A 72,089-nucleotide genomic window follows, 5' to 3' on the forward strand; every position below is an offset into this window, starting at 1 on the left:
GTCCAGATCCAGATTCTAAATCCATCCTCTACAGTTGAGTTGCATTGGACTAATCAATATGCAAACCTCCAAGCTGCTTTTCTATTGGATAAGAATGGAACTGAGTGATTGGTTGTTGTGAACACTAGTAATACAGTTCTTGAAAGCAGAGAATTCTTGCTGGTGCTCTAGAAGAATCTAATGCATGAAAGCTATGGCTGTTTCATACAACATGGCAAATAATTTGAAAGGAAATCCATCTTCAACTGGCTTTTGGGAAAGCTTGGCTCAAATAAGTCTAGATAAGCACTGGTTCCTGGAGTACAAAGATTTTGTCCATTCTTCTCCAATGTATTATCGCATTCTCATTCTTGCTGGAAAAGTTCTTAGAAATTTCCAGATCTCCATTTGAAGTGGCCAAATAACTGTATATTTAGTCAGAGTGAGAAAGAGTAAATATTCTGCTTGGTAGCTCCAGGCAAAGTCAGAAAATTCTCTATGATTGGGCTTATGTCACACACCCCCACCATTGCAAACATAATATGATGGGCCAATTTGCGTAAGTCTTCTCACATCCTCCATCAAAATTTTGGCAGATGGTGTACTGAGTGAACAACCAAATTCAAATAGGGATGTTTCTGAAAGAATATGGAGCTGATGATCTAAGGTTCAAGCAATAGCAATAAAGATGATGCCTTCAGTGGGAAAGTTTTTTTCCCTTGTTTTTCCTATGTGAATGAATGAGAGCAGCAGTTACTGTTTAGAGAACATCAAACATGGCTAATATATTTTATTTTGTCTCCAATTAATACTGTTTGGACACCTCTCTGCATCAGCAATAGCCAGGAGACCACTAGTGAGAACTGGTCTCAATGTGGGGGTTCTTGTATCACAAATTACTAGCTGAGGAATCACAGGTGTGCTCAATTGTTTGTGCATAGAGCATGCTCTCTCTGTGGTGAATTGTAGCAGGGCTTCTTGTGGTTGTTCAGGCCAATCTGTTCTCTCTCTCTCTCTCTCTCTCTCTCTCTCTCTCTCTCTCTCTCTCTCTCTCTCTCCTCTCTGCCTCCCTTCTCTCTCTGCCATTGGAAACATGAAGCTCATGTTTTCTGAAAAATTATCACTTTGAACTGTTATGATTCCCCCCAAAATTATCATGTTTGACAAAAAGTTCTGTAAGATAGACAGGTTCAGCACAGATATTTTCTTGAGTTTGTATTTGAAAAGATACTTTATGTGACATAAGTAGCATGAGAAACTAGACTAAGGAATATGTGGGCCTTGTCACTTGGATTCAGGTAGCAATGTAATTGTTGAAGCAAAAAGACTTTTACTACTTTCAAAGTTCATGTTTTCCCATCAGATGACTCATGTAATAATTTGGGAAATGTTTCTTCTGTTTTTATTTTGTGGACTGATTTACAAAGCATTAACTTTAACTTTTTTTGAAGTATGGTAGAATTCTGGGCTAAAACTGCCAAGCCTGGGGCCTTTTCTTGTTAGGAGACTTTTAATAGAGGCTTCTATATGAGGAGTTATATGTCTATTTAAAATATTTATCTGATCTTGATTTAATTTTATTCAACAGTATGTATTGAGAAAAATATCTACTTCATTTAGATTTTCCAATTTAATGGAGTACAGGTTTTTAAAGTATGTCCTTATGATTCTCTTGGTTTTCTCAATATCTGTTGATATGTCGCCCTTTTAATTTCTAATTTTGCTAATTGGATATTTTCCCTCTACCTTTTAGATAATTTGCATAAGTATTTGTCAATCTGATTGTGTTTTTTTTTAATCAACTCTTTTTTTTCATTGATTCTTTGTATTGTTTGTTGTTGTTTCTATTTTATTTATATCAGCCCTGAGTTTTATTATTTCTTACTATCTACTCCTTTTGGGAATAATTTCTTCTCTTTGTTCTAGAGCTTTCAGATGTGCTGTTAAGTTGATAGTCTGGGATCTCTCCATTTTTTTTTATATGTAGGGCCATAGTGCCATGAACTTTCCATGAACTAGCCTTTGTTGTATCCCATAAGTTTGAGTATGTTGTGTATTTATTTTCATTCTATTCCATAAAGACTTTTATTTCTTTCTTGACATAGTTTTCATTCAGTAGTTAGTTGTTCAGTTTCCATGAGTTTGTAAGCTCTCCTTTTGTTCTGTTGTTGTTGATATTTAGCTTTAATCTATGGTCCTCAGGTAGGATACAGGGTGTTATTTCAATTTTCTTGTATCTTGAGACTTGCTTTGTGTCTGAGTATGTGGTCAGTTTTGGAGCAAGTTTCATGAGCTACTGAGAAGAAAGTATTCTTTTGTTTTTGGGCGAAATGTTCTGTAAATATATGTTAGGTCCATTTGGTTTATAATGTCAGCATTTCTCTATTTAGTTTTCATCTAGATGACTTGCCTATTGGTGAGAGTGGCATACTGAATTCTCCCACTATCAATGTGTGAGGGGCAATATGTGATTAAAACTGTAGTAGCATTTTTTGTTTTATTTTTGTTTTTTTAAACTTTGTTGCCCTAGTGTTTGGCACATAGATGTTATAATTCTTATGCTCTCTCAATGGATTTTTCTTTTGATAAGTATGTAGTGCCTTTTCCTATCTCTTCTGATTATTTATTGTTGGAAGTCTATTTTGTCAGATATTGGAAAGGCTACACCAAGTTGCTTCTTAGATCCATTTTCTTGGAATATCTGTTTTCATCCTTTCACCCTGAGGTGATGTCTTATCCTTGATGATAAGGTGTGTTTTACATCCATTCTGTTAATTTGCATCTTTTTATTAGGGGACTGAGACCACTGATGTTGACAGATATCAGTGAGCAGTGTTTGTTGATTCCTGATATTTCTGTTGTTATTATTGGTGGTGGTGATGTGTTAGTGTGCTTCCCCTCTTTTGATTTGCTGGTCTGGAATCATTTATTCCCTGTGATTTTTGGTTGTAATTTACCTCTAGGCTGAATTTTTCCTTCTAGCACTTTCTGTAGGGGCTGGATTTGTAGATAAATATTATTTAAATTTGGTTTTATCATGGCATATCTTACTTTCTTCATCTATGTTGAATGTAAGTTTTGCTGGATATAGTAGTCTCGGTTGGCATACTTGCTTTCTTACAGTCTGTGGCACATCCGTTCAGGCCCTTTGGGCTTTTAGAGTCCCTATTGAGAAGTCAAGTATAATCTTAATAGGTTTACCTTTGTATGTTACTTGATCTTCTTCCCTTGTAGATTTTAATATTCTTCCTTCTGTACATTTAGTGTTTTGATTATTATATGCTGAGGGGAATTTCTTTTCTAGTGCAGTCTATTTGGTGTTTTGTTTGCTTCTCGTACCCTGATAGGTATCTTCTTCTTTAGATTGGGGAATTTTTTTCCTAAGATTCTGTTGAAAATATGTTCTGTGTTTTTGTCCTGTGTTTCTTCTCCTTCCTCTATTGCTACTATTCTTAGATTTTATTCTACTATTGGTATTTTCATAGTGTCTCCAATTTCCTGGATCTCTTGTATTCTTGTTGGTAATGCTTGCCTCTGAAGTTCCTGTTTAAGTTCCTGTATTTTCTGTTTCTAGATTTCCTTCAGTTTGAGGGTTTTTTTTTTTAATTGCTTCTGTTTCCACTTTCATGTCTTTAACCATTTTATTAATTTCCTTCCACTGTTTGTTTGTGTTTTCATAGATGTATTTAAGGGATTTATCATTTGCTTTTTAAGTATCTCTATCATATTAATAAAGGGCATTTAAGGATTTGTGTGTGTGTGTGTGTGTGTGTGTGTGTGTGTGTGTGTGTGTGTGTGTGTTTCAGCAGTGTTGGGTTACTCAGGGCCTCATGTGGCAGGGTTGCTGGGCTTCAGTGGAGACATATTGTTCCAATAGTTATTGATTGTGCTTTTATGCTGTTGTCTGTCTATCTAGGATTGGGAAAATTGTAATTCTAGGTGAAGATAGGTGGTCTCGTCTTTGTTGGGTGGCTGTATTGTTTCTTTGTTTCTATTGCCTTCTGTGATTCTTAGAAAAGTGTGGTGACTGTGTGTTGTCTGGTAGGAAATTTTTTATGAAGTCCTGAGAGTTGTGGCCTCTGGAGATTTCTGATAAAATGTGTTTCTGGGCCGGGCAGTGGTGGTGCACACCTTTAATCCCAGCACTCGGGGAGGTAGAGCCAGGCGGATCACAGAGTTCGATGCCAGCCTGGTCTACAAAGCGAGATCCAGGAAAGGCACCAAAACTACACAGAGAAACCCTGTTTCAAAAAAATGTGTTTCTGGGTATTGGGTGCTAATATTTAGGAATGAGCATGGACTAGGAGTAGGGTGCTGAAGGGCTCCACAGAAGGGAGAAATGCAGTGTGTTCCACCAGGATCTGCTTAGTTCCCTAGGAATGAGGACATAGAATGAGAGGGCATAGCAGGTCTGCTATAGAGCTGAGGATGAGCCTGGTGATTGAACTTGGGGGAATTGAGGGAGAGTGAAAATCTGCAGTCACCTTACTTGCTTGCTTTGTCAGAGTGTCATGTTGTTCTCAGGGAGTGCTTACTGGAATTGTGGACTTAGATAAAGTAATGAGTGGGAAATGGAGTTTATGAGGTGGTGGAGATCTGTTTGATCCACTAGAGATGGGTACAGGGGAAGGGGAGGCTGCAGTAGGTATTCTGCAACAGAACTGGGGATAAGACTCAAGGATTGGATATGGAGGAGAAGAGGAAGAGGTGAAGGTCTGAAATTAGCCTACCTTTTCCCCCGGGCAATTTGTTAAAATTAAAACAAAAATGAGACATATAACATGACATTCATGCTTGTTAATACAGAAGATAAGAGATTATATAAATATAATTATCTTCCAGAAATTTTATCAAATATAATTATGCAGTGGGTTAGCAAGCATGAAATGCTTGTGATCACTTGAGCTATAATAACAATTGAAAAAAGATAACATGGTATAAAATAGATCAGGAGGATATTTCAAATATAATTAGAAGGTGAGCAAATACTTAATGTTTGGAGGTAATTCTTTGTGAAAATAAAAGAACATTGGTAGATGGCAGACATTATATTAGCATAATTTAAAATAATTCAGAAAAGATAACAAGAGGTGTGCGTAACCACCTATTCAGAAAAGAACTCTTTATGCAATGAGAATGAATGCAAGAGGCTATTGGTAGACATTCTGCCTTGTGCACCAGAACCTCTCTAAAGGAATTCCTTTTTCACAGTCTTTATCAACTAGTTTATATATCACTAAATCTTTTGGTGACAGTTTTTTTGGGGGGTTAGGACAAGAGTTGGCATCTTAGCCTTCTGTGGTTGACCTCATGAGCAGTTGAAGTCTCTAGGTTGAAGAATGATATAATTGACAGATAGGAACATTATGTTACAGCAGGTTCTTCAGATATAGTCAAGTCCTCACCCTTCCATGTGGCATGTGAATCCTTACAATAAACTTTCTAATGAAATTTTGTAAATATCTCATGTCGCTGAGTCAAACAGTTGAGAACATAACTTATTTTATATATTTCAGAAAACACTGAGTAATGTTTACAGTTGTATACTCTTTATACTCATTTACACTACTTAGAGAATAAGAAATCTGTCATATCCATGTTCTTCAATGTTCATCTTAGTGAAACTCACAATGCTGAAAGCAAAACAAAAGGTCCCAGGTTGGTGACTAGCTAACTACATGAAAGTATGTCTTTATCTGATAACAATCAAATATACAATGATTGAGAAAAACTTATTAGGGTAGGAAGCTACTGTGCTATCACCCTGAGTGAAAAATAAAAAGTTCTATGCTTATTATGATTCAATGTAATAATTTATGTCTGTATCTGAGCACAGAATATCAGTAGCAAATGGACTGAAATGTTAATAAGATCATTTTTTTGTTTGCATTGGGGCACTTTTATTATTTTATCAGTTTTATGTATCTTATAATTTTTTCTACAGTGGTCACATAAATAATTAGACAAATCCCAATATTAAAAATTATGGATAAAAATGTATTACTTTATGTTATAAAGAATGGATGGTTTTTTCTGTTGTACAGAATAACTCTGAAAATTTCATAAGGATGTGTTTATTCCATGTTATTTATTATAATGAAGTGTTTCCTTCTATATCTTTTCAAAAGTGAGATTTAAAAATGTATAGTGTCCATTGAAATGGCTCAGTGGTTAAAGGTTCTTGCCTCCAAGTTTGATGACTTAAGTTGGATCCTGAGAACCAACATGGCAGGCAGAGAGAACTGACTCCCACAAGTTATCCTCTGACTTCCACATGTGTGCTGTGGTGTGTGTATGCCCCACAATAAATAAGTGTAATAAAAAAATGGAAAGTTTATAACTACCCATATTAAGTTATAACTAAAACAAACAAAATATCTTCATGTTTACTCTTAGTTTAATTAAAAAATAAATCAATGTATGTTTTAAGTAGTGAAGATTAAATACATTATGATAAATTTTTACTTCAAGATAAATATGTTTGCTAGATTTTAATCAAACAGCTTAGAGATACAGCTATACATATACACATAGAATATATATATATATATATATATATATTTAGAACTGTAAGACATATTTTATGACAAATCTGCTTAACAAAGACTATACAATTCTCAGATAAGAAATAAAACTGGTCGTCCTAGGAAGACACAATTACTTGAGACAGAATCATAGCTTTACAAGTGGTTCAACTTTGGTGTGTGACTGCTGTAACACCATTATATAGGCAAGCTATTTTGTGGGCACTGTTTTGGCAGTGTGGATTCTTAAGTTACTGGTAGAACTTCACAAACATCTTGAAACTTGATGACTACTGCCTAGCAAACTGCAGGGACAATGATACCATAGTCATTAGTAGCTAAACAGTTGGAAAAGCTTCTCTGCCCCTTGGAAACTGATGACCTCCCATCTCCATATTGCTTGTCTACAGATTTAATATTAACTCTAAATAATTTCATGTGGAAATCAAAAGTAACAGAATGAGAAGAGACAGGAGACATTGTTTTTCTGCCAGTACATTTTTTCATAATCAATAGTCACTCAGTTTTTGACATTGTCCTTAGAGCAGCTTTCCAGTCATTGAAAAAGGTGATGAACAGTGTTTTTGCTCCTATTTGTTCTAAAGGAAAAGAAAAGCTTTTGTTTATTGCTTTAGAAAGCATGTATAGTTCACCAAATCCATTCTCTGCTTCAATGCTGAAAGGGGTGGGGGTTGAACATTTCTTTGGTAGTGAGCTGTCTAGCCAAATGCTCCTCTGGCTTCTTCTGTCAGATGATCACTTCACCAGCAGGCTTTGAACATCTTACTCCACCTCAAAACAAGACACAGGCTTCTTGGCCGATGAGCTCATGTTGTCTGAAGGGCGGTAGGAAAGAGTGCTCATCTTTGTTGACAGGCCTGAGTGGGACTTGGACTTTGGGGGAATGTACTTCAGAAACTGAAGGAAATATTTTTTAAATTTTTTCCCCAGAAACCCGTAAAACAGAGGGTTCAGGCAATTATTAAAATAAGCTATGCAGATGGTGATAGGCATAGCAGTGTCCACGATGTCAGCGATTTTACAGTTTCGGATAATGCCCAGCTGAATGAGCACATCCAGAAAAGTGAATATTTGGTGGGGAACCCAGGAAAAGAAAAAGAAAAGCACAATAGTCATAATTATCCTAAAGATATCATCATTTCTTGACTTGTTCTTCTGAATGTCATAAGCCTTCTTTAGGGCTCTCCAAATTAGAGTATAGCTGGTGAGAATGATCAGAAAAGGGAACAGGAAGCCCAGAATGTTTTTGGTCAGGCCCAACCCAACAGGGAGTGTTGAGTTCTGAGACTCATAATGGAAAGCACATACTGTGATATTGGTGTTCTCAATGAAAAATACATTTCGGTGGATGACGACTGGCAAACTGGCTAAGCCAGCCAGCAGCCAGATGATGATGCAAGTGACTTTGGCCACCAGCATTGTGCGGCGGAGGCGAGACTTCATTGGGTGGACAATGGCCAGGTAGCGATCGATGCTGAGACAGGTGAGCAGGAACACACTGGCATAAAGGTTGAAACTGACACTGGCTGATGCGATCTTACAAAGGTGATTGCCAAAGGGCCATCGGTATTCCATAGCGGTGTAGACAGCCCACAGTGGCAAAGTTAACAAAAAGCATAAATCAGCCAGGGCAAGATTCAGAAGAAAAACACTGGCCACGGTCTTCAGCTTCATGTAAAAGTAAATGACAATTACCACCAAGCTGTTTCCAAATATTCCCACCACAAAGATGATGCTGTAGAGTGTAGGGATCATGACAAAAATGTAATTGTGCCTGCCAGCCTTGGGGCAATCATCTTGAATTCGTTTAATTCCATCTTCAGTAGAGGAGTTAAGGATCATATTGCTCTTTTGGGGTGAGTTGTTATCAGACACTATTCAAAACGTACCTGGAGAAAACAAAGATTTATTTTAAAAAGTGTAAGTTTCTATTGTAAATGAGCAATTTTAATTCTCAATTACAACTCCAGTAATTCATCTTTAGTCTTTGGAAAAATATTAGATCATGCATTAGATCTCTGTAGTTGGTAAATCCTAGCTTCCAAGTTGATTGACAACAACATTTAAAAATACTGCCAAACTAAATTAGCTATTGTGAATGACTTGAGAACTATTCCTGGGCTGAGCAGGGCTGATTAACAGATCTTTAAAGAGTGTTGTGTATACATACCTTATTCTTTAATTTATTTCCTCTCTCGATCTTTGCTTGGGTATTTAGCATTATTATTTAGCATTAATGTTTTCTCTTAAGCAGTCAGCTGCTGTTGGTCACTGTGGGAATAGACTTAAGAGGGGTAGTATAAGGAGAGTTCAATGCTTTGGGGAATAAAATTCCTTCCATGGTTTTTCAGGCTGCTTCAGGATGAAATTTTCTATTTTTTAAATTCCAAACTCAGTCTACCAAAATGCCTTTTTGGACTTTCATTCCTGTTGGCTCTTTCTGGACTTAATGCTAAAGTTAACTATTTAATTTGCTATTTGACTAGTAAGGGTGTCAAATGAACAGATTAGGCTAGAATTATTTCCAAGACATATCTCTAGTAAGGACCGAAGAACAGGGACAGTTGTTTATGGTATTCAGATGTTTAGATGCTTAGAAAGGAGTTCCATAGAGACTTATGTGGATATTTTCCCAAAATTTCACATGATCAACACTTCAGCTGTTCACCTATGTTGTTTTAAAATTCCATACATTCTGTCTTATGTAAATCCATCAGGAAGTCCTGGGAGGAAGTCCTGAGACTCTGTAAGAGTAGTATGGCAGGGTGTCGAGCTGGAGTGCTCTGAGGTGAGGGTAGCCTGGCAGGCCGTGCTGTTCATTACACAGATTCTGTTATGATGTCATAATCAGATTCCTACAAGCATGTGACAGTGCATTTTGCTTTGACAATGTGCCCTGGGGAAGAAAAGGAACAGGAATATAGTTCTATTGTTCTTCCCTGTATGGCTGTGTTTGGCCTCTGTACTCTTGTCTATCAAAGTACAATGCAGGAGACTTCAGTTACTGGATTTGAGAGGATAACACTCTAGAATAGAAGGGATCTTTTTATATTTCCTGAGTAGTTAAAGCTATTTTCTCTCTTTAAGGGTCTAAGTTCTACCTTCATTGTCTTTTCCTTTGCATACAGCTTTATATAATTTAAACCCCTTACTCCTTTCACTGATAGGAATATTAGCAACTACACATAGGCATTACCTACTCCATGTGCCATATTTTCTGTGAAATTTTCTCAACTTTTCCAAATAGTCTTGGAACTTTGGACATGTGTTTTGACCCTCTAAGGATCTTGACATATCCTCACCACTTGACTGATGAAGGTCCCATGATTGAGAGTGAATGGCAAGTGGTATGAATGTTGTGAGTGTATAGGACTGAGATGACTTTCTATAGGATTCATTAGCCCCAATTTATGCTCTTGCTTGCTCATAGAGTCTCATGGAATATATACAGTGTCAATTTGGCAATATTAACAAGAGAATGAAAACAATGGGCAGAAGAACCATAGACATATGTGGTTTATAAAACAGTACAAATTGCAAGGAAAAAAATAACTTTACAGAACCCATGGCTTTGAGAGAGATAAACTAAAGTCTTTCTCAATCAGGAGGACTTCCCTTTGCTTCGGTTACCTTTTCATTGCTTTTGTTATAGTTATGGAACTTACACCAGTCTAACAGTATAATTTCCTTAGATAAATATTCTTTATGAAAGTTGATTACTTCATAAAACTTTCATGAACTAGTAGTCATTCATACCGTAGTAAAGATTAATTTACCTCTTTGCTGTTACTCTCATATGTAGTTGGAAGTAGCTAGATTTTGCTCAGGAAAATATTTAGAAATGTCAAGGTTAACAAATGTTTAAAAAACGAAAGAGGCCAGATTGAACTCTGTACCAAGAGTAGGAATATTTGGCTTGGCTTAAAAATAAGGACAACAGAAAATAGAAAGAAATTCACTTAAAGTATGACCATCTCTTGGGAGCCCTGAATTGCTAGAGCAAGGAAGAAAGTCTCCCCTCCTCCCTCTTCCCCTCTTGACCCTACTTTGACATCACACAAATCAGTTGGTTCCTTTAATTTTGTTTGGAGTCAGTAAAATTGTACTGACTAGTCTGAGACTACTCAGCTTAGAATAAACAGGGAAAACATCTGCATTTGAAAGGACAAATTTGTAAGTATAGATTTGTAATCCAGTTTACAAGCTGAGGTCTGCTTCTCCTGCATTTCAAATGATTTACATCAGCTAGTAGTTAAGGTGCGAAGGATTGCTCTGAACAGCTAGGGGAGTGTCCTGGATGATTTATTGTTGTTAATTCAACAAAAGCTTGGGTTATCTGAGAAGAGGGAAACATAATTGAGAAAATGTCTCTATAAGACTGGCCTGTAGCCAAGCCTGTAGGGCATTTCTTAATTAGTGATTGATTTGGTCCATTGTGGGTGGTGCCGTCCCTGGGCAGGTGGCCCTGGGCTCTAAAAGAAAGCAGGGTGAACAAGCTACAGGAGCAAGCCAGTAAGCATCACCCCTCTGATACCTCTGAATCAGTTCCTGCCTCCAGGTTCCCTGGGGGGGAACTCTTCTGCTCTGACTTCCCTTGGAGGATGAACTACAAACTGCAAGATGAAAGAAACCCTTTCTCCTCAAGTGGCTTTGGCCAGGATGTTTCATCTCAGCAATAGAAACCCTGACCAAGACAGGGAGCATGCTTGGAAATTTTAATGAGGTCTTGATTAATTAATGAGTGTATTACTTGAGAGACTCTAGACACAGGACTGAATATACTAATCAGAACAATTCCATGACTATTTGAATTAGGATCAAGACTTGTCACTGAAAGGGAAAAATCAGTAGCCATCTTGAGAGATGCTCTCTCCTCACCTCCTCTAATGGTATTTGCTGACCAGCAGTTTTAGAACTGACCAGAAGTTGAACTCATGGGAAGATAAGGCTGAAATCTATATATCCTGGACTTGGTAAAACAGAATATGCGGAGTAATGGACTCAACTGACCAGAAATTGAACTTAACAGAGAATAGGACTGGAACAGTAAATCTGAATGTATCTATCCTGGGTTCAGCAAAAGCAGGACATAGGGAGTAAAAAATTTATATCTCTGTAGATACCCTGAATCCTGTTTGCCATCAGTAACCTCATGCTTATAGTTCAGCCAGTAACTTCAAAGAACTACCTTACCCCTAACCCCCTCATCCAATCCCAAACTGCATGTAAACCTTTCCTATATAAACCACTTCAAGTGAGTACTCAGGGCTGTCCTCCTCCACCCACTGTGCTGTGTCGGATGTTGGGTGTGGACCAAGCCCAGGGCTTGCTTGTTTTGTTATTAAAAAACCTCTGTGTGCTTGCATCGATATTGGCTCTGTGGTGGTCTTGCTTGGGGGGTCTTATGACCTGGGCACAAGAGTCACCTAACAAGGAAATACATTTCTCTAGAATATAAGGAGGGGCTGTGCGGTGGTGGCGCATGCCTTTAATCCCAGCAGATCAGAGACAGAAGCAGGCAGATCTCTGCGAGTTCAAGGCCAGCCTGGTCTACAAAGTGAGATCCAGGACAGGCACCAAAGCTACACAGAGAAACCCTGTCTCAAAAAACAAAAAAAAACAAACAAACAAAAAAAACCAACCAAACAAAAAAGAATATAAGGAGGGAAGAGGAATTTTAGGGGGCAAGAACAAAGGAAAATAAATATGGACAGATATATTCTGTAAGCTCTCACTTATCTATCACAGTCCCCAACACCTGCTATGTTCATATCCTGTCAAACATGCAAATGAGCATAGGCAGAGTCTTCTTCCTTTAAATTGTCACTTCTAGCAGGGGGACAGGGGCCTTAGGGATCCAATCATCTCCACTATGTTCCAGGGCATGTGGGATGTTCTCTTTATAGTTTCCCAGCTTGGTGATAAGTATAGGGCATGAAAAGGGGAGCAAAACTTAGAGAAAGCATTTAGATTATGGAAGGTGAGGGGGAAAGAGAACAGTAAGAACTTAAAGGCAGCAAACTGGCCAGCCAAGAGGTAGTTGAGATGAAGCTCTACAGCTTGCACGTTTCGCTCTTTACATGTGCCTACAACACATCTCTGGGACTTGGCTGTTAAGAATTTACAGATGCTAAATAACCTCTTCAAAATGTTGGTCCAAATGTTCACTGGGTCTTTCTGAATGGAAGAGTGCCACGACACTCTCCATTCTGCATTCACACTACTTTGTTTTTTTCCTTTTTTTTTATTTAAGAATTTTTTTATTCATTTTACATACCAACCACAGATCCCCCTCAAATTCCTCCTCCCTCTGTCCCACCCAGTCTTCTCCCCCAGCCTGTCCCCCACTCCCTCATTCAAAAAGGTAGGTCTCTCATGGGAAGTCAGCAAAGCCTGGTACATTCAGTTAAGGCAGAACCAAGCCACCCACCTTCACCCCCAACCCCCTAGTCAAGGCTGAGCAAGGCGTCCCACTATAGGTAATGGACTCCAAAAAGCCCGCTCATGCACCAGGGATAGATCCTCATCCCACTGCCAGGGGTCCCTCAAATAGACCAAGCTTCACACTGTCTCCCATCATACTACTTTGATAAGCCTTCCTAGAGAAACATGGAGCTTATAGAAGAGTGAAAAGTTGAACTGTCAGGTCCATAGGAAATTCTATTTCCCAAATTCCAAAAGACAGAAGAGATAAATGGCTATTTGTCATATCTATTAGCATACCAAAGTGCATGCTGGCCTCTAGGCTCCTTCAGTAGCTCAAGTGCCTATTACACATTTCAAAGTCCATGCTGGTCTCCTATCCCTTCTCCCCTACTTTAAACTCCTTCCACCTCACACATTTCCCTCCCCTCAGCTACTCATAACCCTTATAACACTGTTATTTTAGATACGCTCTCTCTGTCTCTCTCCTCCTCTCTCTTCTTTGTCTACCATTTCTCTTTCTTCCTTTCTCTACCTCTCCCCTCTTCCCCCCCCTCCATTCTCTCTCACTCTTTCTGCTCTGCTCCTGCTTCTCTTATGGCCAGGTTAATCTACTTCTTTCTCCCTCTCTGCTCTGGACTCTCCTTGATGTCTCTGGCTGTTATCTCTCTCCTGTCTGCAATAAAAACCTTCCCCTTAACCATACCATAGAACAATCATGTCATCAGTTTATACAGGAACTCCTGTAATTGGCACCTGCCTTCATTGAGGATAAAAGAAGAGTGTTACTGGGGCTCTTTTTTTTTTAAGCTAAAAGGGAACTGTTTGGGTAAGAATCTTAAGGAGGAAGCGCTGTGATACATTAGGAAAATGAAAATTGTAAGACACAGAAAGTAGCTGCATTTCTACTTGCACCCTCTGAGCTGGATTCTGAAAAAAAAAAAAAAAAAAAGAATGCTGACAATAGTAACATCAAATAGGTATTAAGGAACAGTCAGGTAGCAGTAAGCAATTCTATTGTTCTATGACATAGTAAGGTGACTTAGATGATGATTGAGTACTGTACATCTCAAGAAGCTGAAAGAAAGGATTCTGAATGTATTTCTCATACAGAAATGAGAATGAGAAATATTTGAGGAGATAGAAACATTTGGCCCCATTTAGACATCACACAATGGGTACACATATTGGAATATCATGGCACTATAGCCATATGGATATATTTTGGATTTATGTAGCAGTTAAATTTTTCAATAAGGATTAAAGAGCCAAAGGGAAAGCCTTTCTAACTTTAGGTCTTGTTATTGTTTTTGCGCATGCTCTGTGGTATACAGGAATTTTACGCGCCATTTTTCCGTAGGCTGGGGAGGAAGGGTTTGGAGCAGAAATACTTCTAATAGTTTACTCTTTGTCACTTCTAGAACAGTGTGACTCTGGTTATGTCATACCATTTCTCTGGATGTTAGCCCTGGTCTCATCATCTGTAAGATGGGGTGTGATTCTCTTTGAACATGAAACATATAATTACATGAGATTATGTGAAAGTACCAGTATTAATTTCAAATCATGTTTAATAAATATTTTATTTGAAACTTTACTTTTTTTTATATATGCAAGGCAAGCATTGACTCAGAACACCTATCAGTAAGGAAACCATGAGAGAATACAAAACAGGTTTATCAGTTGTAAATTTCTCATGTTGCCATTAAAAGGCTTAAAAACTCCAAGCTGTTTTTCAAGGAGTATGGGTAAAATGTAATTAGAAGCAGCTGAACAAATTTGCCATGAGTCAGGTGGGACCTTCAGTCTGCTTGCTCTTGTAGGTATTTGTGTTTCTTCACATTTTCCTTGGTTCCCTGAAGCAAGCAGAAGACAAAAGATTGTTCTTCTTTCTTCCTTAGTATAAAAGAGTCTCCAATACTTCTGATTGCATGTTGCTTTATTTTTAATGAGTTTGCATTTTAAAGAAAACATACTCCATAGTTTCCTATGCTAATAATGATAGAGCTCAAAGGTCAAACAGTTGTATTTCAATTCTTCTTTACAAGTAGCTCATGTATAAAAGGAATAGTCATTTGCAGTTTTGGACAGGTCGATAAACCCACTTTCTTTCTTGTGTATGTTTTATAAATCAGACATTAGAAAGCAGCCCTTTCTTTTTTTTTATATGTCCATCTTCCCCAGCAACATTTCAGGGAACAACTGCCAGTAATTATTCACTGTGAATTCATTAACTCACAGAAGTTGGCACTAAAATTTTAGTCTACTAGTTTCTTTAAAATATAAAACAAAACAAAACTATGTGCTCTTATTTCTTAACACTTTGTACCTATTTTATGGCTGCTGTGTGTTCCTTTATTCCTCAAACATTTTGATTGCCTGTGTATTAAGAATTCCTGCTTGACTGTTTCAAGCCTTACATTTGTGTGTGTGTGTGTGTGTGTGTGTGTGTGTGTGTGTGTGTGTGTGTGTACATGCCACAAGCACACAAGTGGAGGTCAGAGGACAACTTAAGAAAGTTCATTCTCTTTTTCTACTGTGTAGATCCTGGTGATCTAACTTGGGTCATTGAGTTTGGTGCCCACATCCTTTACCCACTAGGCCATCTCACTGGCCTAGACTCTAGCTTTACAAAAGGAAATGCAGAAGTTCCTTTCAAACTAGGATATGCATGTTGATAAAAGTAAAATATTAATCCCATATCTCAGTTTCCCAGAAATAAGATAAGTCCCTTTATCTAAAAAACCCTACTTACTCTGAATTACAGTCAAAATAACACATGTCCCAAGCACCTCCTCCCAATTATCCCAAACTCTTGGTTGCATTTTGTTCGTTTTTTATTTCAAAAAGAAAAAAGAAATCAATAGAGATCAAAGATATGTGAACAAGTCTAATTATTGTGCTTAAAAAAATTCTCCCCTTGCCACTCTGGTGTCAGCCGAAAATATTCTCTGTATGTTAAGGAGTAAGAAGAGGTGAGAGTTCCGGATGTTAGAAAAGGAAGAAAATTAAAAAAAAAAAAAAACTAGATGGAAGCCTGCCAGTAAACTGATTTCTATCTTTTTCACAGTTGAATTCTTCAGGCTTTAGAGTTCACAGAGCTTTTCCACTATGGCCACCACACTTGATTAGGTAAGCAGCCTGGCCATGGGGAGCGAAACAGTTCTGATGTGGTCCTGAAACTTGATTAGGGCAGTCCTAGTCAATGGATGACAAGGCAATAACCACTATCGGCTTCTCAGTAATATCTTTGTCCTTCGGTGTGTGAATGCAGTTTCATTTATTTGTTATCATTTGTGCATCTCTGTGGGTACATGCATGTGAATACAGGTGTTCAAGGGTCGGAAGTAGGGTGATCTGCTCTTCTGGAGCCAGATCAAGGGCAGTTGTCTGATGTATGTGCTGGGAATGGAAACTTTCCTCTGCAAGAACCTTTGATGCTCTCTAGCCCCAACACCCCAGATTTTTTTGTGAAACCTGATTCAATTAATGAAACTTTTATTTCATTTTAAAACCTCACTTTAAAGGGAAGGGGAAGTGACTAGTCAGGCAAGACAGTACTGATTTAGACCCTTCTGAAACTAGAATGTATATGTATCACAAGTTTTCTTCTAGGCATTATTGCCTGCATGACATAATTTTAGATTAAGGTTTTAAAAACATAAACTTCATAGCTATAACATTTAAATATAAAAGCAGAAAATATATAATATACTGCATACATTTGTCCAAATGTTTTTTTTTTTATTATTATTATAGTAGGAATACTCTTGAAACTACAGTCTGCAAACCAGCCATGGACAAAGAGGAAGTTCTGATTGTGGCTTTTCCTTTTGCTAGCTGGGTGAACTTGATCCAAGCCCTCGACTTGGAGGCTTTAGGCTTCTGCAACCTCAAGGGAGATCATATACTTAAGAGAATTCTCACATTTTTTTGAAAGGATATGCATCTTTTGAAGATGAAGGCAACTTGGCATGGCAAGCAGAATATGTTATTAAGTCAGTTCTTTATGTATAAATTTAGATTATAGCCTATATTAATAAAATCCTGTATTAAAGGATTAGTTATAATTAAGTCTTTTATACTTAATTATAATTAAGAACAACAAAATCAAAAGACTTTCAGGATAAATGAAGAAATTCCACATACAATCTTTATAGTAACAATTTCATTCTTTCTTTATAAAGTTACCACTCAAAGAAATGCTCTTTCCATGTTGAAGCCTTAGGATAATAAAGTAGTGGTGACAAGTCTAGATCCTACCTGGATTCACATCATGTAGCATTTGAAGGATTCAATCATTTTGAGGATTCAGCATTTTGAGAGCTTCAGGACCTGCTGTCCTAAAAGAATGAATGTCATGAAGGACATTCAGGTTATCTGATTTTGTCCTAGATACAGTTTTTGGGACCATGTTCTTGTATACATTATTCTTTTCATAACTTTTTAAAATTTTTAGATTTCCTTTATTTCATTGTATAAGTGTTTTACCTACATGAATATATTTGCATTGCATGTGTACAGTGCCTTTGTAGTCAGATGAGGGTGTTAGATCTCCTGGGAATGGAGTTATAGATGTTTGTGAGCTGCTATGTGGGTGCTGGGAATTGGATCAGGTCCTCTGCAAGAGCAACAAGTACTCTTAACTACTGAGCCTTCTCTCTAGCTCAAAGTTTTATTTTTGTTTTTAAATTTTAAAATGCTACAGAAGTTGTAGGACCCAAGTAAAGTTGGACAAGACTGGAGTTCCAGAAAACTCTGTTCTTTTACTCATCAATCACCTCTAAGCAGCAATTCAATCTCCTGTTTTGTCATTCCTTAAACATTACAAGGTGCTAAAACTGGGAATGTCACCACCTGTTCTTACTTCTTTTTCATATTTGCTACAGGTAAAAAGTGAGAGGGTTGGAAGACAAATACACATTGAAAATATAACCTTTTATAAGGTTATTCAAGGGCAAGTCATGTCAATTGAAGTAAAGACAGCTTTGAGCTTTAAAGATTGGGGGAAATTTTTAATTTTTAAACTCAGTAGAAACATTTGCTATTTAATCTTAAGCCTATTTTTAAGAATTACTATATCTTATTATTAATTTATTAATTGATTAATTTAGTGTTTATGTTGTGTATATGTGGGTTTTTGCACATGTGTGTAAATGTCAGAGGACAACTTTCAGGAGTCAGTTCTCTCCTTCCACCATGTGGTCTCTGAGGACCGAGCTCACTTCACAGTAAGACAAGAGCCTTTACTAGCTAAGCCATCTCACCAGGCTGGTTTTAAGAATTAAAGATGAACGACATGTGGCTGGTGGATATTGTGTAATTTGTACATTAAAACTAGTGACAAGTGCTGAGGTACAAACTGGGACCTTCAGGCAAAATCTTAACCAACATATAGCATTTCTTTGCTTTTCTGACCTCACTGCAAAGTGTTTCTTTTGCGGGGTGAATCTTCTGTTGTTAACTAATCTCTATTTTATTTTTAGTCCTTTATATTGGACAGTACGATCTAAAAGTGAAATATGAACCACATATGTAAGCACAACCTTTGTAGTGGCCACATTAAGAAATAAATTAAAATCAAATCAAACTGATAATGAATGAAATTAATTTTAATAATATAATTAATTAAATCTAAGCTATGAAGTTTTCTAGTTCCATCCATTTGCCTGCAAATTTCTTGATGTCATTGTTTTTAACAGCTGAGTAATACTCCATTGTGTAAATGTATCACATTTTCTTTATCCATTCTTCAGTTGAGTGACATCTAGATTGTTTCCAGTTTCTGCCTATTATGAATAAAGCTTCTATGAATATAGTTGTGCAAGTGTCCTTGTGGTATGGAGGGGTGTCCTCTGGGTATATGCTCAGGAATGGTATATATGGGTCTTGAGGTCATCCTCAGTGAGGTAACCCAGATCCAGAAGACAAACATGGTATGTACTCACTCATAATTGAATATTAGCTGTAAAGTAAAGGAAAAACATGCTACAACCTGCAGGCCTAGAGAAGCTAAGTAACAAAGAGGGCTCAATGTGGGAGGTGTGTATGTGTGGAGGAGGGATGGCGGAAGTGATGTATGAATTGCACTGTGAAGGGGAAATAGAATGGACATTGCCAGTGAACGGAGGGAGGGACCTGGAAGGGGGAATAGGGATGGAAACAGGAAGGATCAGGTGGGGGGAGGGGGTGGAGGGAGGGAGAGAGTTAAGAGAGAAAGCTGAAATCTAGGGGCATCTCTGGGATGAGCTAGAAACCTAGAGCAATGGAAACTCCCAGGAATCTATGAGGGTGACCCCAGCTAAGACTCCTAGCAATAGCAGGTAGGGAACCTGAATCAGCCATCTCCTGTAACCAGGTAAAACTTCCAGTGGAGGGGCTGGGACACCAACTCAGCCACAAACCCTTAGACCTACAATTTGTCCTGCCTACATGATGTGCTGGGGTAAAAATGGTGCAGAAATGGTGAGAGTGACCAACTAATGACTGGCATAGTGTGAGACCTATACCCTGAGAGGGAGTCCCCCCTTGAGGGCCAAGACCTGGAGGATGGATAGCCTAGAGACCTACGACAGAACCAAACACAAATGGTTAAAAAAAGTCAATAAAATGTTTCCTAACGATATTCTGATATACTCATAGATTGATGCCTAGTCCAACTGTCATCAGAGAGGCTTCACCCAGCTACTGATGGAAACAGATGTAGAGATCCACAGCTAACCATTTGGCAGAACTCTGGGAATCCTGTGGAAGAAGGGGAGGAAAGGTTGGAGGGCCAAGTGGTATGAAGGACACCATAAGAAAAACACAAAACCAACTAACCTGGGTTCACAGGGGCTCACAGAGACTGAACCAACAACCAGGGAGTCTGCATGGGACTGACCTAGGCTCTTTGCATATGTGTTGCAGTGTGTAACTTGGTCTTCTTGTGGGACTCCTAATAATGACAGCAGGGAATGTCTCTGACTCTGTTGTTGGCTTTTGGGACCCATTCTTCCTACTGGATTGCCTCATTCAGCCTTAATAGAAGAGGAGGTGCCTAGTTTCACTGTAACTTGATATACCATGGCTGGTGGATATCTATGAGATGTTCACCTCTATCTGAAGAGAAGCAGAGAAGGAGGAGTAGATAGGGTAAAAGGGAGGTGGGGAGCAGAGGGGAGGGACAGGAACTGGCAAGAGGGGAGGGAGGGGAAACTGGTTGGGATGTAAAAATAAATAAATAAACAAAAAAATCTATTCTCAATACAAAGGAAAAAAAAACCAAAAATCTAAGCAATTACTAGATAGTTTGCATCTCATTGCATCATTTTGTCAAATAGTGATATATAACTTATGTTTCCAGCACATCTCACTTGAGACTAGCCATGATCAAATGCTTCCCATACTTGAGATAGCTGCTGCTGTAAACAACAGCAGAGCTTGGCTCACAGACATCCATGCAGGCTCCATGACGGCTTGAGCAAAGTCCCTGCTTCAGTATCATTCAGGGCTTATTCACAATGCAAGCAAGACTCAGGCACCACCTAGACCCACTGAATCAGAAACAGTGGGTTGAGCAAACAGGTGATTTTGATGCATACTAATAATTGAAAAACACTATAGTATAGACATCTAAGTTTCCAAATATGGCATAGCTGCCAATAATAATGATTAATAGGCAAACTCAAATTCAATGAGTAACAAAATTACCTCAGGTTGAATGTTTTCATCTGACCTCTGGATGGGTTAAAAAATGACAGCAGGAGAAGCTGCTATGTACAGCTTAAGAATTACTCATTACTTTCTGTATTTCTTTCATACATTCAGTAATTGTGGAATCCACATATGCCCAGCAGAATGTTATCTGATAAAATATCTTTTTCATGTATTCCCATCTATCTACAATGCCGTCACCTTGAGCAAGATTGTGTACTACTTCCACAACACACTTAGAACTACCCCAGAACTCCTCAATCTGCCCAAGGACACAATGACTCCAATGAGCCCAAGTTGGTAAGGCCACGGGGGTGCACAGAGATGGCATCCACAACATCTAGATCCAGGTTATGTTTTCCTTTTGGCATGGAGCTGGGATTTCAGTCACCTGTGACTCATTGTCTTTATCTGGAAAGTAATGGATGAGGATGAAGCTGTAAGTATATGTTTACTCTGGCTTGGAAGACTGGTGGAAACATTAAATATGATGGCATGTGGGGAGATCCTATGAGATCATAGAGCTTTTGGACTTTGGTTGATGCTGTTAGATTCACACTAATGTAAATGATTAATTGCCTCTATTGCAAGCAAATTTGGTAAAGACAGATTAGGATACATTGTGCACTAGAAGTAAAAGAAACTAAAGTATAAACAAGGGGTAAAACAGTGGGTGGGGAACTGAAAGGCATCAATAAAACACTGCCTAATTGGACAGGTTTTCCAGCTTCACTAAGTCCTTTTGAATTCTACGTAAATATAAATGAAACAAAGCCACTAACTGTAATAAACCTTGTTCCTTACTGTGATGTGTCCTTCCTTCTCTTTTCTATGTTCGGCTTCTTTCACTTTCTAACTAAACAGCCTGTGATAAGAGCTAAGAATGCTGAGCTGATACAAAGTAAAGAATCCATTGCCAACAGAAAAATAAAAGTTACTGGTAAGTGCTGCTTCCTATGAAAATTTCACTAGTAATAAACAATTTAACGGATGTCACTCATCAGGTCTGAAATATATTAAAATATAGTCCCAGGATTTGCATATAGTCTTAGGAGTTAAAATTGTGTTCATCCCAAGAGATTTGCAATAATGTACCATTTTTGTCTTCTGGGTAGTTTTTCTTCTACACAATGTAGAATAAGATAAAAATAAAATGCATTGCTTGGTTTATCAATTGGAAAGAGCATTTCTGCCAAAAAGAACTTCATAGTGTGGTGGTATATAGTTCATAAAGCATTAAATACTTAAGGATCAAGAGAAGATGTTGTCCTATATACACCAAGACTACCATCTCCTCTTGTTTTAAACTTTGTCATAGCAAATTCTCATTTTATCACTGCTAATTCACGGATGGATTTCTACTTTTATTGCCAGGAACAAACCTGCTCAGATCAGTTCCTGAACTTGACTCTGACAGCAAGCTTATTAGTGCTTTCCTTTATTCCTGAAATATTAACACTCTCTTGTTTTTCCAGCTAGCTCAACCAACACTCCTCAAAGATACAGCTTTCAATACTAAAGCAATTATGCTTGGTATTGGTGAAATTATTAAGGCCACTCCATGTAGTTAAAAGGGAGGTTTATTTAGTGGCGTAATTTAGAAATGAAGGGATAGGTAGGTTGCAGGGTTTGGGAAAGACGTAGCGCAGTCCGGCGGTTTTCTCTGGAGAACTCTGCTTGGTCTACCTCCAGCGTCCAGGGTCCAGGAGCCAAGAGAGCCGGCGCATCCAGATCTCGGGTCTTCAGGGTCATCTCTTGGCCCCACCTTGTAGGTGTGACAGTTACTGAAGCCTCGATGGGGATTGGAACTTCCAGATCAAGGTTGAAATGGCTACCCACTACAGCTTGGTTAGGGGCCCTCTAATAGGAAATAGAACACCATTTTCCTCGAGTCAACAGACATTTCAAACAATAAACTGGTAGGCTAGAAATATCTAACACTCTAGTTTTTACAAACATTTATTCAGCTCAGTTTCTTCGCAACCTGCAGTTGCTCACTTCCAGCTAAATACCATGGCAATTTAGAATCATCTATTTGTTTTTCTCCCCAATTAATTTTGATTTTTATTGCCTGTAAGATGGGTAAAATTACAAATCAAATTAAGAGTGTGAGAGGAAATGATCATTTCAGACCCTCCTGTAGGGAAATGTTTACAAAGACTTATCTATATGTAGAAAGCTCCCAAAGCACTTAGAAGTTTATATCCACATCATTAGCTATTCTTCAAACTTCCTAGTGGAAGAGCTCCTAATCTTTGACCTTCACATAAAAGAAGACAGATTATCCTTGAGATGACTAGCCATGGTATTTTGGGAATGGTCAATTTTATTATGCCAGATACCTGACTTCAGCATAAAGTGATGTACAGGGGTCCAATCAAGCTTATTTACTGTATAATACTTTATTCTTCTGTGAACTTCTGCAAGAATCAGATTCAGATAAAAATCTCCAAGGAATAGTTAATAGGAATAGTGGATTCCTATTAGTAGTAACATATATAATTTATGATTAAATGAAATGAATATTTACTATATCCCAAGTACTGTGAGCCCTATAGGGAAGACATGGTAATCTCCATACTTCAGGCGAATATATAAGCTCTCGAGCAGGTGCTTTTATTTTGCTATTTTAGGGCATTTGGTAACATTGACACATATTACATTTTTACAACAGAATAAGTTGAAGGAGGAAGACTGTTAACATTTAGTACTTAGAGGCTAGGGGTAATGTCAATTATTTTATGATAAAGGGGACACCCATGATAAATATGTGTCAAATTGAGAAGCACTGCTCGGGTCCTTATTCTTTCTTTTTCTTTTATTGAATAAGTTATCTACTAAGTGTATTTTATTAGAATCTTTTACTTCAGTATTGTATCTTCCTAGGAATATTTCAAATTCCCCCAAGGGATCAGATCCTTTGGGATAACTCTTCAAAAGTCCAAGATGGAGTTAGGTACTTACAGTAGGAGCTCTGACTGTAGGAATTAACTAAACATTTTTTTATGAAATAATACTAGAAACTACACTCTCAGGGATTCTCTATTCAAACACAGGCAGAGGGACTTGAGTGACTTGTTTGCAGGCACTTCAAGGAGCTTGATTACTCTTGTCCTAGCCCAAGTTCTCCACAAGAATGGAGTGATAGGAGGTCAAATCCTGCCCTCTGCTGGCATCATGTTCACAGACACCTGATGGTGTCAGACTCAGGGTCACAGAGTCTTGCACCTGTCAGATCTGAACTGCTATTTAATAGTCACAAATAAATTCAGGTTCACATTTACTTTTAAGTTCTTTTCTATGGAATAGCCTGTTGAATAAACATGTCAGTAATGTCCTAATTGTAATGAAACTAATTAGAGAAAAATGAGGATGAGAAAAGTTAAGCATACCAAGGAACAAATTGCCTAGCAATTGGTCAAGCAGAGTTTAATGGTTTAGCTTGATTTTCTTTTACTTGCCTCTACTACAGAAAGCTGCTTTTCTGATGTGGTAATGATTTTTTCCCAAAGAACATTACTGAAGAAAACCTTCCCAATAGCAGTACCATTAGATAGACATGTATAGTTGTAGTTATAATGGTTTATTCCTTTTAAATCAGCTGAATTTGGAGGGAATTATACACTCCCATCTTTAGTATTAAGAGTTCTGTTCTTGCCGGGTGGTGGTGGCACATGCCTTTAATTCCAGCACTCAGGAGGCAGAGGCAGGTGGATCTCTGTGAGTTCGAGGCCATCCTGGTCTACAGAGCAAGTTCCAGGACAGGCTCCAAAGCTACACAGAGAAACTTTGTCTTGAAAAAACAAAAAAGAGTTTTGTTTTCTCAGGGTTGGGCCTGTAGCTCAGTGATAAAGCAGTTGCCCAGCATGACTGAGGCCTGGGTAGTGGTGAGGAAACCTCCATTCTCTTACTATGGAAAAGTCACTGAATTCTTATCAGAAGGCAGCTTCTTGTGTATGCTAGAGCCAAATGGGTAACATTTTGGTGAGGTTGAAATCAGGATAAACAACTCTGTACCTGAAGTTTTCCTGGTCCCACCTGGCTCCCGCAGCCTCGAAGTCCCACAACCTCTCAGATCTAAGTAAATACACAGAGGCTTATATTAGTTAAAACTGCTTGGCCATTAGCTCAGGCTAATTGCTGACTAGCTTTTACACTTAAACTCAGCCCATTTCTGTTAATCTGTATGTTGCCACATGTTCTGTGGCTTTACCTATGTGCTCCCTGGATGGTGTGCTGGAGTCTCCTGACTCAGCCTTCCTCTCCCCAGAATTCTCTTTGTCTGCTTATCCCACCTATACCTCCTGCCTGGCTACTGGCCAATCGGCGTTTTATTAAACCAGTGTACAAAAGCATTATCCGACAGAATTTCCTCTTTTCTGTTTAATTAAAAAGGAAGGTTTTAACTTTAACATAGTAAAATTATATAAAACAAACAGTTATCAAGCAAGAATTACAGTTACAATATGTAGTCTATTTGTATTTTGTAAAATTAAAGAAAATATTTTATCTATCCTATATTTGTGAATCTAAGGTTTCATATCTAATTTATCATTTATCATATCTAAGAAAAATTACAATTATAACTATCGAGTCTTCAACTACATCAAAGACCTCAGAAGGATATAATATTACCTAAGTAAACAGGAAGAGCATTGTAAGCAAATTCCAAAATCTAGAATGACAGAGACAGCTGTCTGCCTGGACAGTCATCCAAAGTTCTTCTGTAATATTGGGGCTTCTATCTTCAGTCCATAGGCCTAGAGTATCTCAGTCATTTCTCTCTGTGTCCTGTAGAATGTCTGGCAGTTTCTTCTGCAAAGCAGGAACCTGAAGGACCATTTTGCCTTTCAAAGTTCAGTGGGCATCTTTCTATGGGTCCTGCATGTGCAGTCAGTACAACATTTTGTCAAGCAGTTCAGGCAAGAACAGTTTCTTGCCCAAATGGCTATTTTTGCCAAGAAGAAGAAAAAGTCCATATGGAGTGTCTTTGATGCCCATCTTTCTCTTTGAAGTAAATCGGTGCTGGCAGGAGTAGATGTGTCTCATTGTCCAGAAAGTCTAAGTTTTTAAAACATTTAAAATGCCATATTCTGTAGGTCTTGGAAGTATTTGAAGATTATCTACCTAATTAAATTATGTCTATGTATACCTAGAAAACTTAACATGACTATTAAGCTTGACTATCATAGAAGACTAATTATTAATCTGTATTTTTTAATTATCCATTACAATTTAAATGAGCTTGAAAAATATAATACCTTGAACAAGTGTAGAAATATACATATAGTATAACAAAATTAACTTTAAATTTGTATCAATAAGCTAAAATCTATACCAATTAAAACATTTTAAACAAGTTACTCTTTAAAAGTAGGTTCAACAATCTACCCTTTTATCCTATCATATCTATAGCTTATATTTCCATATCATATCCCCTTTCTTCTTTTAGAAAATATTGACTATGACCAATAATAATTTGTAACCAACAACCTAAACAAAGACAAACATTCATAATCCATTTTTTGGGAATGTAAGCATAGTTTTCTAGGCTACTTCCTTCTGATAAAGGGTGCTATATTCTTATGGAGATCCTGAAAAATTTAAGAATTATGGTCAAGTCCTGACTGAAATAGTCTTTAAGGCTGCAATGTCTGAGCCAGTTGCCTTGAAACCATTCTGGATGTTGGATCATTTGGGCCATGGTGTCATCAGAGACCTTTCAGGGGGTCTTGGCTGGTCAAGCCTGATGTATCTTAATCTGGAACAAATCCATAGTCTCTTGCTCTCTGTGGAAACAAAAGCAGAGCCTCCTTTCCAAAACAACATATCCTTAGATCCAAATTTTGAAGTCAAGATACCTTTAAAATACATATATCGATTTAACTTAACAGCCTTTTCAATCAAATGTCTTTCTGCAGTTAAAAATATCAAGGACAACACAATCCAGATTCTCTGTGTAATACCGATCTTTTCGTGGCTTATTTTTATATTACCTTTACTGTCTCTTTAACGACTTTATTTTTAAAACTTTCTATTTCTTTATATAACTGTCTTTATTTCTTTTCCTCTCTCTTTTAAGCCTACATATATCTTTACACACATTGTAAACTGTTTAGGGTTTATCTCATCTGCGTTTGTCTTATTCTGAATCTATAATCCTTTTCTGTCCAGGAGAGTCTTTAAACTGCTAAACTTCATTTTTAGGACTGAAGTGGCAGCCTTGGCTGCTGACTCTGCCCATTTCAGCTTTTCAACATGATAGAGATAATTCACTGCCAGCTCTGGGAACCATGCTGTCTGCCAACTCTGGAAGGTAGTGGGTCTATGCTTCTATCAAAGCAGCCAGTTGCCCAGAAACCTCTTTTTTTTTTCTGTACTAGCAAAAGCTAAATCTGCCAAGCAGTGGTCTGTGCAGCTTGGAGACGCTACTGTATACAGCAGTGGGAATCTGCCATGTTGGGCTCAAGCCCGAATGCTGTAGCGTCTCACCGCCCTCATGAGACATGAAGCAGCAAATGTTCTTAACTTTCAAGTCAAAATTGGATAATGTATTTAAAATAATTTCTTCAAGATATAGGATGTTATATATGTTCAGCACGGATAGACTAGACAAGAATAAAAGCAAGTTTAGTAAATGGCTGGCATGGAAAGCCAATATATACATTAAAATACATAGTAATAGCTATTAAGCATTTAGAATTGTTTTATTTTAAAGCAGGGTATCATGTAGCACATACTGGCTTTGAACTTGTTATGTAGCTGAGGACAACCTTGACTTTTTGATCCTTCTGCTTTTATTTCCTGAGTGATGGGATTACAAATGTGTACAGTACACATGGGCTGGGTGATGCTGGGATTGAGCTCAGAGCTCTGTTCACTCAAGCACACTACTACTGAATCAAATCCCTAGCACCAGCATTAAGAACATTAAAAGAGAATATTGATTTAGCTGATGTAGGCTATTGGTTGCCGTATCATAGGAAGCAAAACAGCCATAATAAGCATGACAGTCATCCTGCTACAATCTCTCATTAATCATCTGATTGACCAAGAATTTACTCATTCTTTCTAGCCTTAGTTTCTTCTGTTTGAAGTGGGATAAAAACCAACTGTGTACTGTGAGCATGAGAGTTAAATAAAATGTGGGGAGAAAGGTTGCTACATACTAAATATTACAACAAATGTTATTGATTGTAACTGCCATTATATTTACATTCTAAATATATTTTCCTATGTCCTTATATATATACTAAGTTATCCAATATAATTTTACCTTTTATGTGCAATTTACAGTACTACATATGGCCAGTATATTGATTGAAATTGTTAAAAGCTTTTAATCAGATTATGTGCTGATATAATCTGCTATTAATTACTTAAAGCAAATTACAAAATCAATTTTTAAGAAATTAAAGAAGAAACATTTTAAGTATAGATATTTGTAAGATCAAGTTGAAGGAACAAAAGCAAATCATTACCCACCTTTGGTGGGTGAATCAACTTATACTAAATTAAAATTTTTTCCTTAGAAATACAATATGCAGAGTACAAAACTTCCCTTGCCTATACCTGTTCTAGTATTTTTGCAGGATATTTGTTTACACTGTATGAATATGTGTCATTATGGTTGGTTTAATAAAAAAAACTGAATGGCTAATAGCTACACAGGAGAGAATGGGCAGGACTTCCAGGGAGAGAGAGGAAGTCTGGGAAGAAGAAAGGAGGAGAGACCACAGGGAGACACTGAAGACGTCCAACATATGGTACAGAGGAGAGGTAACCAAGCCATGTGGCAGAATGTAGATTAAAATAAAAAACAGGTTAATTTAAGTTGTAAGAACTACTTGGTAAAAAGCCTAAGCTAAGGCCAACCTTTCATAGTTAAAAATAAGTCTCCATGTCATTATTTGTGAGCTGATGACCCAAAGAAAAGTCTGGCTACAAGTATTTCTATCTCTTTGTTGAATTTCTCACTTAACATGTAGAAATTGCTATTTTTTATAAATAATTTATTTAACTTTATTTTGAGTGCATTGTTGTTGAGGAGTTAAATCTCCTAGAACTAGAGTTACATGAGCTGCCATGTGGGTGTTGGGAATTGAACCCAGGTCCTCTGGAAGAGCAACCAGTGCTCCTAGCCCCTGAGCCATCTCTGCAGCCCCCAAGATAGCTATTTAATATTTCAGAGGTTGCACTTTCTAATAATTATATAATACTATATTTTCCTGCTAGTATTATTTTGATATTACCTTATTGCTACATAAAATAATGCAAAAACAAATTAAGCTGAATATCTTTATACCAGGGCAGGCAGATATGTGAGGTTCAATGGAATTTTGTGAGAATAATACAATATGCAGATTATTTTGGACATCTTGGTATGACAAACTTCAATTTACACACACAAAATATGTTTTGGAAAACCAGTCTATCCCAGTAGCCGTAGCTGTGCATAAAAAGCATGTTCAGCTTTAATTATGCCCTAGATATGTAATGCTTTCTTTATGTTATACCCAACACAAAAATGCTTACAAAAAAAACTAATCTGCAGCTTATGCCATGTTGATTTGGGCTTCAATAGTAGGTTTATTTTGATACAGAGCAAAAAGTCAAACTTATTGTTTTCATCTTCAGAGAAGTAAGGGGAACAATGTATGCCCTTTATTGGTAAAAACAGATATAGTATTATTGATGCTGTTTTGGCTATCCAAGCAAAGACTCCTTTAGTATTTAAAGTATGTAGTTGAACTGCTATTCTTTAAGTCTTTTGCTTCTCTTAAAAGAACTTAAATCAGAGATTCTTGGCATTTAATTTTGTAATGAATCATAGAAATTTGGAGCTCCAGGAGTCTTATATACAAATACTTACAGTATCTGGAAATAACGGAAATGTAAAAGTGTGCATGGTGGTGAAGGGAAGGCCAGGCTCATTTTTGAAGAGAGCCAAAGAATTCATGTGTCAGCTATTGCCAACCTGATTTTTAAAAACAAGATGGAATTACATATTTTATGTGAAATATCTTTTCTGGAAATATTTTCACTAGTGCAAATGAGAGCAAACAAACACTGTAGAACTAAACAGAACTCTTCTGCAATAGGATTTGGTTCTAGGGCTGCCAACTTGCTATTTATGGCCTAATTCAACCATATAATTTTACATCTGAGAAAACAAATTTGAAGCTTTAGAAAGATGCTACATACACCTTTCAAACATTTTCACATGATAACAAATACTTGTGGTAAATACTATATAGCCTTGTTTTAATTTCTACATTCAACATTAATCCTTGGCCCATGGTTTGGAGGTTATGGGAAAAAAATATGCATGGGACAGAGTTGGGGAGTGCTCTGAGAAAGCCAGACTGCTCTGCTTGTGCCTGAGATGAGCTTAGCCCTGTCAGAAACCACTTCAGATGACAGCCTGAGCCTCACTCCACCACCATTTCTTCTGTTGTCCCTGTCAGCCATTTATTTTTCATTTATACTTTTCCTATACTGTCAAAAATGCTGTGTGTGTCTTCAAGTTACATTTCACTAAAGTGAAATAATCTAGGGGGCAGGTGCAGGAAAAAAATCCGATAGTGAGGCATGTGCACTTGTTATTTTATTTGTTCAATTAATGTCATTTGGTCTTCATAGGTCATTAGTAGTGAAGGAAACTATTGCTATATAATGATGAGAATAGATAAGTTTAAAATATTTTAATACCTTTGAAAATCTTACTTTTGAATGTTTTATTGTCACATATCCTAAGATGAACTTCATGACCCTGCTATGGAATTATCTACAATTTACTCCACAACACTACATTTGTGGTTTTGGCAAAAGTATATTTCCTTCAGGTTTTGGAACACAGATGAAGAAAAAAAATACATAAGGAGAACTTATTGGCTTTTAATTAAGTAGATTCATTGAACAAGGACTTACATGAGATTAATAATCAATGAATAAGCTGTGTTTTTGATTACTAGTGACAGTTGACTAGCATATACATTGTTTGCATATCTAGTCCTAATAAAACATTCTGAATAAGTCACTTGACTTTTAGGCTTTGTTGGAGAAAAAGTAGCCTAATTTTCATAAGCACATTCCAAGTTTTATAAAATGATAACATTATATTTTTTCTTAATTAGCTGGAATAACATAGTTCCTAATCTTTTGACTTATACCTTGGATAAGAATTGTAGGGAGCTGTAAATGTGCTAATTTTATGAGATGTCCAACCCCAGTTGATACATCCATAATGCAACATCTACAACCTAAAGCTAAGGGACCATAGAATAAAGGATAGAAAGATTGTAAAGAGGTAAAGGACAAGGATGTCTAATGTCAGTATCTTCTAGATACAACAGGAAGGCTACACCCATGAGCTCTCAACAATATGGTCACTTAAATAAGACCTACATAATAACATAGGTTGACATGTCAAAGTGGCTAGAGGAAATCTCACAAGGCTCCACCCATAGATGAAGAGTTATAGGCAATCAATGGAGGGAGATCAGTTTTCTCCAATACCAAGTGGTTAGTCAAGTGGTAGAGCCTGTCCCATGAGACCCAAGTGATCAGCTCCAAATACATTGTCTTAGTTTGCCTTCTGTTATAAATACCATGAGGAAAATCAACTTGAGATGGAATGGGTTTATTATATCTTACAAGTTAGAGTTCATGAAGGGAAGCTATGGCATGCACTTGGAACAGGATCTCAGAAGCAGGAAAGAACCATGGAAAAAGACCACTTATTGGTTTGGTCCTCATGTCATGTTCAATCCACTTTCTTATATAAAGTAGAACCACCTGCTCAGGGGTGGTACGACCCACAATAGCCTGAGCCCTCCCACATAATCATTAGTGAAGAAGATGCTCTACTACCTTGCCTATAGGCCAATCTGATGGAGGCAATTCCTCAATTGAGATTTCCTGTTCCTACATGGCTCTAGCTTGTGTCAAGCTGACAAAGAATCAGTCATTACACACATGTACACATAAGAAACAGTAAAAGGACTCACACATGCATTTATATGAGTGTGCATGTGTGTATGTATCTTTTTCAGTAATAAAGACAAAAAGGCCATGAATTCAAGAGGGAATGGAGACACAGACGGAGTCAGAGGAGACAATGGAGGGTAAAATGATTTAACTATCATGCTCATGTATGAAATTCTCAAAATCTTTAAATAAAAAAGAAATATAAAAAGGTGCTAATTTCCATGCTATTATATTTCACATGAAAAGATAACATTTCAGGCTTTATCAAACTGGAGTTTTCAGAGTGAAACAGAGAACATGGTAGGAAGAATGTGGCCTCATAATGTCAAATTTCTTGTAACAACTCAGAAGTTGCCACATTGAGGACTATTAGTGGCTTCTTTTCCAAGGAAAGCCAATTAGGAGTGAAGGAATTCTAGACATAGAAGGGAGTAGAATCTGAGAGGACAAGGCAGGAGATTCCATGTAAGATGGAGTTAGATTGTGGTTAACCCTCCTCTAAAAGTAGCTTTTAAAAAGAGTCCTAGTATTAAGCAAATGTGTCTGGGCTGAAGCTGAGGACCCTCTGAAGAAAGTATAGCAGCTATGATCAAAGCATATTGCCCCATTTGTGTCTTTCCTCTAGAAGCATAATGTCAATACTCTTACATTTTCTGTGTCTCTACTTACCATGTCCATGCTTTCTTCCAGCTTCCTAAATACAAAGAATACAGTTATGAAGACATTTAATGTCTTCCTGTGATAATTTTGTTATTTATGCCATTATGACATTTCTTCTGCTATTTTTCATTTTAACAAACTGTGATTTCTTCTTTGTATGCATGGTAGTTATATAAGAGCAATGTTAAGTACAGGATTATTTTCTGGGGGGTTCATAATACATAACACCCATGTATTATGAACCCCTCAGGGCCCTTGATAGATCTCCAGGCATTTTCTCAGTGCAGCTGTCCACTCTCTGCTCTTCTATTTTGTAGACCCAAGCCTCGTTGACATCTCTGGACTTCATCCCCCCAGCTTAGGGATACTTCAAGATTTGCTTAGGCCTGTCTTCTTTGCATTATGACTTGAAACTCCTTCCCCGGAATTGGAACAATTACTGACTCATCATTTGTTACTCAGGGAACCCTGAGGAACATGGATCATGGTTCTTTGTTACCATATGGCCATTGTATTGAAAACTATTGATTTACAAAGTATCCAATTTATTTCTTGTTTCCTTTGGAGCAGTTAAATCTAGTTCCTGTCACTCTACCTTGCATGGGTGTGGATGTCTCTGGGGTAGTCCTGGCATATTAAAATTGCTATCTGATCTTGGAAAAACACTAAATTTAATATTCTCCTTTACCATTGATAAAGTGGGAATAATATCTCAACTGTTCGCCCACAAAATTTTATATGGAAAATATTAATATATTTTAATATATTTAATATATATTAATATATAATATATAATCTATAAGATCAAAGCAAAGTAACATCCACATACAATAGCAGGTCTTAATAAAAGAACCTGCCTCATTGGTTGTCTTCTGTTCTTGGCACCAGAACCCTTTTCCGTTTTCCAGAGAAGCTTGCCATATTTATTGACCTCTGAAGGCCTTGTTCTTTACCTTTAGACCTGCTGTTAAAAGGACCATCCACTAAGCCAGCAACCTTCCACCATCCAGAATCCACAGAGCACTATATTCATCTGAAATATTTTGCTGATAACCAGAAGAGTTTATGTGATTTTGCAGTCCTAAAAATCTCTCTAGTCTTATATATAACCTTATTTAACACAAGTAATTATTTTCACTGAAGTGTGAGGTTAAAGTGCGTAAGTATTGACTAAGAACATGTCCACATTGTAACATATGTAACTTAAAATCCACATGGAACATATGTAACATAAAGTCTATATATAACACATGTAACTTAAAGTCCATGTGTAAACATATGAAACTTAAAACGTAAGTAGTAAAAAGAAAATTATATTTTGTTGTTAAATGAAAAGTATCTTTATACATGTAGAATGTGTGAAGAAAAAAATTGTAGTATTTTCTATTGAATATTGAGTAAGGCCAAGCCAGAATGAGGCAGCTAAATTAATGACTTCCTTGCTAGTAAGTGCTATACTTGATTATTTTATTGAAGCCATGTCTGAGCCAAACCTGTTGTATTTGTTGCTTTTCTTGTTTGGTGACAAAAGAAAATCAAGGAAAGAAAGGCTCATTTTGGCTCACAGTTCAAGGATGTAGCCCATCATGGTGGAAAGTCATGGTGTCAGGGACTGCCAACTCCTGACATCCCTCCCACAGACCATGGTCAGGCTTCAATAACAATTTCCAAAGATACTTTCCTACCTGCTATGTTAAAATGCTTAACAAAAGCAAATGAAGAAAGGAAGGGTTACTTTGAATTAATTATGGTGAGAGAATTGTGATGGTAGGAGTGTAAGGGAGCTGGCAATATTACATCTACTGGAAGGAAGCAGAAAGAAAAATGATGCTGGTGTCCTGTCCACAGGAAGATCTGCTTCAGAGTCTCCTGATTTTGTGTCTGTATGCACTAGCCTCAGTGTTGCTTTCTGAGGCCCTGACATTTCTATTATTCAAATGATGTTGGTCATTGCTTGAACTCAGCATCAACATAAAGTATGTTTAGACACTAGCACAGTATTTGCTTGTTTGAACCAAATGTGGCTGATAGTAGCTGCTGAAGTAACAGCAAATCTGGACACTGCAGATTTTGATGGGTATCTGCTAGGAGAAAAGCAATTAGAAATAAGTTGCTGGGGTCAGTCCAAGTTCAGATCCCAGGTCTAGTGCTGCTTAACAATAGGTACAACTTAGCTGCAGTTTCTGTCCTAAGTGGAGACAATGAGAGAATTTAGCCTGTATATTTAATGTCGAATTAAAAAAGAAATTGCAGTGACAGATACAATGCTCATTACCAGCAGGTGTCCAATTTGTGATGCTCATAATTATTTTTTGATTCTTCCTGTTTCCCTTTATAAAGTTTTCTTTTGGGGTACAGTGGGAACAACTGTGAACATATACTAGTATAATGAGGAACAAATAAGACAATGGACGTGAGACAGCCCCTGGTTTTAGTTGCTTTCCTAACTTGTCTCCCAAAGCATTTACTATCAAAACTAGATTGCAAGTTGGGAGAGTTTCAAAGTCAATTCGTTCCTGGATTGGAGATTTTAGTCTTATTTATTTTTGGTGAGAAGACTGTACCATTTAGACTCTTTTAAATTTTACTTATTTTTCTCTGATGTGATAATAACTTACATTTTTTATTTTATCAAAAAGAAATAACAATTGAAATGAGGGTTAAACCAGAAATGAGACATTTTCAGAGCAGGTTTTTAAAAGTTGATTTTTTAAAAAATCAACTCAGATTCAAGAAACTGAAAGAAAACACTGTGACCATGCATAAGATGCTATTTGAAACCCTATCATTATTCTACTCCTCATAATTTATAGAGTTTTGTTTTCTTTAAAATGCTGTATAGTAATTTTTTTCAGAAGTAAAATCTGTGAGAAGCTTTTATCCAAGGTGTGATATGGATTAAATTACAGGCATTTTTTTGGTACGTTTACTTACTTATTGTGTATATGTGTGTGGTGTGTGCATGTGTAGAAGTCAACATGCAGGAGTCAGTTCTCTTTTTCCACACATGGGTTCCTGTGATTGAACTCTTGTCACTAGGCTTGGTGGCATGTTCCTTTACTGGCTGAACCATGTCCAGCCCTAAATTACAGGCATTTCTTGAAGTCCCCTTTCCTTTCCCATACTGTTGGGGTTTAGAATCAGAACTGCCTTATGTTTTCAATGAGCACTGAGGAGAAGAGTGATAAGACAGTGACATTAAGTGTACAAGGACTAGATGTTGGCAATTTGGGCCTTATACAACAATTTTCAAAAATGCACTGGATTTACATAAGAGATAGGAATCTCCTGAAACCAGAGATGCTCACAAACTCTCAGTATGTTCAAGTCAACTGGAGCCAGTTTTTCTGTCTTTGTGTGAGAAGGAGAAAGCTCATCATATAAAGTCACATACTCTATATTCTCAAAACCTTCTACCTCCTTAAAAGGCTGCTTTTATTTGATGTCAGTATTAGGAATGGTACTGGGAAATAAATTCCAGAATATTTATAAATAAATGACTGCATTTGTATAATTAACTGGTCCAGGACTGGGAATTCTGCCAGAAATGCTTTTTGAGTCAGATTTCAGTTTAGCAAGCCAGCCACATTCTGGTAGTTGTCTTAGATTTCTATTGCTGTGAAAAACACCATGACCAAAAGCAACTTGGGAGGAAAAGATTTATTTCAGGTTACAACTTTTAGGTAACAATCCACCACTGAAGGAAGTCAGGACAGGAACTCAAGGCAGGAACCTGGAGGCAGGAGATGATGTAGAAGCCATAGGAGAATGCTGCTTATCAGCTTGTTCCCCATGGTTTGCTCAGCATGCTTTCTTATAGCTCCCAGGATGACCAGCCCAGGGGAAGTACCACTCACAGTGAGTTAAGCCCTCCTATATCAACCATCAATTAAGAAAATGCAGCACAGGCATGTCCATAGGCCAGTCTGGTGGGGACATTTTCTCAATTGAGGTTCCCTCTTCCAAAATGACTCTAGCTTGTGTCAAGTTGACATAAAACAAATCAGCACAAAGCAATTCAGAACTAAACCTCCTACATTTCTGTCAAATTAACCCAACTCCATGTCCAGAGCTTTTTTTAGTTCTGTGAGAACAGGTAAGAACTAAAGGAATCATGTTACGATAGATGGATTACTTAGAATAATTCCATTTACCATATGAATCAAATTATGTTTTTTGTTTATTAAAAATAAGTCCACATACAGCTAAAATATACTATGTTTTTCCCCAATGATAAGGTTCTAGGACTCACATTTTAAGATTCTTAGCAAGATCTAAACTTCTACTACTTACTGTTTCACTGAAAATGTATGACTAAATATTAAAGGGGAATTCAGCCAGATATTATGTCCCCCTCTCACAGCCAGCTTTACAACAATCTCAAATCCTATACTTCCATCACTTAAGACAAATTTGTTGTTAATATTTTTTCCATGTACCTATCAGTCTCAGAAACAAATATAAGTGAACCACTGGATATGAATGACTTGATCGTAATGGAGGTTAACATTTGCTAATAGTCCTTTAGTAGAAAATGACCAAGAACTTTAAGAGCTGACTATAATAGGAATTGATTTTTAAAGTAAAAGCAAACTATTATTAATTGTGTTAAATATATACACATATATATCACAATTTTATGTGTGTATGTGTGTATGTGTGTGCATCACCTACAGTCTCATGAAAGAGAAAAGTATTCTACAATTTACTTTGTATCCTTAAATTATTTCTGAAACACAAATCAACTTTAAGTTGATACAATTGGTGAGTATCTACTGTTGTCAGATTTTAACCCTACAAAAGCCCTATTTATTTTGAAATGACATGGATGTAAGCAAATCAACCAACAGCCGCATAACATAGTCCTCCACTCAGTAAAATTTTAGGTATCTCTTTTCACAGTGTTTAAAGAAACCAAGAATTCCAAACAAAAATTCTGATTAGTTAATGGGAGAAATATGAAAATTTCAGTCATTAATAAAAGACAAAAGATACACAAAATCCTCAAAATTTTATATTAAAATATGTGAATCATAAAAGAATAAAGAGGATTGTGTCACTGGATGACCAGGATCTAGGTGCAAGAGAGCCCAGAGACCCAGGATAGAACCAAATGCGACAGGCCAAAAAAAAAAAAAAAAAAAAGTCAATGAAATGATTCCTGATCTATACTCATAGATCAGTGCCTAGCCCAATTGTCATCAGATGGGTGTCATACAGCAACCAATGGGAACAGATGCAGAAACTCACAGCCAAATACTAGGTGGAGTCAGGGGAACCCAGCAGAAGAGGGGGGAAGAAGGATGGTAGGAGTCAGAGCACCTTCCACAGAATCAACTAACCAGAGATTATAGGTGCTCACTGAAACAGAAGCGACAAACATGGTCCCTGTATGGTCTGAGCTAGGTCCTCTGCATATACCTTATGGTTGTGTTGTGTAGTTTGGTGTTATTGTGGGACTCCCAACAATGGGAGTAGGGGGTGTCTCTGACTCTTTTGCCTATCTTGAGACCCTTTTCCTCCTACTGGCTTGCCAAAATCAGCTGTGATATAAGGGTTTATGCCTAGTCTTACTGTATCATGTTAGGTCATGTTCGATGGTATACCTGGGAGGCTTGTTTGTGGTGATATTTTATTTGTGCTCTAACAAATAAAGCTTGTCTGGGGATCAGAGGACAAAGCCAGCCACTATATTAAACACAGAGATCAGGCAGTGGTAGCACATGCCTTTAATCCTAGCATTCAGGAGGCAGAGATTTATTTAGATCTCTGTGAGTTCAAGGCCACACTGGGAACAGAGCCAAGTGTGGTGGTACAAGTCTTTAATCCAAGCACTAGTTAGCCATAGAAGTCTGGAGGTCTGTACAGTTAGACAGGAAGTGACAGAGCTGGGCGGAAAGAGGAAGTAAGATGGCAGGGCACAGAAAGGTATATCGGCATGAGTATACAGGAAGTAGCTCTCTCTTGGGCTGAAGATTTCCTAGTGGTTAGAACTTGTGGCTGGCTTGTTTTATTCCTCTGATCTTTTGGCTTTCACCCCAATATCTGGCTCTGGGTTTTTTTTTTTATTAATAAGACCATTTAGTAATTCATGTTACACCTGTTTCTCTCTCTCTCTCTCTCTCTCTCTCTCTCTTTAAAGAGAAACAGAGGAGGAGTTAATCTGGGGGAGAGGAGAAGTAGGGGGAGGGACTAGGACGAGTGAAGGGAGGGGAAACTGTGGTCAGGATGCAATATATGAGGGAAGAATAAAAGTTAAAAAGGGTGTGTGTGTGTCAACAATATTCCAGATAATGAAGGGACTAAGAAACTGGGATTTTAAAATGTCTGTGTAAGTTAAATAGAGCATCAAAGTTTTCTACCAAGTGGCAATGGATATCTAGTGCATTACAAACAAATTTGTTTACATAGCTCTGTTTAATAGAACTTTCCATGAGTATAGATACATCCTACACTCACATTGTCACTAACTGCATGTGTCTAGTGAGCACCAAGGAACTGAATCTTCCATACTTAATTGTAACTGACATATCTATACATTTCAATGCCCACATGTGGCCAATGTCTTCTATCTATATGGTGCAAGTCTATAGATTTTAAGCCAATAAATGTGATTCTTTATTCCTCCCTATTAATTAGGCTTTCCACGGTTATTGTTAGTCATAAATTGGTAAGAGTTTTAAAGAGATGCTAGTGAGTTTTGCAGATTTATGCAAATTCTTCCTATACATTGGCATTATGTCCATAGCATAGGATGGGACTTTGGGGATTACAGGAAACTAAGGCCCTGGTTGTTAGTTAGTGCTAGGAGTAGAAGAGCACCATGTGAAGTAAGTTTGGTTTATTAACCTAATATTTAAATGTTTGAAAAAAGCTAAAATGATTGAAGTATGACTTCTATTTTTGGTTATTCTATATCAAAATGCCATTTTGGAAGTTTTGCCCCAAATATAAAAATGGTAGAAACTGAATACTTTTGAAACATACAAGGTAGGCAGGTCCTAATATCACTTTTAGCAGGATTTCCCCTAGAGTAGCTATCTGCTTTCTGCCATTTGAGAGGCTTATGGGCTACAGAGCAGGAAGTACTCCTGTGAAGTGCATCTTGCCTCTCAAGCCTGGTGGTGCAGCCTGTCATTCCAGCTGTACAGGGGGAGGCTAGAAAAGAGGATCCCAGGTTGAAGGGGTACCTAAATAAATTCATGTGACTGTGCCTGTTTCAAAATAAAAAACAAAAGGAAGAGTTAGAGGTTTGGCAATTGCCTAGTTATTCAAGGCCCTGGGTTCAAGGTCTAGAATTTGAAAAAAAAAATGCATCTAGTCTTACCATTTTCCTAACTGATGTTTGAAGTATTTTATTGCAATTGTTTCTAAAGCTGTTTTTTAAAAATTTAAAATATGCAAAGCCCAGACTCCAAGCTTTTCTATACCTTAAAACACACAAACAAGCATACACATTAAAATAAAAAACAAAAACAAACCCTAAAAATACCCAGTGACAGAACCCTGTAAAATGTAACTATTTTTTTAATCACCAAAATTAAAGCAATTTTATATAGTTTCCTCACACCACTACTCTGGAGTGCCTTAGAAAAAGTATCTGACTTGCCTGTCAGGCAAGGAACAGAGTTACCTGTAGTATTTATCTGCTCACCTAGCACCTACCTAGTCTCAACTTCAGTAGAAGGGAATTACAACACCCAGAGTCACTTTTTCTTATCCTGAAGAGAATGAAGAGCTGAGGGCTTGCTCATTGAAGGTCCCTTACCCCTGCTAGTCAGGAACATCAAAAATTCCTGTCATGAAAAATATCATAGAAGCTCATGAGGGATGGGTTGAAAAAGCCCCAGGCCACTCTGTTACTCTCTGGAGATGGACACCGAGTGTGACTTTGTGGCCCTCACATCTATTACAGGATTAAACTGCACCAGGCTCCAGGGACCCCTCTGACTGGATGTTACTTTTTCACTTATCTTGTCACTGGAGTAAAGGAGCAGTTTTCAGGAATGAGATATGCAGGTTTTCTGAAGGGAAGCAGGTCAAATGTAAAGGTCTGTGATCTAGCAGAAAGTAGCAACATAGGTTGCTGAAAAGAAGTCACCGGCTGATCTTGACACACTTTACATAGTGACAAGAATGCAGCTCAGAGAAATCACTTGTGGACAGAAAGGGTCTTTGCTAGGGAGTTGTGTATGTCTTACATGATTTGTCATCAGTATAAGGGGAATATATCTCAGCAATTCTCACACTATATACATTTAACATTACATAAATGCATATATTCTTTTTTTTTTTTTTTTTTTTTTTTTTTTTGGTTTTTCGAGACAGGGTTTCTCTGTGTAGCTTTGCGCCTTTTCCTGGAACTCACTTGGTAGCCCAGGCTGGCCTCGAACTCACAGAGATCCACCTGGCTCTGCCTCCCGAGTGCTGGGATTAAAGGCGTGCGCCACCACCGCCCGGCGCATATATTCTTTTTTTGAGATTATAATTACAACATTTTTCTTTTCCCTTCCCTCCCTCCAAACCCTATCATATTCCCTTCCCACTCCCCTCCAGATTCATGGCCTCTTTTCAGTTATATTCCTAAATATAACCTGCTCAGTCTACATAATGTTATTTGTATGTATGTTTTCAGGATAACCAATTGGTGTGCTCTTCCACAGGGAAGACCACCTTTCCCACTCCCAACTTTTCTCATTTGCCTGTAGTTCTTTCTGTAGGGTTGTGGTATCATAGGCTTTCCCCACTCCAGTCTGACATGTTCATTGGTGTCATCTTCATTCAGGTCATGTTTGGGCAATCATGTCGGTGAAACTTCATGGGTATAGCTTCTGATGTCACTAGGCGACACAATCTCACAGCAAAGTCTCTCATCCTCTGACTCTTACAGTGTTTCTTCCTTCTCCTCTGCAATGTTACCTGAGCTTTAGATGTGGGGGTGTTTTGTAAATTGGGACTGGGCTTGCAGCTCTGAAATGCATATTTTCTTAATCTGCATGTTCAAGAGAAAGGAGTGAGGCTGGCATTTTAGTTTTTTATTTCTCTGCTTCTTTCACAGAGCAAGTGTATGTGTGGTATGTGTGTGTATATGTGTATATGCATGTGTATGTGTATACATGTGTGAGTTTGAGTGTGTGTGTATGTGTACATGCATGTGTATGTGTATACACATGTGTGAATTTGAGTGTGTGTGTGTGTATGTGTACATGCATGTGTATGTGTATACATGTGTGTGAGTTTGAATGAGTGTGTATGTGTATATGCATGTGTATGTGTGTACACGTGTGTGAGTTGGAGTGTGTGTGTGTGTCTTCTTATGCTACTCACTATTAAAGATTAGGGCAAATGACCTACAGATACAATGTTGAAGCTGTAAGACCTTTTCTTGGCCTCTGGGATGGCTGCAATGACTTAGATTAAATCACAAGCTACTTTATATCAATCTATCCTATATTCAATCAGGAAGAAAAAACTTAAAATGATTTATAAATGTGGTCAGGTTTCTATTAATTTACATAATAATTATTAACATTACATAATAAGAATGTTTTTTGGAAGAATAAAACCACCATTGAGACTTTGAGGACATATTTTTCCTTATGTAGAGGTAGGAAGCTCTAAGTGACTTTCACAGGACTCTCATATTCTTTCTGCTTTATGTTCAGCATCCTTCCAAATATCCAAACACTACAGAAAGAGAAAAAATGTTTCATGGTAAAACAATGTAATTTTATTCTAAATGCTCTCTGGAGACACGGACACTAAGTTAAAAAAACATGGTAAAAGATGGAGTTTTACTTTTAAATCCACAGTTAAATTTGGCTAAATGATTTCTTTTTTATTTTTAGCTCAAAGTTTTTGCCAGTGGTATCAAAACATAATTTTAAAATAGCACTGTAATAGTTGAAGAGATGGCTCAGTGGTTAAGAGCACTGACTGCTCTTGTACAGGACCCAGGTTCATTTCCCAGCTCACATGATGGCTCACAACCATCTGTAACTCCAGTTCCAGGGGATCCAATGCCCTCTCTGGGTGCTGTGAACACTGCATGCACATGGTATACAGACATGCATGCTGGCAAAACACCCATAGATAGAAAATAATAAATTAAAAATTATTTAAAAAATAGCCCTGTAAAAATATTTTTCTGTTTTACTTCTTCATGCAAGTTGTAACTTCAGGTAATAGAAATGTTGTTATAGAGAAATTTAAAATAAAAATTAATGTCTCCTTACTCTATCTCATTTTGTCTCTGTATTTACCTTGTATAGGTCATTAAACTTGCAATCTCTTCCTTATTCTTCTAATACTTTAAAAAACATAGTATATGCACATATTATTCTCTCTCTCTCTCTCCCCATTTCCCAACTTCTTTGCCTGGAATATAACTCAGTGACTCACACATTCTAGGCAACTGTTCTGCCACTGAGCCACATCCCTAGCCTACATGGTCTTTCTTAATACTCATTTTAGTACTCTGTTCATTTCTGTCACTTTTTTAATTCTACTCACAACTATGTCTAACAGAACTTGCTCCATTAACACACATAAAGCAACCTCATTAATAACTATGTAGTATTATATGTCTTGATAATTTTCTTGAAGATAATTTGACTAACCAACTTTATTGAGCCTCAGTCTTTTCCCCCAATTTCCCCTTTATCTGCCACAAAAATGTCTCAGTGTTCACATCTCATTTGTACATAAGCACTTTTGTACTTGCATAAATGTATCAGTAGGACAAATCTAAAACAGCCTTATTGGACCAAACTGTATATTCTTAATTTCTTTGTAAGTATTTACAAGTTCACCTCTATAAAGTTTCCAACAAAAGTTTGATGTTGAAAATTTAGATTTCATGAAATATTTTTTTCTGAGTCCATTGTTTGATTGGATTGGCATTTCTTTAACTTGGAAATAACTGGAGGTTACTTTCACTTCCTTGATATTTTCATATAGTTTTCTTCTGCTGGTTTGCTCTGCTATCACCTTTGCTTAGTTTTAACTGAGCTGTGCCCGGTTTCTTGTATTAGAAAGCTCATGCCACATCACAGAAACTAATATTTTGTATGTTAAATAGCTTCTTTGGGTTTCCCAGGAACTTACTTATACTACTTTTCACTACATAACCATCCGTTTTCAATACATTTATTTATTTGTGTTTGGAGAGGAGTGTGCTCTTGAATGCCATTGCACACATGTGGAGGTCACATGATAACTTTTAGGTTCTACCACGTGAGTCCAGGTTGTCAAACTCAAGTGTTCAGGCTTGGTGGCAAGTGCTTTTTATTAGCTTTTTAGAGCCATCTAGCCAGTCCTCCACAAATACTAGTTAATTAATACTAATTAATTAATATTTTTCACTGTGGACTTGAAACATTTTAAAAATAGGATTATTTGAACTTTAAGAGTTCTTAAGGGGATAACACACAGGTAAGTTAAACATTACATACATATATTATGTCACTCTTAACACAGTGTTGTAATATGAAAGAATCTTGGCATTTACAAATATTATCAAATGATATTTCCCATAAGGTGGGATAAGATAATAAAGGCTGTAGACTCTACCAAACTTCCAAAAAACGAAGTATATTTCCCATAAAGTGGGTTCTCCTATAAAATACTAAGATAATAAAGGCTGTGGACACTACCAAACTTCCAGAAAACAAAGTGTATTTCCCGTAAGGTGGGTTCTCCTACAAAATACTAATTGTGGAATGTCTTTCTGTATGCTGCGAATATGTGCTACAAGGCACTTTAAAGGCAGCCAGGAAATTCAAAGAGAGAGACAGGAAGAAGGACAGAGGAGACACCAGCAGGAGACACCAGCACACCGCCCAAGGAGCAACATATAATGGGACTCAGGTAAAGCCACAGAACATGTGGTGATACATAGATTAATAGTTATGGGCTAATTTAAGATATAAAAACTGGCTGGCAAGAAGCTTGAGCCATAGGCCATGGTTATGCAGTTATAATTAATATAAGCCTCTGTGGGTTTACTTGGGGGATGTAAGTGGGAGAGATTTGTTGAGATTCAGGAAATCTTCTGACTACAAAATACTAAGGCTGTGGGCTCTACCAAACTTCAAGAAAACAAAGTATAGAATGTTCAGCAGTAGTACTATTCTTCAGGTGGTGGTTGTCTAAAACTAAAATTCTGGTTGTTTCTGCTGAGGGAACACAGTCACTTCCTGGCAGGTCTTTCCAAACTTTACATAGCAACAGGAATGAAGAGTATTTGTCAAAGAGCTGTAGACTCTCACATGGTTTGTCATCAGTACATAGATGAACATACTTTAGTAACTCAGGATAAATGGCAAGTGAGAAAGATGAAAACAAAATGAGGAATTACTAAAGGCACATAGAGAAGACAAATTCAGATCTGAAATTAGTAATATTCAAAAACTTCACAGTTTTTTTTTGTATTTTTCTTAGTCTTTCTTTTATTCAGACATTTAAAAATAAAATCAGTGATTTTGGTCAAAAGCCATTAAAAACATGACTCAGTTCCTTTCACTAGAACACCGAGAACCCAAGTCAGAGCCTAATAGCCCTTGGATAAGAATCAATAAGACATATAGAAACAGAATGGTGCTTGTGATTTACATTTTGTATACTGCTTTATTCACTTATGATTATCTTCTCATTAAATATTGTAGTGGTTTGAATGAGAATGGCCTCTATAGGCTCACACAGTGCTTGGTCCCTAATTGGTAGAACTGTTTGGAGAAGGATTAAGAGGTGTGGCTTTGTTGGAGGAGATGTGTCACTGGGTGTGGGCTCTGACATTTCAAAAGTTCATGCCAGACCTAGTCAATCTCTCTGTCTCCAACTTGGGTATACGATATAGGCTCTCAACAACTGCTCCTGAGCCATGTCTGCCTGTAGGCTGCCATGCTCCCCACCATGATGGTCTTCGACTCACCTTCTGAAACTGTAACCAAGCCCCCATTTAAATGCTTTCTAAGTTGCCTTGGTTATGGTGTCTCTTCCCAGCAACCGAAAAGTAACCAAGACATTAAATCATATGTGATATATATTTACATAAAATATATTATAACTGCTTCCATTTCCATTATATGGCTCATTACTGTGGCTGCTCAGTCCAGCTGACAAGACTTCTCTTTGCAGACACATTCAAGCAGTCATGCTGGAAACACATAGAAGTTTTTTCTGCTCCAGATAAAGAGACAGTAATTAGTTTTGAGCAGGTAAAGGGCTAGGGGACATCATGGTATGATATGTCTCATGTACAGTGACAAAACTTGAATGGAGAAAGTTATTGACTCTAGGTTAATGGAATGCTCCTGTCCTAGAGAAATACCACATTGATTTAGAAGCATGTAATAACACATTCAAGTTTAATAATAATAAGAATTTGAGTCAAAAATAAAGTATGATAAAATTATTTTGAGTGTATGACACTTGCTGGAAGAATCACTTCTTCATAAATTTATTTTCAACCTGTTTGGGGTAAAGAAACTTGCTATAGATTGTGTTCAACTATGTTCACAAATTGGGCTTGGTGAGTTCAGTAGGACTCTAAATGGCCAAAGGGCATGGTCATTGGTACTTTCTCATTTTGTTAACACTATAGAAACTTTGTTTTCCACAGCCTCTCCTTGGTGCTATTTCCCTTCCCAGTCATCCTACAGAGCACGATGTTGCTCTAACTTTTAACTTAACTGTTACATACCTCTGAGGGATTCCAGAATGCTAAAGTCCCAGATCCAAGAGGCTGCTAATGTTTATCTTTGAGAAAATTGTGACTGATTAAGGTTGAGGGCACACCTCTCCTCAGCAATGACCTCAAAAAACCTAGGCTCAGTTTAGTCTTTTGACAATCACCAAGGAGCCGATTTCCAAATGAGAAACTTTTGGGCAAGTCCACCTGAAAGTTTCCAGAAAATCTGCATGTACTGAGATGAAGAATTCAGAGACTGAATCACTGTGAATGTCATGAGCTTAAAATAATGCATTATTTGCTTGAGGGTCTGTAGTCAACTATGGCTTATTTATTTATTACAAAACCATGCTTGAGGTAAATGAGCATTTATAGTAACAGCTAAAAAAAGCAATTGCTAATTTAAGTTGGCATAGTGAACAATTTATGTGACTTGCCCAAGAGGCCACTTTTAACATTAGCATCCTAAAAGTTAAATAGAAAATTTTAGTTGAGATAACAAAAAGTGTCTAAACTATGCCATCATTTATTTTCCTTTTATAGTTTTAGAACATTTTTCTTAGTTGCCCAGGGTGATCTTCAATTATCAGATGGAAGATGGAAGGAATCTTCCTGTCTCTATTTTCCATGTAGTTAAGCTAGACATGTGGCACAGGGACCACCTACCATTTCTTTGCAAAAAGCCAGACTAAGGTAAACTGGTGTACACACATCCCCCCACCTGACCCACATATTCAAACTAATGAGTTTGAATGAGCTGTCCTAATTTTAGTGTTTTTCCAGATGAAACTAGAATTCTTCATCAGTGTACTTACGGTCACATGTTTTAAATAAAATAGAATAGATCTTGTAGTTTTTTTTCCAAATAAGCAAAATAGCACGTGATTTTAAATTTTAACTTTCAATTTTCAAATATTTAGCTTTCATTAAAACATAAGTAGCCATGGTATGTACTCACTCATAGGAGGATACTAGATGTAGAACAAGGATGACTGGACTGTTACTCACAACACCAGGGAGGCTACCTGGAAAACAGGACCCCAAGAAAGACACGGGGATTGCCCAATGACGGAGAAATGGATGAGATCTACATGAAGAGCCTGGACATGAGTGGGGGTAATGAAGGGCGAGGGTCGAGGGAAAGAGAGCTTGGGCGAGCGGGAGATCCCAGCTGGATCAAGAACAGAGAGGGAGAACAAGGAATAGGAGACCATGGTAAATGAAGACCACATGAGAATAGGAAGAAGCAAAGTGCTAGAGAGGCCCACAGAAATCCACAAAGATACCCACACAATAGACTGCTGGCAATGGTCGAGAGACAGCCCAAACTGACCTACTCTGGTGATGGGATGGCCAAACACCCTAACTGTCATGGTAGAAACCCCATCCAATGACTGAGGGAACCGGATGCAGAGATCCACGGCTAGGCCCTGGGTGGAGCTCCGGGAGTCCAATTGGCGAGAAAGAGAAGGGTTTATATGAGCGAGAATTGTTGAGACCAAGGTTGGATAAAGCACAGGGACAAATAGCCAAATGAATGGAAAAACATGAACCATGAACCAATGGCTAAGGGGCCCCCAACTGGATCAGGCCCGCTGAATAGGTGGGACAGTTGATTGGCTTGATCTGTTTGGGAGGCATCCAGGCAGTGGGACCGGGTCCTGTGCTCAGTGCATGAGTTGGCTGTTTGAAACCTGGGGCTTATGCAGGAACGCTTGGCTCAGCCTGGGAGGAGGGTACTGGACCTGCCTGGACTGAATCTACCAGGTTGATCTCAGTCCTTGGGGGAGGCTTTGCCCTGGAGGAGGTGGGAATGGGGGGTGGGCTGGGGGGAAGGTGAGGGGGGTGGGAGAGGGAGAACAAGGGAATCTGTGGTTGATATGTAGAATTAAATTATGTTGTAAAATAAAATTATATATACATACATACATACATATATATACATATACATACATACATGCATATACATACATACATACATACATATACATATACATACATACATACATACAAACATACATACATATATATATATATATATATATATATATATATATATATAAACATAAGTAGCCTAGAGTAGAGAATAGACTGTGGGTTGAAGCTAAGAGCAGGGTTTGGGATTAGAAACATTCTGTTTAAATTTTGACTTTATCAGTTATTACACTTAGGAGAGTTATTTATCTTATTTTCAGTATTCCAGATAATAAAATGAGAACAAATTAGTGATTATCCCACAGAGTTTTTGTGAAGATTAAGTAAAGGTCAACACCAGCTCAGTTAATTTTAGTTTTATCAAAATATGAATTTACTTCTCTGAAAAATGATGTCAGGATTTTGTCGAGGAGTCCATTAAAACCATAGATAATTTTATCCTTATTTGCTATTGGTGGGAGTATGAACTGATACAGACATTATATAAACCAGTGTGGTAGTTTCTCAAAACACTAAAATTAGAAATGCCGTATGTTCCACTCCTGGGCATGTAATCCAAAAGACCCAAATCCCACTACAGAGACATTTGTCATCCGTGCTTGTTGCTGCCTTATTTGCAATAGCCAGGAAATGGAATCAGTCTAGATATGCATCAAAAGACAAATGAATAATGAAATACAATTCATAGACACAATGAGACTGCAGTTTCCCTCCTCCTTCCTGGGCCAAGGGGCTCTCCAGATATGCCAGGCCCTGCACCAGCTGGCACCAGCTCTAAGGATGCCAACCTCCAACTGAGGATGCCAACTGGGATGGAAGTACCCCCACCTCCAGAGAAATGACAGATATGATGTCTCCTATAATCCTGAAGAACACATCCTTCAATTTACTGCCAGTACCACCTCTCCAGGCTCAGGCAGGCATCTGCTCAGCAACTGGAATCTGTTCACCCTTGCCTCTGCTGTATAACCAGAGCATTTCCCTTTTCCAATTTTTTTCTGGCAGTTATCACTCTACCCATGGCTAGCACAGCTCATAGGACCAATGACAACTATCTATTTTTATTCCTAGCAACCTCAAGGACCAGATGCCTGATATCTCCATGCCAGAGATTTCCATGATGACAGCTAACAATACTTCTTCACTCATGCCTCCCACCATGTGTAACTCCTGGGTCACCCCTCCTCACTTTACCCCTTTCCAACTTGAAGTAGTCTCAAGAATTCAGCGCCCTTGTTTCCCTACTCGCTCTCATAACTCACCTCTTTTTATAATAATCAAAATGGAGAAATGTTAATATTCTGATTCCACCCCTTGGTGCCACCCTGTGTCCTGATGTAAAAATCTCTTCTTAAAAAAACTCTGTTCCTTTTTTTTCTCTCTCTCTCCTCTGCCTCCACTCCCATGAGGTGTGCGCCCCTCTATCCCCTCTCTCTCTTTTTCTCTCTCTCTCTCTTTCTTCTTTCCTATCTTCTCTCCATCTCTCTATTATAATAAACCATTTCCTCATGGATGTAGCATCTGGGTTGTGAATGTCCACCTGATGCCCTGCCACCATGCCTGTACGGAGTGGGTCTCCTGCCAGGCTGCTGCTGCATCTGCCCAGCATGCCAGCATGTTTCCCTGCATGCTTGGGATAACCTTGGGAGCCCCCGCATAATAAATCATAACAGTGTTAATAATACATTGCTCTGGTTCCTGTTACTGAAGGAGTGGATGTCTTAGGAGATGGGGAAAGAAGCAGTGGTTATCACAAAAGTGGTGAGAACTGCACAACACAGCCACAGTGCACATTCAGTCTGGCCTGAAAGGTAGAACAAAAGAAGTGGTGGTTTTCAAAAACTTTCCTTTCTTCGCTTGCCTGACAACTGTATTGGGCAATAATCACTCTTCTTTGATGTGTCATCTTGTCATCTGATCGATACTATTCCCTTTGCAAGAATCTGGTACCACTGATAGATAGATCTCACATGCATAACTCTTCATTTTTACAAAGCAGAGAAGAGGAACTTTGATTAGTACAAAATGAGGAAACATAAATCAGCCTGCAAGCCCATTAGCAGTCATGAACTGTTTAAGAGCACACAACCATGTTCATCTTCTAGTTAGTCACTGATACTTAAACAAATTGATCTAAAGAAGATTTTCAACAGTTTGGTAAAGATCAAGATATATTTTATGTACACAAAATGGATGACAAATCATAAAGAAGTTGACCCAAACTGAAGAATTATTAATTCTGTAATTTAAAATTTGAAGACATTGTCAGTAGAAACTTGAGCTAAAAAGATACACTGCAGCTGGAGCAGCCTTGTATTCACTGCTTCCCCTCTTCACAACCTCAGTACTTTAAAAGTCAGACTGGGCAAGCAACTGAACATTTTCTTGCATATAGGAAGAACACTTCAATAGTACCAGCAGATTCTAGACATCCACTCTGACTCAAGATGCTGCCCTCAAGACAGCTATTTTATCTTTGAAATATTTAGACATAAGCTTCTAAACAAAGTTCTTAATTTACTAGCCTGCCTTAGAAACTCTTTGGCCTGAGGAACTGAGCAAACCAAACCAAAGCAAAAGTAAAGACTTCTAAATTTACCTACAAAAATAATTTAAAATAAGGCAATCATACAACATTTTATTTAGTTTTCATATGCAAAGGAACTTTCCCCACTTATGAACATCTGCTATGAAAAGAAAAAGTGAAAGATCAGACAACATTTAATTTTAATACAATATCCACTTGGCATACCCACAAACCACAAGTGTTCTAAACTCACTTTGTTTTCTTTTTTCCAACTGTCAAACATCACACTAAAGAAATAACGCTTTAATGAAATATCTGGAACGTTTATGGTTCTTTATGTTTTCCCCATAATAGAATCATGTAGTTTAGAACAATAGTAAATGAGTTGTAGTCATTTGTCAAATTGAATACTACTTTAAATTTTTGTAGACACTAATATGTTAAAGTGGTGTTAGATAGTAATTCATTAAAAATATGTTTTTAAGGAGCTAAAATTCAGACCATGAATATAATAGAAACTGTAAATATAGGTAAATCTAGTATAGAAATCAAACACAGCTTACTTTTGTTTATAAGAGCTTTAGTGTGAAACACAGGCCATCTCACCCAATGATTTCAGTTAATTTTTAAAGAATACTCTTCAAACTATTTTGAAGAAAAACAATAATGCTTTCCAGCAGTGAGGAATTGAAAAGCCAATGTGTCCAGTTTGCAAAATAACATGGGATTAAAACATTCCTAAAGGGCTAACGGAGGGACACTTGGATCTCCCTTGGAAGGGGAAATAGAATAGATTTCACGGGTGGACTGGAGGCCGGTGGGGATGGCAACAGGAGGGATCAGGTGGGGTGGTTATAAGAAGAGACAACTAGAAAAGGAGGGCATTTTGGCGTGAGGTAGAAACCTCATGTAATGTGTATTCCCAGGAATCAACAAGGGTGAACCTAGCTAAGACTCCTAGCAATAGGAGATAATGCAATCTGAACTGGCCATCTCCTGTAACCAGGCAAGACTTCCAGTGAAAAGATTGGGACACCAACCCAGCCACAAAACCTTCAACCTACAATTTGTTCTGCTTACAAGATGTGCTGGGTAAAGGTGGCACAGAAATTTTGGGAGGGGTCAAACAATGACTGGTCCAGCCTGAGACCCGTGCCATGAGAGGGAGTCCACCCTGACACTGCCTGCAACACCATGATCCAGAGGAAGAATAGTCCAGAGACCTAGGATAGAACCAAACACTACTGGAAAAAAAAAAGTCAGTGTAATGATGCCTAATGAGATTCTACTACATTCATAGATTGTACCTAGCCCAACTGTCATCAGAGAGGCTTCACCCAGAAACTGATGGAAACAGATGCAGAGAACCACAGCCAAACATTAGGCAGAGCTTGGGGGAATCCTGAGAAGGAGCCAGAGAGGTCAAGGACACAACAAGAAAACCCACAGAATTAACTAACCTGGGTTCATAGAGGCTCAAAGAGACTGATCCAAGAACCAGGAAGCCTGCAAGACTGACCCTAGGCCCTCTGCATATATGTGACAATTGTGTAGCTTAGTCTTCTTGTGGGACTCCTAACAGTGGGAGCAGGGGCTGTCTCTGACTCTGTTGCCTGCTTCTGGGGGACCCTTTCCTCCTACCAAGTTGCCTAGTTTAGCCTTACTAGGAGAGATGGTGCCTATTTTCATTGCAATTTGTTATACCATGTTGGGCTGATGCCTGCCCTTTTCTGAATAGAAACAAAGGAGTGGATGGGGATGGGGGGATTGGAGGCAGGCAGAGGAAATGTGGGGGAGAGTGGCTGGGAGGAGAGGAGGGAGGGGAAACTGTGGTTGGGAATGTAAATAATAATAATAATGATAATAATAACAATAAATCATTAAAAATAATAAAACACTTCTAAACTGATCTTAGATATTTTCATTGTGTTTATTGTTTTGCCTCATTGTGTGCCTTAAAGTCAGCTTTTTAATTTTGGCAATATTTAGACTTAAACAAAATTTTAAGTTACTAGTTTGCATGGGAAATTCTTTGATATTCAGCACATGTGACTGAGCAGGAAAAGGACTAGATTCAGTGGTAAGTATGAGGCCTAGAAACAGGAGTCTGTACCTGGCAGCCAAAACATGTAAATGAAGGAGGAATTACATCTCTGTTCATAGTATAGGCTTGGAAGTAAAATATAACCCCTCTAGGCTGTTTTCTTGAAAAGTACACAGTGAGAGCACAGAGGAGACTCATGGGTGGCAGTTAAACAGTGCTTCAGATTCCTGGCAAGTAGCAGATTAATCATCCCTTTTCTATTGTCCCTCAAACTCAACACAGATAACAGTTACTGCTATTCACTATTCATAGCAGCAAAAGAGTGGTGATTCCCGGCTGCACAAATGCACATGAGCACATAAATATAGCTTGACTCCAAACTAGAAAGGCAAAGTGAGAAAGCTGCATGATTCATAAATAAGCTTATTCTTTAAACATTGATCCAGAGTAAGACAGAGAAAAGTCTAACAACTGGCAGAGCAACAGTGACAGAATGGCACTCTAGAATCTGGAGTTTAGATAGTAAAATAGCAAGTCTTCCCCAGAGCAGACAATCCCTGAGTTGGGAGTTCGTGAGGAATTTATTCATTTTAAAGTGAGCAGAACTAGAAATCAAGACACCATGAGAGGATCAAAGAACGATGCAGTCAGGGAGAAAATGAGTCCACAATGTTGCAAATTTGAAACTTACAATCATGAAACTTTAGCCAATGCTGACACTTCCACATTTGGGTGACTACCTGAACTATAAGCTGCATTATAGGAACTGCCATTCATAATTTAGGGAGGGACCACTTATAACCATCACCAGAAAACTGAATCTTTATCCAGAACAGGTAACATAGCAACAGAACTGGACAGTTTTGAAGACTCCAAATATGGGCTGCCTACCAGGGTAATTATTTCATACTTTAATTTTTTTAAACAAAAATTAAAAACAAAAAGCATCAAGGCTTTGAGCTTATTTTCTTGCCTATTTGTTTTTTTAAGACAGAGCAGGAAGGCTTGGAATTTGCTGTGTAGTCAAGTTTGGTCTTCAACTCCTAATTCTCTGCCTGCATCATCTGAGTGCTGGGATGACAGGTACATGACACTAAGCCTTGCTAAGAGAATTTATAACAAAAGAGACCCTAAGAGCAGAGAAATGGGTCAGTTGCTGAAAAGCACCTTTTGTGCCACACAGCTAGTTCAGAGGAAGTCTTCATTCTCTACTCCCTTTGCTTTCTTGCTGAGATGGGGCATTTATAGCTAGGGAAACACTGTGGCAGGCATGGCAAGTGGTTTTTTTTTTTTTATTTGCTTGTTTGTTTGTTTTAACCCCAGGAAATGGGAGGAAAATTAACACCTTCATTTAGGAGCCTCCTGAGGCAACTACTAGGAGAATTATTTGGGGGCTGATGTATCTTCTAAAGGTAACACAAGTGGCTCCAGGGTTGTGGGGGTGGAGAGGCTTCTTGCCTCCCTCACAGTTACTTTGTCTTCCTGAAATTGAACTAAACATGATCAACTTCCTATGTATGATTATAGAGCACAGTAGGGATGTGTGGCTTATGGGATATTGAGGGGATAGCAAACAAGGAGTCAATATTCAGCTCTCTGATGCTTGTCCAAAGACACTAAGACAAGAAAGGCCTTGGGGAAGATTGGCAGGAGTCTGGAGACAAAGAACTAAAAGAAGGGATGCTAGATGAAGAGGAATGGAGGGCCCAGAAACAGGGACCTTGGCTAAAATCCAACCTCAATTGCAGATGTGCAAAGGTCAAGGCTGCAGCAGTTGGAGTTAGTGCCTGTGCTTCTGCACCTCTGTTACATCAGTGAATCAAAGGACTTCCCGAAACACTTCAAAGTGACTAATTTTTTCCCCAGTACCTCCAGGGTCTGATACCAAGGACCCACTTGTAGTGTTTACCAAAAGCTAGGAAAGAGGAGAAGCATATCTGGGAAGTAGGGGACTAGGACGAAGCTCCCCTTAACTTTACCTAAAAGTGGCATAACTTTCACATGACACCCCAGTGTTCACACAAGCTTCAGGTTACAGTTTAGACTCACTAGGGTGGAGGAGAAATTTGCTGGCTTGCTTCTTGAACATTAAAATTTGGAGTAAGCTTCAGAGTAACCCACACCGATCCCTGAAGTCTCTCATCTGTTCTAGGGACGGTGACCAGTTCTGGGAAGGGCACTGACAGACAATGTGCTGGAGCCCCTGGACTCTCAGGACCCTTGCAATCAAGTCGCCTCCCACCCGCTGTCTTCCCGAGTTGGCCAGGACATCTGCTGGGACTCACCCGCTCTGTGTCCAGCTCCTGGCTTTTCTCACACCTTCTAGCTCCTCCCCACCCACCTTCAGCGCTGGCTGCGAACTGTGTGCAGTCCTGTCCGGTCTCTGTCACTGCTGCTGCCTGGGATCCAGGTTGCCTGCAGCTGGAATCCAAGCTGAGACAAATATAGCAAAGGGGCGTTGCCGCTGAGTTCCAAGGCTGAGTTTGCCTTCCCTCCTAGTCCGCCCTTAGTAAAGACCCTTCCGGCCCCTCCCTTGGTAGATTCTGACCAAGGAAAGGATGACACCACAGTCCCTCAGAGTCGCCTACCAGATGCAGACTCATCTGGGCTGAAAGCCAGCATCCCCTAGAGAGGGTCTTGAAGAGGAAAGGAGCTGGGTGGGCTCAAACAACATTACTAACGGCGGCAGAGATAAACATCCTTTCTTTTCTTTTGTTTACTTGTTTCTTTTGTTCTCCACAGCTCCCTTCTTTCTAGGTTGAAAAAAAAAAAAAACTTTCAAGGAAGAATCAGGGCACTTTCTTGTCTTTTATGGTACTAAATCAAAATTTGACAATGCCGCTGTGGGTCATAGATGGCATGGATTAATTCCAGGGTTGCACAAAATAAAAGGGCAGATTTTCATCTATTTTATGAAATTCGTTAGTTTTATTCATTAAAATTATTGTTATGAAAGTACTGAAAAGTCAGTAATGTCATACTTAATATTGAATGACCATTGATTTGTGCCTAAGATTAGGAACAACACAAGGACCCTTGGTTTCTCAACTTGTACCCAATCTTGTACTCAGGTAAAAGAAAGAAATTATAAATGTCCACAGACAAGAAAGAAACTCAAGACTACTATTTGTAGTTGACACGATTTTGTGTTTAGAAAACCCTACGGTTACAAACAAACTATCAAAGCTAATAAAAAGTTGAACATAGCCGGGCGGTGGTGGCGCACGCCTTTAATCCCAGCACTCGGGAGGCAGAGCCAGGCGGATCTCTGTGAGTTCGAGGCCAGCCTGGGCTACCAAATGAGTTCCAGGACAGGCGCAAAGCTACACAGAGAAACCCTGTCTCGAAAAACCAAAAAAAAAAAAAAAAAGTTGAACATAGCCGGGCGGTGGTGGCACATGCCTTTAATCCCAGCACTCAGGAGGTAGAGGCAGGCGGATCTCTGTGAGTTCGAGGCCAGCCTGGTCTACAGAGTGAGTTCCAGGAAAGGAGCAAAGCTACACAGGGAAACTCTGTCTCAAAAAACTAAAAAAAAAAAAAAGAGTTGAACAAAGTGTCTTAATATGCAACCAATATAGAAAACTCTTTTGTATTTTAAACACTAACAATGAACAATCAAAAAATAAAATTGGGTGTGGTAAACTCAGGTTTGTAATCTTAGCATTCAGAATGCTGAGTGAGGTAAGCTTGAGGCCAGCCTGTACTGCATCATGAGTTCCAGGTCAGCCTAGTCTACAGAGTGTAACTCTGTCTCAACCCGACTTACCCAAAATGAAATTAAGGCAACAATTTCATTTACCGTTAGTCAAGAGAATAAGAATATTTAGGAATAGACTTTTTCTTTTTCTAGTGAGAATGAGCCTAATGTGTAGAGTGGATTTGAATGTATGGGCATTTATAAGCAGAAATAAGTAGAAGAGAAATACAGTGGACTAGACTAGACGTGAAACACAAGGAATACATAAAAATGAAATCAATTGGTGCTAGAAACAGTGTCAAGAGAGAGTAAAGAATTACAGAAGGGGCCAGGCAGTGGTGGCACATGACTTTAATCCCAGCACTTGGAAGGCAGAGCCAGGCAAGTTCAAGACCAGCCTGGTCTACAGAGTGAGATCCAGGACAGGCACCAAAGCTACGCAGAGAAACCCTGTCTCAAAACAAACAAACAAACAAACCAAAAAAAAGAATTACAGAAGGCACTCAAAGGCTGGAAGGGTGCATTAAACTAATTAGGAGAGGCAGCTGCTGGAGTTTATACATTTAAGTCTTGCACCGATATCTACATGACTAACTTTGTGTGTGTGTGTAAGAGGTGCTGGTGGTGGTGCTGGTGGTACTGGTGTGTGTGTGTGTGTGTGTGTGTGTGTGTGTGTGTGGTGTAGTATGATAGGTGAGTTAGTGTGTATGTGATATAGTAGGTGATGTGTATGTTATATGATGTTGTAGGTTGTGTATGTGACATATGTGTATATGGTGTGAGCGTTGTGTATGGTGTGGTAGATGGTGCATGTGTGTGTGTGTGTGTGTGTGTGTGTGTGTTTGTGTGTGTGTGTGTGTGTGTGATATGGTAGGTAGTGTGTGTGTGGGTATGGTAGATGCTAAAACTTTCTCTTTTTTTGGTTTTTCGAGACAGGTGTTCTCTGTGTAACAGCCCTGGCTGTCTTGGAACTGGATTTGTATACCAGGTTGGCTTCAATTTCACAGAGATATGCCTGCCTCTGCCTCCCAAATGCTGGGATTAAAGATGTGTGCCACCACGCCCAGCAGTGATGGAGGTGGTAATACTTCTCCCTCTGGGACGGACTGTTGAGTTTTACCTGAGATTGTTGGGGGGTTGTTAATGGGTTTCAATAACTTTTAAAGACTTGCCACTTTTTCATGATTAATGTGAACAGAAATGAGATCCAAAGCTGTGAGAGCACTAGAATCAGAGAAATGTAATGAAGCTGCAAAAACCCACATTCTAAGAAGCCGGGCTGTGCAAAGACAATGTGATGCACTCAGGGGACACATTGTCCTGGATGTAAAATGCAGAGAAGCATAAACAGAGAGGGGAGAGACAACAGGCAACAGGTAGTAAGAACACAGCAACAAAGGAGCTGTGAAATAGTGGAGGAGGCCAATAGGAGAGGGTAGATGATCCAGGGTAAAGAGCACAGTTGGAGGGTGTTGCCCAGGGCATGAGGGTACCTTTGGGTATGGTAGTTTGAGGAAAACTAGAAAGTAATGATATGCTTGATGTAAGGTATTCACCAGGGAAGACTGCTTAATCAGAGGTTTAAGCCAATAGAACATCTTTATTAATTGGCCAGTGACTACTTTGGATGATTAGGAGTCCAGTGTAGCATTGAGCCTTTTTTAGGGTGAGTTTTTAAACACAAAACCCATATTCTGTGTTGACATACTGGATTGACATACTTCAGTTAACAAGAACAGTTAGCCAGAAGCAGAACTAAAGAGGGCAAAAGCAAGGTTTAGAAACTTTCCCAGAACTATTGACTTTGATGGATTAATCTTTTGTTTTAGCTTTGGGAGGTAGTACTGTCTACATGCTGAGTTCTATGGCCTGAATGGTACTTCCATCATGGAGTCAGTTGTGCTAAGGTATGGGGGTCTACTAAGGTCTGGGTTTTCAGGAATATAAACACCTATACATATTTATGACACATACACATATTTATGTATATATTCATATATAAATGTATATATATGTATACATACACACACATACACACATATGTATGTGTGTCTTGGCATGATTCTCCCCTACAGTTTGATTTCCAAATTTTGTTCATCTTATAAAAATATGTATGTATGTTATCTTGTGTGACATCCCTCTCTCAACTAGTGTTTACACTTAAAATATTTTTATTTATGCCATATATTCCTGTGAATATTGCTTTCATGTGTCCCTCCTGTATTGTTTATTTGAAAGGTATTTACTGGACATCTTTACATTTGGTGCTGTGCTAAGTCATGGGAAGAGAGGTGGTTTTTGCAGGAGGGGTGGGCTGGAGGAGTAGTCCAGGAATACAGAGTAATCTAAGCACAGGTTTGTGGGGCAAGAGAAGAAACATTATCTAACTCTACATCTTCCCCTAGGCATTCACTTAGTTGTTTGCTCAGTTTTTCAGCTAGACCCTTCAAGAGGGTTGCCTCAGATTTTGAATCATTTATCATCCATAAATCCTTTGTACAGAAGCTAGAAGTGAGTAACAGCCAAAATCTAGAGACTGTGAATGAAAATAGGGAATGCCCCTGTGTTTGTAAAGATTTGGGAAATCTTAATCTTGTAAAATGTACTTACTGACTTAATTAATTAATTTCATTAATCCTATGCCTGAACTCAGTTTCAAGTTAATTTGAAATATGATTATAGTTTTCTGGACTTGAACTTTCCCAGAGACTTAATACTGTGTTAGCTGAAATCTCCCAGGAGAGTGAGGTTTGATTCCATCAGAAACAAGCAGATGGGAAGGAGTCATTCCAAGAAATCAATGCTAATGAATTCTCCACAGGTGCCTGCCCTGAGGAGATTTCTACCAGGGTCCGGTGTAGATGTAACCAACTGTCTTATCAAATAAGAAACACAGAGCCGATTCAGAGAAGAAAGCCAAGAGGTCAGAGCTAAGAGCCTCACCCTTCCTGCTTCAGCGATCCTCTTCAGTCAAGAGAGCTCTCTGAAAGGGACCTACTTCCTGTGTGTATGTCTTTATATAGTCTAGCTGTTCTGCCTTCTCATTGGTTGTAAACCCAAACATGTGACTGCCTCGTCACTGCCTGTATGTACCGCCCTCCAGGTCCTTAAAGGCGTGCGCTACCGCCGCCACGCACTTGCTATGGCTCTAATAGCTCTGACACCCAGGCAACTTTATTTATTAACATACAATTAAAATCACATTTCAGTACAAGTAAAATACCACCACATTTCCCCTTTTCTATTTTAATAAAAAGGAAAAAAAAAGAAAAAGGTTATAACTAACAAAAGAAAAACTATATACAAAAGTACAATGACTATATACAATATATACAAGTAATAAATGTCTAAACAATGTCTAGTCCATTTGTATTTGACAAATTCAGAGAAAATAATTTCAATTTCTATCCTATTTTGTTAAGTCTAGAATGTATCTAATTCACTTTCTATCCTAATAAATCTTCAACTATAACTAACCTTCAACTATAACTAACTAATCTTCAACTCTCTCAGAGACTCAAGAAGGAAATAATATTAGCTAACAAAAATAAAAACAGAAAGTGCATGCAAGCAACTTCCAAAAAATTTGAGTTGACAGAAACAGCCAGCTGCCTGGACAGTCACCTGAGGTTTCTCCACAATGCTGGGGCATCATCCTAAGCCTATAGACTTAGCATATCTGACAGACTCATTTGTGAAGTAGGATGTACACAAGGTCAACAGTTCAACCTCACATTGGGTTGAGAGCAGTCCATGTACCAGAAACACCTGAATTCCACTAGTGTCATGTCATGATTCAGGATTTTAAATTCTGGAAATTGTTGTTGGTTTTTTAATTCAGCTGTCCATTCTTCTTGGCTGTGTATATATGGCTTCATCTAAGCATCCCGTTCTTCTCCACATCCCTCTATCAAATGCCAGTCTACTATTGAGGGGTGTGAGCTTAGTTACTCTTCAAGAATAACTGTTTCAGCTGCTGTTCCATTGCACATCAGAAGCCATCGGCCCACTGCCTGTTCAGCTGCCTTCGAAGAAAAGGGCACTGTACCTTTTCCGAATTGCGAAGGCCACTTTAGGGATGGTGCCATATTGTCCTGGCCTCAGAAGATGCCTTTTGATAAAGCCATAACTACACTTGTTTTGGCAAGAATCAGTAGTCCTTTGTTTCATGTCCTGTCTGTCCATTTTGTCAGCAGTTGATTTTAGGATACTTTGTTGTCCAGTGGCTCACTTTTGCCACAATGAAAGTTAACTCCATATGCAGTTTCTTCAATGCCCATATTCTCTCTGAAGTAGATTGGTACTGCCAGGAGCCGACATGTCTCATAATCATAACAAAAAAGAAAAATTTTCTAAGTTATTAAAACATTTTAAATGCCATATTCTGTAGATCTCTGAAGGGTTTGAAGATGACCTGTCTAAAATATATCTGCTCAATTTTTAAAACATATCTAATATGACTACAAGTTCTATTGTAATGTCTAACTACTAACTTTCATTTCTTTATATCCTAACAGTTGGTAAAAATAACATTCAAGGATCAGAAAATTGCATTGTTAAATTGTATAAGTACAATTAGAAATATATATATAGCATTTTCTAACAGTATCAATTTCAATATATATAATTTGTATACAATATAAAACAATCCAATCCAATGTAAAGTATTTAAAACTAGTAATTGTCTTTTTCTTCTTCTTTCTTTCTCTTTTTTTTTAAACAAGAACCTTAAATCTAATCTGCTTAGCCTTTGTCCTAACCCTTGACAACAACTTGTAACCAACTCCCCTAAACAATGAAAATTATCCCAGACCCCAAAACCATTAAAAAGACCAAAAAACCACCCGCGCCACACCACCTCTTTGGGAATGTGGGAGTCATATTCTTAAAGTTGCTTCCTGCTGGGTATGGGCAAAGTTATCTTTATCCTGAAAGAAAAATTTTAGGTTAATTGTCAAATTCTAGGAAAGGTAACTATATCCTTCATTATCCAGTCTGTGTATAATGCCAAAGTTCAGGGTTTATCTCAAGTCCTTATTCAAGTAGTCTTTGAGACTAGATCATCTCAGCTAGTCATCTCAAAATTGCTCTGAGCACCTTGTAGTTCAAAGCTGATCTGTAGATGATGTTTGTCAGCTTAGTGATATTATTATTGTCCACGTGGAATTGTTGTTGTTGTGGGGCCCCAACTTATTCCTGGAGACTTCAGTTGATGTTAGGCCTGGCCGTGATTTCCTGCAGAAAACTGATAAGAGACTCGAGCACAAAGACATATATATGCAGCTAATTGAAGCCTTTTTTCTAGAATTAATTAGTACTCTATATGACCATTCATATCTTAACAGTTTAAAATGTATATATATATAAATCTTGTAAATTTTGATATAAAATTTATACTTTAAGAAAAGTTTTAAAGAATCAGAATAAAATCAAAGAGTTGAGATTAGTAATAGAATAGTCCCTTAATTAATTTGACATTTCTCCTGTCCCATAGCAGAAGATGGCTCTTTTATTCTGGCATGATACAGGGAGTTTGCATTTTCCTTTTAACAACATGCTTGAGTTTAAAGAAGGAGAGAGCCATTCTCCAACTCCAAAGTCAGCTTTAAATTTTAATTGAACTAGGAATATTAGAAGACCAATAGTGTTAAATTTTTAGAGAAAAGCAGAAACAAACCTTTAGGAAGACATAAAATTTTTTAGATTATATATACTCATATGACGTTTCACTCTGTTTCCTGGGATAGATGATTTGTCCCTTTTCTTCAGTTGTCTCATTTGTCCAGTGTTCTTCAGATTCCTTAACCTTCATTCTCCTAAAAGACAAAAACAAAAACCTTTCCTCAAGACTAATTTTGGGGGTGTTCCTTTTTGGCAAGTTATTATCTGATTAAATGAAAAGACATGTGTTACTGGTATGTTGGTTTAAATTTGATGTTCATGCTGGTTGATGAACTATCACCTCCTCTAATTAAGAGGTTTCTCTGGTTCAAATCGAACCTTTATTAATTTTGATGGTACCCACAACTTATCTTCTCCTGTAGAAACAAAAGCAAAACCTCGTCCCCCACGTAACACATACCCTGGTTTCCATTCTGAGGTCAGCACATCCTTAAAGTATATAGGCTGATTTAATTATGTAGTTTTTTCTATTATCCAATGTCTCTCTGCAGCTGTTGTTCCTTTCTCATTGGCATTAAGAAAATTCAAAGTTAATAGAGCATTATGCAGTCTGTTTCTGGGGGGTTTTGTTACCCCTTTCTGTTTATTTAGCATATCCTTTAGAGTTCTGTTTGATCTTTCTACAATTGCTTGACCTGTAGGATTATGTACTATGCCTGTAATATGCTTTATATTGTAATAAGCAAAATTCTGTTTCATTTTAACAGAGACATATGATGGAGCATTATCAGTTTTGATTTGTGCAGGTATACCCATGATGGCCATAACTTCTAGCAAATGAGTGATTACAGAATCAGCTTTTTCAGAACTCAAAGCAGTTGCCCACTGAAATCCTGAATAAGTATCGATAGTGTGGTGTACATATTTCAGTTTTCCAAATTCTGCAAAGTGAAACACGTCCATCTGCCAGATTTCATTCCTTTGAGTACCCTTTGGGTTACATCCTGCTGGTAATGGCATTTGATTGTAGAAGGAACAAGTAGGGCATTTCTTTACTATTTCTTTGGCTTGTTGCCAGGTTATGGAAAAATTCTTTTTTAAACCTTTACTATTGACATGATGCTTTTTATGAAATTCTGAGGCCTCCAGCACATTTCCTATCAATAATTTATCAATCTCATCATTGCCTTGTGCTAGAGGGCCTGGCAGACCAGTATGGGATCGAATGTGAGTTATATATAAAGGATGACTCCTTTTCCTGATTGTATCTTGTAATTGAATAAATAGTGAAGTTAATTGTGAAGCATCAGGGATAAATTCTGCAGTCTCAATATGTAATACTACTCTTTCAGCATACTGAGAGTCAGTTACTATGTTGAGAGGTTCTGAAAAATCCATTAATACCAACAGAATAGCATATAATTCTGATTTTTGAACTGAATTATAAGGACTTGGAACCACTTTACTTAAATTTTCTGATTTGTAACCTGCCTTTCCTTGTTTGTTGGCATCTGTATAAAATGTACAAACTCCAGATATGGGCTTTTACCCTACAATTCGAGGCAAGATCTAATCAGCTCTCTTTATAAGATCAATTCTATTGCTTTTGGGATATTTGCTGTTAATTTCTCCCAAAAAAATTACTGCAAGCTCTTTGCCAAGGTTCACTTTCTGTCCATAATTTTTCAATGTCCTCCTTAGTTAAAGGTACGAAAATTTCTGCTGGGTCTATTCCTGCTAATTGACAAAGTCTCAATTTTCATTTCCAAATCAAGTAAGAGATTTTTTCCACATAATTTTTTAATTTTTTATTTGGTTTATTTGGTAAAAATATCCATTCTAATATAATATCTTCCCTCTGCATTAATATTCCTATAGGAGAATGCCTAGAAGGTAAAATAAACAAAATGCAATCCAGCTTTGGATCAATACGATCCACGTGCCCTTCATGTACTTTCTTTTCTACCAAGGCCAATTCTTTCTCAGCTTCAGGTGATAATTCTCTTGGACTATTTAATTCCTTGTCACCTTCTAAGGTTTTGAACAAATTATGCAGTTCCATTTTTTACCCCAACAATATTTCATAGATGAGAAATATCTCCAAATAATCTTTGAAAGTCATTAAGAGTCTGTAGTCTATCTCTCCTAATTTGCACCTTTTGGGGTCTAATTTTTTGTAGCTCTATTTTATATCCTAAATAATTAATAGAATCTCCTCTTTATATCTTTTCAGGAGCAATTTGTAATCCCCAGCAAGGCAAAATTTTCTTTACTTCTTCAAACATTCTAAAGTATCTGCATTTGAGTCAGCTAGCAAAATATCATCCATATAATGATAAATTATAGATTTAGGAAATTTTTTACGTATCACTCCCAATGGCTGTTGTACAAAATATTGGCACAGAGTTGGGCTATTCAACATTCCCTGTGGGAGGACCCTTCATTGAAATCTTTTAACCGGTTGAGAATTATTATAAGTTGGCACTGTGAAAGCAAATCTTTCTCTTTTTCTTGTAAGGATATTGAAAAGAAACAGTCTTTTAAATCAATAACTATGAGAGTCCATCCTTTTGGTAACAGAGTAGGCAAAGGAATTCCAGATTGTAGAGAGCCCATTGGCTGAATTACTTTGTTAATTGCTCTAAGGTCTGTTACCATTCTCCATTTACCAGATTTCTTTTTAATAACAAATACAGGAGAATTCCAAGGGCTAGTTGGTTCCTCAATATGCTGAGCATTTAACTGTTCGTCTACCAGTTCTTCTAAAGCCTGGAGTTTCTCTGTTGTTAAAGGCCATTGCTGGACCCATACAGGCTTGTCTGTTAACCATTTTAAAGGTAGAGCTGTTGTTATCTTTGGAAGATCATCAGTTGTTGTGCCCTGTTCTTGTATAATATGGATGGCTGGTGACCACTCAGAATAATGCCTTCTAATATTTCTCTCAGAAACATGTGCTAGTTTATGATTTGTTTCTGAGATTGGAGGGATGTTAATCTGAGTATTCCATTGTTGCAACAAGTCTCGATCCCACATATTCATAGCTACATATGGTTTCAATTTTCCTCTCTGTCCTTCTTGACCTATACATTTGAGCCATCTTGCACTCTGTTTCACCTGAGATAATGTCCCAATTCCTAACAGTTGAACATTTACCTCCTGAAGAGGCCATGTTGGATGCCAAAATTCTTGTGCAATTATGATAATGTCCGCACCTGTGTCTACCAGACCAGACAACAAAACACCATTTATTTTTATCGATAATTTTGGTCTTTGTTCATTAATAGAAGTTTGCCAAAAAATTTTCTTTATGTTTTCTCCTGAATTTTCTATTCTCTCTGTTTCATCATCTCGACCAACATGATTTATTCCAATAGGCATTTGATTATTTAATTGCTCTGAGTAGGGGTTTCCTCTATGACTGCAGGAAAGGTTTGAACTGGATTTGCTATTGGGGCCTGCATGAGGCCCCTCTGGGAGTTTCCCAAATACAGAGGGAAAGGATTACCCTGTCTGTCCCTTGTTGATCTACATTCTTTGGTCCAGTGTTTTCCCTTACCACACCTTCTGCATACTCCAGAAGGAAGGGGCATTCTGTTGCCATTGTTCCTTGAAGAAACATTGTTTCTAGGAATGACCTGTTTACAGTCCCTTTTCAAATGTCCTTGCTTTCCACATCCAAAACATCTAACATTCCTCAAACCTTTTGAAATTGCTTCTCCTACCCACGTATCATCATGCTCATGAGCTTCAACATTGACCATATCTCTAATCCAATCTTCCAGAGGTGCAGATCTTGCCTTTAACGGGCTGATTATTGTTTTGCATGCTGCATTTGCATTCTCAAAGCCCAAAGTTTCAGTTATTATCTTACTAGCTTCTGAATCCGGGACCATTCTCTTTACTGCTGAAGCCAGTCTTTGTAAAAAATCTGTGAAAGATTCTTTTGTGCCTTGTACAATCTTTGTAAATGACTCAGTTTTTTTTCCTGGTTCCTCAACTCTGTCCCATGCATTCAAGGCTTCTGTTCAACATAAAATTAGGGTTTGGACATCATATAAACATTGTGTTTGTGCTGAAGCATATTGACCTTCTCCAATAAGCTGATCCTGGCAGATTTGTATTCCTTTATCCCTCCAATGTTTTTCTATGTTTTTAGCTTCATCCTTGAACCAAGTTAGCCACTGAAGCCTTTGACTGGGTTCAAGAACAGCTTGTGCCAGCTCCCGCCAGTCCTGTGGTACAATCCTATTATATGTCGACCAAGAGTTTAACATTTGCTTTACATATGGGGAATGCATGCCATAAGATGCTATTGCCTCCTTAAACCTTCTTAAATCTAACATTTCAATTGGAACCCAAATATTTTGTGTAGTCATTTGATCAGGCAACTGCTGTATGGTTACTGGACAAACTAAGGGTGACTGTGTGAAAAGTCTTTTTTTCTGTAACCCTATGATCCAATCTTGAAGCAACTTCACTGTTAGTTTCTTCTAAGTTTTTACAGGTTTAACAAGTTTTTCTAAAGCTGTCACCCTGGCACTTAAATTGACTATCTTTTTAAATAGTAAAATGAGTATAAGCATAGTAATAAAATCCATAAGTCAATCAACATTTATCTTCTCATATAGCTGTTCCATTGTCAGACTGCCTAAAATTGCAAACAAAGCCCAATTTTCTTCCAATGAACACAGAAACCCCATTTTTTTTTAATGTGGAAAAAATTTCTCTTTTAAATAGTTTCCTTTAAAATATTTGATATGTTAAGTGACTTACCAAGTCCCCGTAGAACAGTACAAATCCGAGGGAATTTCAAAACAGCCTCCTAGTGTCCGAGGTGTGAATCCAGAGAGAGAGAGAGAGAGAGAGAGAGAGAGAGAGAGAGAGAGAAAGAGAGAGAGAGAGCACGCAAGAACCGCAGCCACAAGTTCTGCCTAAGAGCTTGAATCCAGCCACGTGTTCCCACTTGAGCCTAGTCAAGTCTTGGCTCTGGCTACCTTAAGCTCCAACCACGTGCGTTGGCTTTACAGGCAGGGGCCCTGTTCGGCAGGGCAGGCCTGAATTGTCTGTAGCACTGGCTTTAAGCAAGCAGCTCAAGGTTAGTCCAGCCTGAGGTCAAGCCGACCTGGGCCGGGACTAGGGAGCCGGCCGCCCTGGTGGGAAACCAGACCTGCCGCCAAGCCAAGTTAAGCGGTTTTTAATGGATTTTTGTCACATTGGGCGCCAAATGTAGATGTAACCAACCATCTTATCAAATAAGAAACACAGAGCCGATTCAGAGAAGAAAGCCAAGAAGTCAGAGCTAAAAGCCTCACTCTTCCTGCTTCAGCGATCCTCTTCAGTCAAGAGAGCTCTCCGAAAGGGACCTACTTCCTGTGTGTATGTCTTTATATAGTCTAGCTGTTCTGCCTTCTCATTGGTTGTAAACCCAAACATGTGACTGCCTCGTCACTACCTGTATGTACCGCCCTCCAGGTCCTTAAAGGCGTGTGCCACTGCCGCCACGCACTTGCTATGGCTCTAATAGCTCTGACACCCAGGCAACTTTATTTATTAACATACAATTAAAATCACATTTCAGTACAAGTAAAATACCACCACAGTCTGTAACAGAAACTTCAAGCAGCTATGATACTGATCTGAGGGATATTAAATGAATATAAGCACACTGAGTTCTTTAATCCATTTACTTTATTCTTCTAAATCAATTCTATCTACACAGTTTATTTTCTGTTCTCATACTTAGCTCCTCTCAGTCCCTTCTGGTCTCAGCCCCTTCTGCTGTTCTCTCAATCTCTATCTAGTTCTTTTCATCTTCATCCTCATCTTTGTTCTTCTAAATCCATTCCCCTGTTATAAGGGAACCAGTATATACACAAGCAGTATTTCTTTGGCTATGCAATGCGAGGCTTGAAGTTTTCAGGGTCACTGAGAGAGGTGATAAGGATCCACACATAAATAATTGTCAACTTCCAATTATAACCCAAAAGGGGGAGTGAATAAAGGGGAGTTCTCTGGTAAGGCCAACTAAAGGCTAAGATCAATTAGGGAATTCTAAAAAGTAATTTATGTGCTCAAACTATAATCTAGAAGTGGCTAGGTAGAATGTTAGCAGTCTCTAAATGTCAGTAAGTCACTAGAAAAGTAAAACTGTTTTCAGTACTTCTTTTTTTCTCTGTTTTTCCCAGCTGTAGCCGCTTTCTGGAAGGGTGGGAGATGTATGCTCAGTTGCTAGGCAACCTACATCCTAGCATGTAGCATTTGGTTAGTAAAAGCACTTTTCCCTTTGAGTAATAGCTAAGGAGGAAATCTTGGAATAGCACCTGGCTGAGATAAAAGGGGGAGGATAAAAATCTTAATTTGCACAGGAAACAAAGCTTGTCAGCTATCATCTGCCTGGCTTTGGTCAGAATTCTCCTTGGATTAGTGGGAAGTAACTACCTTAACTCAGTAACTAGCAGATGGCTAAAACATCATTCCAGAATTGTGAGCCGTAAATCTCTTAAATTAGGATCTTGTGTAAATAAACAGGGATGAAGGTAAAGAGGATTTACTTGTTAGTGGTTATTTTCTCTCATCTGTAAGTGAGATGAGCTAATTCTTATTTATGTGCAGCTTATCCTTGGATAAAAAGGTATCTTTGTTGAAATACTTTTGTCCAGAGAATGGCCCTGGCCTGATGTAAGCTAATGAAGAATAAACACAGCTGGAGAAATTTATTCAATTACCTCAAATATATAAGGAGAGTTGTGACCAATTCATGATTAATCATACTGTTATAAGTTCTTGAAGGAAAAGTCGAATGGGGGGAAACTCCAATAGCACACAAGAAATTCATTGCAGGATACAGCTAATACATTCAAAAGCCAATATCACCAAGACTTCTTAAGTCTTGCTTCTTTTCTGGAAAAGTCCATAACTTTTTTCCAGGTAATAGGTTTGCCAATATCAGCTGAATTCCTACTTCATATTCCTGTGGCTGGCAGCACAATGCCGTCATTACTATTGTGATGGATTGACTGCAGGGCTCAAACTGGACTTTTCTAGTACAGGTCAAATATCCTTAATGTGAAAAATCTAGATCCTGAAACAGTCTAAACTCAATATTTTATAAGTGCTGATATAATATGATAGTGGAAAATCCACACCAAGAAACTTTGCATTATGCCCAAGATTATTTATAAAATATTGTCCAGAGCTACATTCTGGCTATATGTATAAAATATGCATGAATCAGTTTAATTTCCTGTTCAGAACTGAGTCTCTTCTCTATTACATCTCATTTGTACAAACAATATTCCAAAGCCTGGGATGAAAATTCTAAAATCTGAAAAGCATTTGGAGAAAAGGAAATCTTATTCAATATACTTTTCCAAAAGTTTTACAAGAATGTAGAGGAGAGAGAAGTTGGACAAAAAAAACAAACAAGGAAACAAAGCATAGCACTACTGAATACACCTGACTGGGCATATTCTTAATCTTATTAATATAGCAGTTTAACAATGTTGTGCTGCCAGAAGCAAATATCTTAAAGAGTAAGTAAATAACCACTTTACACTTTGATTTTTCTATATTTTATAAAGGTAACCTCTTTAAAAAAAATGAAATTCTAAATGTCACTGGTCATTAGGCAGGATTTCCACTATTTTTGTCAACTTCATGTATAAAGGATGGACATTTAATTGAACAGAATATAAGGTATTTTTAGTACTGTTCAATAGGATGGTAAACATAATAATATCCACAAAAGCTTGAAAGAAGCTAAGATACTGAATTGTCTTTTTCCAAGTTATATTCACTTTATCTATGAGTTAACTATTTTTTAAAATATTAAATATTCATGAGGAAAGAGGAGAAAACTAACAGGAATTAAAGTGGTTTTGTGTTTAGACATAATTAAGTAAATGATGGATCAGTCCCTTTAGTACTGAATTAATGTCATATTTTCACAATAGACAAGTCATTACACTTAATCACTAAAAAATTTTATTGATGATAGGAAATAATAAAAAATACTATAAAATTTTAATTGTCAGGAGGCCAGCTGCCTCACATGTTGGAAATCTAAGGGCAGAACTATTGACAATCATTGAATAAGCATGTGCTCTGAGCACAGGAACTTACATTCATAGGAGAATGTATAATGAGCTTAAGCACTGAAGGAAGGGGTATGATGGGAAAGGATTCAGGATGATGAAACACACATATTTTCACCCAGGTAATAAAACTAACAGACTTCCAACTTAAAAACTTTACAAAAATGGGTGACATTTGCAAAATTATGTTTGGACTATATTTGCTGAGGAATGATAAAGAGGACCAGGTGTCTCCATTGAGTGATACATCCCAAATATTTTCTACTTTGTTTCTCACATTGGTTCAATTTTGGAAGGTATCCTCTTCCAAACAACAGATTATTCACACAATTATGCTTTATCCATGATATTAGGCCAATTAGGACAGTGGTTTTGGCATCTGGACACCATTGATGATGCCACTATTTAACTAACAAATTTCTCTGTAGATTTCACCATTTTGTTTCTAAGTTAGTTCTTTGCTGACCAGTGAAAGGCATGTCTTTCTGGATATTTACAGCAACCTGAGCTCTGTTCATTTAGAGGAAGCTCCTGGCAAATAAAGTTCATTTAGAATTTTTTTTTTTGAGACAGGGTTTCTCTGTGTAGCTTTGCGCCTTTCCTGGAACTCGCTTTGGAGACCAGGCTGGCCTCGAACTCACAGAGATCCATCTGCTTCTGCCTCCCGAGTGCTGGGATTAAAGGCGTGCACCACCACTGCCCGGCTCATTTAGAATTTTACCTTGACTCCACAGTATAACTCCTTTCAGACCCTTCTTATTGTTTTGAGCTCTTAACATAAATTATATATATGTTTTTAAAAACATAAATACTGAGGAACAATGGCTTCTGGAGATAGAGAGCCAGTCTTCTTTAAGGCTGTGGCTCCTGATAGGTCTAATAAGCTCCAATGAATGCCCCATCCCAAGAAGTATATAGTCAACACAAATTGAAGTCAATAGATTATTTATTTAAAGACAGAGAGAGAATTACAAAGTTGGGGGATGGAGTGGTAGGGACAGATCTGGGGGAAGTTAGCAGATAGAGTTGAAATGAATAGGATAAAACTACACTATAGGAAATTCTAAAACAAGTAATAAAAATTTTTTAAGGAAAGAAAAAGTAAACAATATACTTATGTGCAGGCCCTAGGTTGCTATCAGCTGTCATCTTTTCAGGACATCATCTAAAGTTTCATCCTAGAGTTTTTCACAAAGATTGCCTTTATAGGCTGCTATGTTTGGTTAGGTTGGAAAGAACTATCAACTGAAAAACTCTCTAAAGAATGAAAAATGGGTCAATATAGAAATTAAGAAAGAAATTAAAGACTTTATAGAATTGAAATAAAAATGAATACACAGCATACCCAAAACTTATGGGACATAGTGAAAGTGGTTATAAGAAGCAAGTTCATACCACTAAGTGACTACATGAATATACTGGAGAGATCTCATACTAGCAACTTAATAGCACACCTGAAAGCTCTAGAACAGAGATTCTTAACCTTCCTACTGCTGTGACACTTTAATACAGTTCCTTGGGCTGGAGAGATGGCTCAGAGGTTAAGAGCACTGGCTGTTCTTTCAGAGGTCCTGAGTTCAATTTCCAGCAACCACATAGTGGTTCACAACCATCTGTAACAAGATCTGGTGCCCTCTTTTTTTTTTTTTAAACATTTCTTTAATTTTTAATTTTTAAATTTTTTTTATTTTGCAATACAGTTCAGTTCTACATATCAGCCACGGATTCCCTTGTTCTCCCCCCTCCCGCCCCCCTCACTTTCCCCCCAGCCCACCCCCTATTCCCACCTCCTCCAGGGCAAAGCCTCCCCCAAGGACTCAGATCAACCTGGTAGACTCAGTCCAGGCAGGTCCAGTCCCCTCCTCCCAGGCTGAGCCAAGTGACCCTGCATAGGCCCCAGTTTTTCAAACAGCCAACTCATGCAAGGAGTACAGGACCTGGTCCCACTGCCTGGATGCCTCCCAAACAGATCAAGCCAATCAACTGTCTCACCCATTCAGAGGGCCTGATCCAGTTGGGGACCCCTCAGCCATTGGTTCATAGTTCATGTGTTTCCATTCGTTTGACTATTTGTCCCTGTGCTTTATCCAACCTTGGTCTCAACAATTCTTGCTCATATAAACCCTCCTCTTTCTCACTAATTGGACTCCCAGAGCTCCACCCGGGGCTGGTGCCCTTTTCTGGCCTGCA

At 38.0% G+C, this 72,089-nt stretch overlaps 1 protein-coding gene across 1 annotated transcript; it reads right to left on the reverse strand.

Annotated features, from left to right (window-relative positions):
• Window positions 1-6,570: 6,570 nt before the first annotated feature.
• Window positions 6,571-54,939, reverse strand: Agtr1 (angiotensin II receptor type 1). Its single transcript, XM_052731089.1, has 2 exons — window positions 54,773-54,939; window positions 6,571-8,413 (listed from the first exon to the last, which is right to left on the reverse strand). The coding sequence occupies exon 2, from the start codon at window positions 8,364-8,366 to the stop codon at window positions 7,287-7,289; it is 1,080 nt and encodes a 359-aa protein (XP_052587049.1). The 5' UTR covers window positions 8,367-8,413; window positions 54,773-54,939; the 3' UTR covers window positions 6,571-7,286.
• Window positions 54,940-72,089: the final 17,150 nt, after the last annotated feature.

This window comes from Peromyscus californicus, unplaced genomic scaffold, assembly GCF_007827085.1.
Source record: "Peromyscus californicus insignis strain IS unplaced genomic scaffold, ASM782708v3 Scaffold_9__1_contigs__length_137607984, whole genome shotgun sequence".
Taxonomy (NCBI): Eukaryota; Metazoa; Chordata; class Mammalia; order Rodentia; family Cricetidae; genus Peromyscus; species Peromyscus californicus.

Excerpts from the sequence above, each read along its gene's own strand:
- Agtr1 (XM_052731089.1), bottom strand. The coding sequence starts at position 8,366 with ATGATCCTTAACTCCTCTACTGAAGATGGAATTAAACGAATTCAAGAT.